This window comes from Anguilla rostrata, unplaced genomic scaffold, assembly GCF_018555375.3.
Source record: "Anguilla rostrata isolate EN2019 unplaced genomic scaffold, ASM1855537v3 scaf1008, whole genome shotgun sequence".
Taxonomy (NCBI): domain Eukaryota; kingdom Metazoa; phylum Chordata; class Actinopteri; order Anguilliformes; family Anguillidae; genus Anguilla; species Anguilla rostrata.
The window spans coordinates 1-64,829 of record NW_026986360.1 but is presented as its reverse complement, the minus strand read 5'-3'; the positions used below and the strand labels follow the sequence as shown (position 1 = coordinate 64,829).

General features: G+C 39.8%; 1 protein-coding gene and 2 long non-coding RNA genes across 11 annotated transcripts; 1 reads left to right on the top strand and 2 right to left on the bottom strand.

Annotated features, from left to right (window-relative positions):
* Positions 1 to 14,867: 14,867 nt before the first annotated feature.
* LOC135246994 (zinc-binding protein A33-like) lies at positions 14,868 to 56,288 on the top strand. 9 transcript variants are annotated; one of them, XM_064320274.1, is made up of 7 exons: positions 34,078 to 34,520; positions 35,313 to 35,408; positions 35,569 to 35,799; positions 36,570 to 36,592; positions 36,943 to 37,061; positions 37,643 to 38,236; positions 56,040 to 56,288. In XM_064320274.1, exons 1-6 carry the CDS (start codon positions 34,113 to 34,115, stop codon positions 38,197 to 38,199), a joined length of 1,434 nt encoding a protein of 477 aa, XP_064176344.1. In that variant the 5' UTR covers positions 34,078 to 34,112; the 3' UTR covers positions 38,200 to 38,236; positions 56,040 to 56,288. The 9 variants fall into 9 exon arrangements, with proteins under 9 accessions (XP_064176350.1, XP_064176351.1, XP_064176343.1 ...); XM_064320280.1 differs by lacking the exons at positions 34,078 to 34,520; positions 35,569 to 35,799; positions 36,570 to 36,592; ... (1 more) ...; positions 37,643 to 38,236; positions 56,040 to 56,288 and adding exons at positions 14,868 to 15,642; positions 49,986 to 50,216; positions 50,815 to 50,837; positions 50,924 to 51,042; positions 53,601 to 55,906; XM_064320281.1 differs by lacking the exons at positions 34,078 to 34,520; positions 35,313 to 35,408; positions 35,569 to 35,799; ... (2 more) ...; positions 37,643 to 38,236; positions 56,040 to 56,288 and adding exons at positions 14,876 to 15,642; positions 16,400 to 16,495; positions 16,645 to 16,875; ... (1 more) ...; positions 18,035 to 18,153; positions 20,795 to 22,397.
* Positions 28,363 to 31,120, bottom strand: LOC135246997 (uncharacterized). The gene is made up of 2 exons (XR_010328055.1): positions 29,920 to 31,120; positions 28,363 to 29,491 (listed from the first exon to the last, which is right to left on the bottom strand). It is a non-coding gene; the product is annotated as an uncharacterized LOC135246997 (long non-coding RNA).
* Positions 42,886 to 48,023, bottom strand: LOC135246996 (uncharacterized). The gene is made up of 3 exons (XR_010328054.1): positions 47,885 to 48,023; positions 44,305 to 47,683; positions 42,886 to 43,877 (listed from the first exon to the last, which is right to left on the bottom strand). It is a non-coding gene; the product is annotated as an uncharacterized LOC135246996 (long non-coding RNA).
* Positions 56,289 to 64,829: the final 8,541 nt, after the last annotated feature.

Below are 64,829 nucleotides of genomic sequence, written 5' to 3'. Positions count from 1 at the left end.
TCAATACTCTAACAAAAACTGCTGTTAAACTCTGCTACATATTTGGGGAGATAACTGAGCAACAACCAGAGAGTACATAAATCCCCAAGGAGTTTACTGCTGGTGGAGGCAAGAGCTACATATGCCTACAAGAAAATCTTGTTCCAATAAGTCAAATCTATTTTTTCAATGCTTTAACATTTCTTAAAGTCTGATATAAATTATACATATAATAACATAATCATAATAAAAAAGTGTGTGGTGCGGTGGTGCAGTGGGTAGCACTGTCACCTCACAGCAAAAAGGTTGTGGGTTTGAATCTTGGCTTGGGGCCTTTCTGTGGGGTGTTTGCATGTTCTCCCCGAGTCCACGTGGGTTTCATCCACAGAACCATGACAAACTGCCACAAGTCCAAAACAAACTGATGAAGTCATGCTCTAGATGTATTTGTTTTGCCTTGCATCTGAAAGCATGGCACGGACATCACATTCAAGAAGTATGTGCTCCACAGTCCTGTCATTGACCATTCTTACCAATGACGCTGAACACTAACTGCAGCTGACACTATTTTTGAAGTCACTGAGATCTCTTGTAGCCATAGTAGCAAAAATAATGGCCAGCTGGGCTTGCCCTGGATTTTTATAGACAACCGAGAGCATGCTGGGATGTAAGTCAGGAACCACACCTGTGTGGAAACACCTGCATTCAATATCCTTTGTATCCTTTATTTTTGCAGTTACTGAACATAACAGTGATTTCTACTTATTTTTTACAGGTCTCTTAAGGTGTACTGAATAATTTATTCATGCATACATCTACTGTGATGTTTCGGGACTGCAAAACATCAATGCAAGGTATGCAAATCTCATTTTGTCTTGTCTGTTTAAGTCACCTGAAACTTCAAAGTCTGAGTGACTCCTGCTTGTCATTACAGAGCCCAGTGCACACTGCAGGATCCAGAGCTGCTCTCAGGGGCACTGGTAGATGTGGCCAAACACCTGGGCAACCTGAAGTTCAGGGTCTGGGAGAAGATGCTGGGGATGGTTCAGTACAGTGAGTATCTGGGTCAGGTGGTGAAATTGTGTTTTTTGGAAAAAATTATTGAACACCTGAATCTGAAGAAACAAGCTGTATATTGAAATGGTGCTAAAGATTAACAGTAAAGAGTCACCCTGTCTCAGTTTCCTCCATTTTTAGGAAGATGCTATGGGCTGCACTACACTGCTCTCAATTTAATATCAGAACACGAGTAAACAGAATTAATATGACATATGCAACCTAATTCATAATATGGTTTATTAGTTGTGTGAATTGTGCACGTTTAATTTTGCTGATATGTGTTAATTTATTAAATTTCATAATGTAAATAGGTTTTTTTTTATTTGAAGCATAAATCAGTAAATTACAGTACATTAGAATCCATATCTATTATATACAATTTCCTGTGTATGTGACCTGATCTGAATAGAGCATTTTAATTTTAAGTATTGTTCTTATTGATATTTCAGCTCCTGTGGTGCTGGATCCCAATACCGTACATACCTACCTATCTCTCGCTCTCTGATCTGACCATTGTGAGAGAAACATGTACAGACCAGAAATATCCTGCCAACACAGAGAGGTTTAGCTACTGTACGAATGTGATTGGATCTGAAGGGTTTACCTCGGGGAAACACAGCTGGGAGGTGGAGGTTGGGAACAAGCGGGATATAGGAGTGGTGAAAGAGTCCATCAGTAGGAAGGGGGGTCTAACATACAGTCCAGAAAGTGGATTCTGGGCCACAATGCTGAGGAATGGTAATGATCACGGAGTGGCTGGAGTTACTGACCTCACACTGAAGAGGAAGCCCCAGAGCATCAGAGTGCAGCTGGACTATGACAGGGGTGAGGTGTCCTTCTTCGACTCCAGTGACACGTCACTCATTTACACTTTTACAGACACATTTACTGAGAGAGTGTTCCCATACTTCTCTCCCTGTTTGAAAAAAGATGAGAATGTTGGACCCCTGCAGATATGCCCAGTGAAAGTAGTTGTAACAATGACATCATCCCAGTGAAACTGAACAAATTATAGATGAGGTACTTTTAAGGAAATGTGGCTGTTTTTAATCTGCCTCAGCATGCCTGGGTGTTGACTTGAACTAGGGTAGACCTGCTGGACATGTGAAATGATCAAAGGAGGGTGGTTGATGGCTTTCAAAACCAAATAGGAGGCACGTGCACAGAGATAAAAATGACCATTTGGTTAATGCAATGGATGCATGAATGTTAATTTGGGATCAACCTACCGGAGATGTGGAAATACAAAGGGGGGTGTTTTAATAGCCTATCAGAAGGGAACAGACATGCATACAGAGGTAACAGTGACCATTTTGGTTACCTGGAACCTTGTTGGTACAGTTTCGTCTGCGAAAGGGGTATAAAGCTGGTACTTGAACAACAATGTATTATAACTGACCTGCTTTTACCCGGTTTCATGTTGTACTGGAGACTATATTTGCTTGTTAATATAAATACAAATTTTACCTTACAAAGGACCACAGTCTTTCATGCTGAAAGAGTACTATAGAGGAAATCAATTTAGTAATTATAATTAATTAATTGCCTTTTCATTATTAATTATTTTGTTGAGAGTTAATGAACTATACATGCACTTTTGATAATGAACATACATATACTATCTCTTTGGTTTTGTTTTTTGTTTTAATCAGATTTTTATTTCATTTGTTTATACATTACATTACATTACATTACATTCATTTGGCAGACGCTTTTATCCAAAGCGACGTACAAGAAGTGCATTTTCATGATCGTAGACAACTGCTGAACACGGGTTCAGTAAGGTACAATTACTTATTTTGTACAGCCATTTCTAGCTGAGAACAATGAACACTATCCTGGTCTAACATCTGCAGAGCCAAACTAGGCAGAAGATTAAGCTAGAGTATTAGGACAAATACAATTTACCAAGAAGTGCAGGGATGGGGCAACATGTAACAAGTGACAAGGAAAAAGGGTTTTTTTTTATTTTTATTTTATTTATTTTTTTTTTATATATATATACACAGCATGGTGGTGGTTATTCTAGGTATAGTCTGAAGAGATGAGTCTTCAGGCCACGGCGGAAGATGGATAGTGAGGGGGAGGTTCGGAGAGGGACGGGGAGTTCGTTCCACCACTGGGGAGCTAGGGTGGAGAAGCTCTGTGATCCCTTTGGGCGGGTGGGAGGGGTTACAAGACGCCCTGCTGCTGCAGAGCGGAGTGGTCGAGCAGGCACATAGAATTGAGTCATGTCCTGCAAGTAGATGGGGGCTGTCCTGTTGGCGGCAGTGTAGGCAAGGGTCAGGGCTTTGAATCGGATCCTGGCAGCGACCGGTAGCCAGTGAAGTGATCGCAGCAGAGGAGTGACGTGGGAGAATTTGGGGAGGTTGTAGATGAGCCGGGCAGCGGCATTCTGAATCATCTGTAGTGGCTGTATGGCACAAGCTGGCAGGTTTGCAAGGAGAGAGTTGCAGTAATCAAGGCGAGAGGTCACCGTAGCCTGGACGAGCAGCTGGGTGGAGTGCGTCGTCAGGTATGGTCGAATCCTCCTGATGTTGTATAGGAGGAATCTGCAGGACCTTGATGTTGCCTTGATGTGCTCCTTGAGGTCCAGTTGGTCATCCAGGACCACCCCCAAGCTCTTGGCAGAGTGAGAGGCAGTCACTGTGGTGCCATCAACCGTGATTGAGAGTTCACGAAGCAAGGAGGTCTTGTGCGGGAAGAAGAGCAGCTCAGTTTTGTTGAGGTTGAGCTTCAGATGGTGGCTGGCCATCCAGGTGGAGATGTCAGCCAGGCAGGAAGAGATCTTATCATTGACCAGTGTGGCCGAGGGGGGGAAAGAAAAGAAGAGTTGTGTGTCATCTGCATAACAGTGATAGGAAAAACCATGTGAATTAATGACTGAACCAAGAGATCTGGTGTATAAGGAGAACAGCAGAGGACCCAGTACAGATCCCTGCGGCACTCCCGTAACAAGTGGATGGGAAGCAGAGGCAGACCCCTTCCAGGTGACCTGGTAGGTCCTATCTGCAAGATAGGAAGCGAACCAAGACAGGGCAGTCCCGGCAATTCCCATCCCAGCCAAGGTGGAGAGGAGTATTTTATGGTTGACCGTGTCAAAAGCTGCAGACAGGTCAAGAAGGATCAGGACAGAGGAAAGGCGTGAGGCTCTTGCAGTGGCAAGTGCCTCCGTCACAGCTAGGAGTGCAGTCTCTGTTGAGTGCCCAGATCGGAAGCCAGACTGGTGAGGGTCTAGCAGGTTGTTCTGATGGAGAAAAGAGGTTAATTGTTTAAGAACTGCTCGTTCGAGGGTTTTGGACAGAAAGGGTAGAAGGGATACGGGTCGATAATTTGCTACATCGGAGGGGTCTAAGGTGGGTTTTTTGAGTAGTGGGGTAACACGAGCCGTCTTAAAAACAGAGGGAACATGACCAGAGGAGAGAGAGGAATTAACAATGGAAGACAGATAGGGAAGGAGCTCGCTGGAGATAGATTGGAGAACTTTAGATGGGATGGGGTCAAGTGGACAGGTGGTTGCGCGATGAGAGGTGATGAGTTGTAATACATCGGAGTCCTCCAGCATTTCAAAGGAGGTCAGTGTGGCTGTGGGGTTGTCCTGGGGGGTTGGGGGCTCACTGGATGGGTGAAGGAGTTCCGGATTGTAGCCACCTTTCCTTCAAAGGCGGCCAGAAAGTCATCTGCGGAGAGGGAAGAGGGAGGTGGGGGTGGAGGAGGAATGAGGAGGGAAGAGAAGGTGGAGAATAGTTTACGTGGATTAGAGACACATGCGCTGATCTTGGATTGGAAAAAGAGGCTTTTGCAGACGTGAGGGCAGATGTAAAAGTCGCCAGCAGGGTATGGTATGCAGTCAGGTCATCAGAGGATCGGGATTTTCTCCACTTTCTCTCTGCAGCCCGCAGTGATGTTCTGCTGGAGCGTAGTGACTCGGTCAGCCATGGGCAGGGGGGTGAGGAGCGTGCTGGTTTGGAGACAAGAGGACAAAGTGAGTCGAGGGACTGAGAGAGGCAGGAGTTGAGGGTGGAGGTGGCAAGGTCAACTGGCACGTTAGAGAAAGACGCAGGAGGGGGAAGTGTAGACAGAGCAGTGGAGACGAGGGAGGATTGTGACAGAGTAGGGAGATTTCTCCTGAAAGTTACTGTGGGTGAGCTATTGGATGAATTGAGGGGGAGTAAATAGGAGAGGGAGAAAGAAAGAAAGAAGTGGTCTGAGACATGGAGGGGAGTCACTGCAAGTTGGGGAATGGAGCAGCCTCTGGTGAATACAAGGTCTAGTTGGTTACCAGCCTTGTGTGTGGGGGGGGAGGAGGACAGGGATAGGGCGAAAGACTGGAGGAGTGAGGCAACCCTGGACAGTTGGGAGGTTTCTGGTGGGAGGTTGAAGTCTCCCAGTAGAATAGCAGGAGTGCCATCCTCGGGGAGAGAGCTCAGGAGAGTGTCCAGCTCGTCCAGAAATGAGCCGAGTGGACCTGGAGGGCGGTACAGAACAATAACGTGAAATGTAGAGGGATGAGTAACAGTAATCGCGTGAAATTCAAAGGAGGAGAAAGTAGGGTTAGGACTGGGGAGGACACAGAACTTCCAGGACAAGGAAATGAGTAGACCGGTACCCCCGCCTCGGCCAGAGGCCCTGGGGGTGTGCGAGAAGGAGTATCCCGCAGACAGTGCAGCTGGGGTGGCGGTGTTATCGGGAGTGATCCAGGTTTCCGTGAGAGCCAGGAAGTCAAGAGACTTCGTCTTGGCAAAGGCAGTAATGAAGTCAGCTTTCTGGACGGCTGACTGGCAGTTCCATAATCCACCTGTGACAGTGAATTCCTGAGGTGTGGATAAGGGTGGGTAGATCAAGTTGGTTAAATTACGCCTGCGGTGAACAGACCATTTGGGGCGAGGCAGCGCGCACAAGGGAATGGGGTTTAAAAACATGATAAACTGATGACGAGGCTGCCTATGGCAGCCTCTGCTGGAGCTATAAATACTGGGTGACAATTACGTGCTTGCATTAGCTTCATTAGGGCAGATAAGCACCAGGTGAAGCTCCTCGAAATTAGCTCAACAATACGGGGCAGTTAAACACCAATCCCCACACACAGTTTCACTAACGCCTTTAACTAACTAACAACAGCAAGTCAACTACAGATATTCTCAGCTAACGCCCAACTAAGCTTGCTGACTAGCAACAGTTGAGACAAGTTTTAAAAAAGATTAGGCTACCTAAATTACACACAACTATGTTCGCTAACTAGCAACAGCAGAAACAAATTAAGTTATGATACGCTTATCTGAATCGCGGGGACGGCAGAAGCGACGACACAATCAGATGCACACTGTTGAACCACAGATGAACCTCACTTAAATAGCACCAGGTGAGCTCCTCAATTATGCATCAACAATGGGGCTAGTGTTAATCACCAATCCCCACACACGAGTTTCACTACGCCTTTAACTAACTAACAACAGCAAGTCAACTACAGATATTCTCAGCTAACGCCCAACTAAGCTTGCTGACTAGCAACAGTTGAGACAAGTTTTAAAAAAGATTAGGCTACCTAAATTACACACAACTATGTTCGCTAACTAGCAACAGCAGAAACAAATTAAGTTATGATACGCTTATCTGAATCGCGGGGACGGCAGAAGCGACGACACAATCAGATGCACACTGTTGAACCACAGATGAACACCACTTAAATAGCACCAGGTGAAGCTCCTCGAAATTAGCTCAACAATACGGGGCAGTTAAACACCAATCCCCACACACAGTTTCACTAACGCCTTTAACTAACTAACAACAGCAAGTCAACTACAGATATTCTCAGCTAACGCCCAACTAAGCTTGCTGACTAGCAACAGTTGAGACAAGTTTTAAAAAAGATTAGGCTACCTAAATTACACACAACTATGTTCGCTAACTAGCAACAGCAGAAACAAATTAAGTTATGATACGCTTATCTGAATCGCGGGGGACGGCAGAAGCGACGACACAATCAGATGCACACATTAAACAGATGAGATCTTGTGGTCAAATCAAATGCTTTTATACCTGTTTGATGTCATTCCTTTCTATCTGGGGTTATAAGGCAGTGTACAAGCTTGAAATGTATGTGTGCTGTGAGCTGTTGTTAGTTTTATTGCATCAGTCTCCTGTGCTATTTTCAGATTTTATTTTGCAGATCCAGTGAAGAATTCACCCTGTCAGCTCCATGCTGTAGGATTTACATCTGATCCTCCAGTAGTAGGGCTGGCCCGTGGCATAAACGGTCTATGCGGTTGTTTAGGGCCACAACCGGGGGGGGGGGGGGGGGGGGGGGCAGTGCACAACATCCAATGTTTATCTAAGGTAAATAACGTCATTTTCGCAATTACGTTATTCATCCCCTATCGCGGAACTAGCGGTATAAATTTTTAACAGAATGGCAACCGAACATTTCATAACAATGTAATGTAAGAAGGATTTTACAAAGCAACCCCCACCCCCCCGGCTCAGACAGGTTTGCTTAGGGCCACCAAAATCCTAGGGCCGGTCCTGTTCAGTAGCTTGACCTGCTACCCAGCCATTGGTCTCAAACTCTTTTCTTTCCTTTTACTTGACAATTATTAGGATAATCAACAATAATTGGCATTGGCATGTAATCACAAAGCTGTCTCTGATAATAATAAAATAATAATTACCATAAAACTTTCCTTGTGAAATGCCATACATCGTCCAAATGGTATTACTTGGTACATATAATTAACTTGTTTCTCATCCATCATCAATACATCCTATATTCAGCGCAAACATATCATGCACCCCACCTAATTTGTATTACAACACTCAAACTACAAATCATACTGCACATGTAATCTATAATTCATATTTTCCACACATTTACACACATCTACTAATTTGTATACCCACACACACAAGCATAAACATACCGATACACACACACACACACACAGACCTGTGTGGCCACATACATTCACATACACAAGCTCTATATCTCCCACAGGAAGATGACGGTATCAGTTTGGAGGTTATTCCCTAAATTCTGGCACAAATTTTAATTATTTGCTTGATAGTTAGGGAATGCCAACTGAAATAGAGTGGCAGTAATGATCACTTTAAAGATTAAAATTACTGAAGGCCCAGTGCTACATCCAGTGGTGCACTACTGCACCCTGTAAATCCCTCCAGAGCAGTCAGCTCAGGCACATTGTCATCTCTGTGCACCCAACGCCTTTGCTGGAGTTCATCCTGTGAAAACGTTCACTCACACATTGATACTAAATGCTCTCTCAGGACGTACAGTGCAGTAGAGACAATGGAAACAGCAGATAACTGTACTTTTTTCTTACATTTGTGTGTGGAAACGGCCCAGAAATGTAATGAGGCACCTTCAGTGCAAACACCCCTTAACTGCATCTATTAAATCACAATAAATTGAGTGCTTTATGTAATTAAATTAATCGTGAGGAATCGCAAACAAATCAGCCATGTTACTAGAAAATTTGTGTCTGTCTGAATTATATGAATAATTATATGAATATTGCAATCACTGCTTTTTCTTACTGTGTGCAGGTTCGGTACTGATGGGCTTTGAGAGTTGTGCGTGGTGGGGAATCAGTTGGTCAGAACTTTTGAGACATATTCAGAAAGAAATGTGAACAACTTATCCATTTTTAGGGTGCACATACACATACACTGTAAAAAATATGTATAAATACAAGCAATATACCATAAAATTTCACATTACTTCACATGTAATTCACCTTTTTTTAAATTTCAGGGACCTGTGTGTTATTGGCAGTTATTTAATTTTTTTCCTGTTATTTTATGGTTAACACAATAATGAATACAAAACACTTAATTTGCTTTTTTTTAACTCAGTGTGATTTTGCACAATCGTTGTTCTTCTAAAGGAAATACATATGAAGGAAAATATATTAAAAAATGACCTGATATTTCTCCCAGTTTTCAGATTTTGTCCATTATTCTTCTGTTGTGGTTCACTAAAACATTAATCAAATTAATGTATTTTTACACATCAGTATTAAAAATAAAAAACAACCAAACATCATACTGAGTTTTTAGTTTTTCCAACAATGAAATGCAAGTTTTCTGAACTAATGATAGTTGCACAGCTTCATTTTGAAATTTAAAAATGTTAAACGTAAAACAAAAAAATATTACTGAAGTAAGTTTCCTTGAAATTTTGAGTATTCTGAACCTTTTTATAATGTGTTGACCATTAATCATATGAGGCCCTTCATCAAATATAATGGAGTGCAAAACCATGATGAGCGACATTGGAAATATGAGGCTTTAGAAGGTTGTTGATAAATAATCGATTGTCTTGAAACTAGTGTTCAATAGCGTTCATGGAGATGGGCTAATCTTCTGAATGAGCTAGAATATCTAATCGCAATGTGACTATTCTTTTGCAGTGTAAAGCTTGGTAAATGATTCCAATATCAACTTGGTTTTCCACACCACACTGTGAATAAGGAAAAAATAAAAAAACAAAATTTTTCCCATTAAATATTTTTCTGGATTCCACTTTTTTTTTTTTTTTTTTTTTACAAAACACTTTCTGAGTTATTGTAGATAATGGCAATAAATAATTACAGGTTTTTAGCAGATGCTTGTTTCCAGAGTGATTTACACAACTTCTTACACAGCATTTTCATTGCATCCATATATACAGCTGGATATATACTGAAGCAATGCAGGTTAAGTGCAGGTTAAGTAAAAAAACAGTATTTTACCACTAAATATTTTTCGGATTCTTTGCTCAAGGTTAAAACAGCAGTGCCCCATCTGGGAATCAAACCTGTGACCTTTCGATTACAAGCCCAACGCCTTACCCATTATACTACACTGCCATTTAATCATTATTTAACAGCCATCTAATGAAATATCATGATTTCATACTGTTTTTCCCCTTTATTGTCATTACTTTTTTTCCAGTGGCAAAATTTCTGCATGTCTTATTACCGTTTTATTATGGGATATTAAGCATGATCAGATACAGTTCACTAGCAAAGTGAAGTGTCTGCCTAATTCATTGTACTTGTGTAGACTCTGCAAAGTTTAGTAGGCCACTCTGCAAAATCTAACAACCATGCTGTCCTTATAGTGTGTACAATCCACCAGGACTAAAATAGCTGCATTCCAGTCTCTTCTGAAAGACACTGGACTTTTATCTATTTTAAGTCTGTCTATTAATATGCAGACGTTCCTTATTTTAATAAATTGTACATTAAAAAATGTTGCTTGGATGCACATCTACCATGACCCAAACCATAAAAAAAACTCAATTGTAGAATGTTGACATGTGTGTCAAGCCATAGAATAACACAAGGCCCTCTGATTTCAGTATCACCTACAACAGATACCCTTGCCAGGAGAGTGAGAAATTACCACTGCACTTTATCCAGCAGGTGGCGCCACTCTACCACTTTTGCACCATGAATTTCGCAGTCCAACCAGTTGTTGTTAATTTACTTGCTTAGTGCATCATTTATTCCAGTGACCATTAAAAAATTTGAAAAGCTTTCAACTTTTGATGGCTCTGCTTATTTTTTCCAAATAGTATTATTACAATTATTTCAGCCTGAATGTAAATACATTTTTAAAACATGATTTTCCTATTAAAGATAAGGCTACACGCATAAATAAGGTTTCTGTCATTGTATAGCCCATTTTATGAAAGTACTTGATCTTCATTTGGTTTATGGCTGCATGAGGAAGTTTTCCTCACTACAGAAAGTCATAACAGATATGTGGAGCCTGGGGTGTGTCGTCATCGAAATGATGACAAAGAAGGCATGGACAGACACATCCAACACTGATATTTTCCTTCTCAGGTGCATAAACACAAACAAATACATGCACACACGAGCACACACACAAACATGCACACAAGGGCTTGATGTGATGCTTCCTACCATCCGGACTGAACATCAACCATGCTACTGTCATGCCCTTTGGGGACACATAATGCACCTACATCCTTTTCCCATGCTTTTTTTTAGTATGAACTTTTATTCGTTTTCCTGGAGTAACCCTGCCAGAAAAAAAGTTGAACATGGCCCTTTTTTATATTTTTATAAAATTTGTATTGTTTGTAATAGAATTTGTACCACCAGGGTACAAAAAATGACGATTGTGATGAATGTTTTGTTTTAAATATGAAGTTATGAAATCATAAGTCATAATCAAAGTTAAATGTCACACATCTAGTACAGCAAAAGTAAACAATTATGACATGAGTTTTGTAGTAAAGGCGAGTGGTATGAACAGAAGAAATACAGTCACTCTGGACTGTAAAGGTATTAATTGATTTACTGATGAGGACACAGGTTGCTTCTCTGAAAACTAATTATTTAAAGTTTAAAATTCAATGAAGAGACTTTATTACAGAGGATCCATTGGGAATGGGTCATTTTTGACCCTGTGAACACAAAGTGCATGCATAATATGAAGACAACACGTGGGTTAATGAGTGATGTGCATGTCTAATTATGAATTAAAATGACATTACATTGTCATTATATTGTCATAATACAATTGCAGGTGAGTCAATTACTGGTGAGCTAATTCAACTAAACAATGGTGATTTGTACAATAAGTTATTTGCATCATTGGAGTGAGGTGTTGTTTCTGGACATCACTCATATGCACTGTACATTATATTCATTCAGCAGATGCTCTTATCTACAGTGACTTACAATGAAAGAGAACATAAGCACATCCATGTGAGTTATGTGACCTGGTGGACAATCCAGTTAACAGCCTAAAATGGAATTTAGCTGGAACCAGCTTCTTCTCCAGCTGGTTAACATCTGTAATTTGGTGATGGTCTGCTGCTTGTACAAAGCTGGCCTACCAGCTGGAGATAGCAGTCATTCTGGTAAGACTATCTCAACCATCTTGTTGTCATCTTGAGCATCTCTAAATCAGCTTCACTTTAGCTGGACCAGATTTAGACCAGCTGGAGGCTGGAACCAAGCTGGAATTTACACCAGGGTGAGCAACACTGCCGGAATGGCTAATAAAATTCCCAGGTCAGCCAGTGTAACCAAGCTCTAAATGTTAACTTAAGCCAGGCTTTGCTCTTTCCATAACTCTAATACAAAAAACAGTATTTTACCATTAAATATTTTTCTGGATTCTACTTTTCTTTTTTTCTTTTTTTAACAAAACACTTTCTGAGTTACTGTAGATAATGGCAATAAATAATTACAGGCTTTTAGCAGATACTCGTTTCCAGAGTGACTTACACAACTTTTTCATTGCATCCATGTATACAGCTGGATATATACTGAAGCAATGCAGGTTAAGTATCTTGCTCAAGGTTAGAACAGCAGTGCCCCATCTGGGAATCAAACCTGTGACCTTTCGATTACAAGCCCAGCTCCTTACCCATTATACTACACTTCCACAAAATCATTATTTAACAGCCATCTAATGAAATTTCAGGATTTCATACCGTTGTTTCCCCTTTATTATTATTACTTTTTTCCAGTGGCAAAATTTCTGCATGTCTTTACATGTACATAAATCTAATTAGAGCCCTAAATTATGACCTAATGACAGTCAGCTGGAAGAGAGCAGAATGGAGAAGAAAGATGACTGGTGCACACCTTTTAATGGGTTTCTATGTAAGCCTTCACTCCCCCAAATACATGGCCATAAAGTTGCAGCTGACCGCTGTGACTCACACAAATGTGTGGTCACATTTATGATATCAAAAATGTATTTTTCTGTTTAAGAGACAGTTTTTTGCCTTTAATGTCAGCCTATACTGCGTTGAATTCATGCTGTTAAAAAAATAGTTTATTCCAGCTTTCACCACTAGAGGGCAAGGAGGCATTTACTCCTTGTGAGACTGGTAGGCATGCTGGCCAGCTCTCGCCTTTTCAGGCCAGTAGAAGCGAGAGAGAAAAATGGCCTAGCTAGCATTTGTCCATCTCTTTGATTCCCTGCTCATTACAGTTAGTAAGTACACATATATGTGTTCAAGATAATAACAGTGTGATTTAAACTGTGTGATTTTCCAGTATTATGTTCTTTTTGAGTGTTGTAAAAGTAGATAAACGTTCCCCACTCGTGTGAAGGTGGCTATTTTACCTCCGGTCACAAACACATAGGCCTACAGGTTAATGGCAGCTAGCCGTTCAGTATCCAACATTGTACATTTTTTAATGGATCCCCTGTGATGTTATTTGCTTTCTGAGGCTCCTGTCATAACGTTAAGTATGTTTTTAAGTGAAGTTGACAACGTATTTTCCCAGTTTTAAGCTCATTAGCTTCATGTTCATATAATCTAACTAGCCTACTCCCCCCTTTCAAATGTCTTGAAACAAGCAAATTAAATGTTCCTGAATGAATGTGCTATATAAATAAGATTTGCCCGGGCATTTTTATTTAATCCAGGGGGACACTGCCGTGCAAAGGCAAAAGGCCGTAACTTCAATTTTGGTTGAAAATGAGTTATTGTCATTTTTGGAACATTAAAGATCTGCTTTATCGTGTGGACAAATATCTTGAGTCAATTTTGTTGTTTTTTGGAGAAAATAGTTGGGTTGTCTTTGCCGTAACTTCCAAAGCCCTAGAGAAGCCAAGGCAGAATCCCGTAAGATCAGTTACGATTCTTTGTCTTTGTTTCGCTGCACTCCGGAACGCTCAAATTGAGTTATGCCTTCACTTAAGGTACTCTGCCTTTGTTTTGCTGCGCATCAAAGTGAAGTTACTGTTTATCGCGCTGGAGTTACGGTGTTATGCCTATGTGTCATCGAAGCATTTCTGAGACACACACAGTAGCTTGAATGAAGTGTAAAGCAAATATAGTGTTGCAGTGGTTGCTTTTACTAACGTTGCATTTAGCTTTTAAGAATGGCCCATTGCTCTCGAGGGAAAATGTTGGTAGAGATGGCTTTGAAACACACCCACCAAAATCAAGGTATTGATAGTCTACTCGAATTACTTGTTAGCTAGCTAGCTACTTCACAAACAAAACCAAACTGCTCCCATATGCGATCAGAATGCAAAGAAAGCAAAACAATAACTAGATGGCTTGCCAGCTATAAGTAATCGTAAATCATACGCAATTAATTATTTTTTCGTGTCATGCAGGCTAGTCAGTGCCAGCCTGTGACAGCCCGACACTGACAGCCAGGGAAACAGCGCGAGTGGGTTAGGGCTCGCATAGACACACGACACACCTCCTAAATAGCCTAATCACACACACACGAGCTCAGGAGTAATAATTCACAATTAAATAGATAGCCTACCTTTTTTTGTAACTTGATAAAAATCCATTGCAAACAACGTCCTTTGAGAAGTTAAATCCACAACATGAGTTTTGAGCATTACTCGCTGGGGTATTTTTTACAGTCTCTGGGTTCAACACGTTAAATCCATAACATGAGTCATCGTTGAGTATCCTACTCTGGCATTCATCCAATTAAATCCAAAACACGAGTCTTGTATCCTTTACTATTCGTTGCGTTGCGTTAGTAAACATTGCACTCAATAAATTGACTGCAAAACGTTATCCTCCCACATGCAAAACTATTTTGTTTGATCAATGTCATCTGTGTCTACATTTGTCATGTCAGAAAAACAATGAATTTAATCTAAACCTAATTGTGCCATGATCACTAGATTTTTTGTTGATGTTATCATTATTATCATATACTGATTGTATATAGTGATCAGCAACCAAATGAGCAATCAAATGGAAGTTAATGCCTTTTGCCTCGGCATGACCCCTTATTATTTTGCAGAAAATGCAAAGGCAGAGTACATTAACTTCCAAACAAGGGTCAAAGGTCAAGTTTGAGTTCAAGATTTCTATGTAGATAAATAACTTCATTAAAAAAAACAAAGAATTGCCACATTTCCAATATTCTGCCCACAGTTCATTTGGCTGGACAACAAAACAACTTTAAAGTCATTTTTCTCAGTTCTACACTCTGGCGAGTTAAGGTCTTTTGCCTTTGTAGGGCAGCACTATTGGCTGCACCTTGTAAATACCTCCAGAGCAGTCAGTTCAGGCACATTATCATCTCTGTATTTGGGCAAGAAGACTGATGACAACAAGTCTGATCAGCCAGTTTGTTCCAATTTTGAACGATATGGGGTTTGTTCTGTCCAAAGTTCAGCAAAAGTGAAAGTGAACATGTCAGAGTGAGAAACGGAGTCTGTAAAATGGAGGCTAAAGCTTTGATTCCAGAGGACGAGCTCTGTTGCTCTGTATGTTGTGATATTTTTAAAGAGCCTGTTGTCCTGAAATGTTGCCACAGCTTCTGTGGAGTGTGTCTGAAGCAGTACTGGGAAGAGAAGAGCTCTCGAGAGTGTCCCATCTGCAGGAGAAAGGCCTCTATGGGGAAACCTCTTGTAAACCTGGCTTTAAGAAGCATTGTGGAGTCCTACTTAAAGCAGAAGACTGAGAGAGAAACTACAGACAGGAGTGATGCTCGCTGTAGTCTTCATGGGGAGAAATTTCTATTCTTCTGTGAACATGACAAAGAGCTTCTTTGTGTCGTCTGTCAGACTTCAAAAAAACACAGAAGCCACCCAGTCTGTCCAGTTGAAGAGGCCGTACTAGAACTGAAGGTATTCTATTTTGAATATAACATATTTCATGTTTTCAAGACAATCAATTATGAGTAAAATATCTCTGTGTAAAACATTCAGTTCTGACGGACGGCTGTGGTATGAGGTCTTGTAAATACAGTCAGTCTGGCCTCCACTTCCACTCGCAAAGGCAGCAACAGGAACAAACCTGCTGATCAGGCAAAAGCAGGAAGAGGCAGCACTGTATCTGAAAGTGTTTACAACCGTTAAAACATCATGTACATTAGACTTTCGGTGTAGGGCTTTATGAATAAAATGCAAGCATGGTTAATCTTGATTGACAGTTGTGCTTGGGGGCCTCATGCAGTCCCTTTGCTTAGGGAGAGAACTGAGCAACAAACAGGAAGTACAGAAATACACAATGGCTGGTGGAGACAAGAGCTATACATATGCACAAAAAATTATTGTACCAACAAGTAAAATCAATTTTATAAGTGCTTTAACATTTCTTACAGTCTACTATAAAATATAAAATTACAACCCAGCAAAAGTTATTTTTTAATCCTATATGCTGTACAATTTGACTGGTTTAATTTTTTTGAAAATGCATCACATAACATTTTATGCTGTGTTATAAGTATGTTTCACTAATCTTTCATTTGTAGCAGGGCTATTTTCCTGACTACTTTTCCAATGTTCTTAATAAGCTGTACTGACTTTCATTTTTATTGCAGCAGGGATATTACTGTGCCATTTGTGTCTTTCTGGAAGTGATAACTGATTAATTTAACTCCAGGAGGAACTGAACCCTGCACTTAATCTTATTAAAGAAAAACTGAAGAGGTTTACTGAGGTTGAACAAGAATGTAAGGAAACAGCAGAACATATCAGGGTAAGGAAAGCAATCAAGAATACTTAATAAAAGCATAGTTTTTGGTTTATGTTGTGTGTGACAGGCATAACAAACACACTGGCTGCCACACTTAAATAACAAAACATAGTTACACTATTCAAGTTTAAAATAGTGTGTTTGAATTGCAGAGTCAGGCCCAGCACACAGAGAGGCAGATGAAGGCAGAGTTTGAGAAGCTCCACCAGTTCCTGCGAGAGGAAGAGGAGGCCAGACTAGCTGTACTGAGGGAGGAAGAGAAGCAGAAGAATCAGATAATGAAGGAAAAGATAGAAAACATCACAGGACACATATCCACCCTTACAGACAAAATCACAGCTATAGAGAAGGCCATGGGCACTGAAGATACCTCCTTTTTACAGGTAAGAGCTGTATTTTCTGTAATTCAGTATGCTGGTTTGTGGTTTTCCACAATAGTTGGCCGTGTTCCCTTACTCTGCACCAATGCAGCAGTAGCCTACTGTGACAGTGTCAAACTCAGTGTGCAGGTGTTCATAGATATGCATCTGCTCATTTTAAAATGTCATCACATTTTTTAAAAATATTTTTGAATTTTGTGAAAAAATTGGTGTCACCAGAAAGTCAGTAGAAAACATCACCACTGCAGAGTAGGACATGTCCTGTATAATTTACAGAAGGCCTCATTTTCTCCACAAAGTTGTCTTTCACCATTGTGTCCTCTATAACAGCAGTGACACTGTACACTACATGCAGGCAACTGCTGCAAAGTTCAAGAGGGATGAAACTGGCTGTTCACTCTCTAGATTTGCAGTCAGTTGATTCGGAGTTGATGAGCAATCAAGCCACATGGTAGCAAAATGAATGGTCAACAAAACCTGCCCAGCATATTTATACACAACCGTGAGAATGCTGGGATGTTCATTGCTTAATTATCTCAGGAGTCACACCTGTGTGGAAGCTCCTGCTTTCAATATTCTTTGCATCCTTCATTTATTCAAGCGTTTCCTTTATCTTGACAGTTACCTGTACATTACAGTACCTTCATTCATATTTGCTTACTGTTAAAATTACATCACTTTTATTTGCTTGGCTCTTGTTTTTCACTTATTATAACATGTATCCCATAATGGTCTCTACTGAGTACATTTATACATGTATACATCTTATCACAATTGTGCTGTTATGTGTTTTTCAGAGCTACAAGAACATCAAGGAAAGGTATGTAGACTCTGACCTATTTTCAAGTGTCTGTTGAAGTCTCTTTAAACCCTAAATCTGGGGCGACATAGCTCAGGAGGTAAGAGCGGTTGTCTGGCAGTCGGAGGGTTGCCAGTTTGATCCCCCGCCCTGGGTGTGTCGACGTGTCACTGACCAAGACACCTAACCCCCAATTGCTCCTGAAGAGCTGATTGGTACCTTTCATGGCAGCCTTTCACTGTTGGCGTGTGAGTGAATAGGTGAATGAGAGGCATAAATTGTATAGCGCCTTGGATAAAAGCGCTATATAAATGCAGTCCATTTACCATTAAAATCTTGAGTGACTCCTGCTTGTCATTACAGAGCCCAGTGCACACTGCAGGATCCAGAGCTGCTCTCAGGGGCTCTGATAGATGTGGCCAAACACCTGGGCAACCTGAAGTTCAGAGCCTGGGAGAAGATGCTGGAGATGGTGCAGTACAGTGAGTATCTGGGGCAGCTGGTGAAATTATGTTTTTTGCATGTATTTAATGAACACACAGATCTGAAGAAACAAGCTGTATTCTGAAATGGTGCTAAAGATAAACAATACCGAGGTACCCAGTCTCAGTTCCCTCCAAGTTTAGTAAGGTCCTGTGGGGTGCATTGCTCTTCTCTCAATTTGAAATTAGAACCCAGGCAAACACAGAATTAGCATTATATATAAAACCTAATTAATAATATGTTTTTTTAGCTGTGTGAATTGAATTTTGAAATGTGTTAGTTGATTTATTCATTTTCATATTCATTTCATGTTTAAAGTATGAATCACTTTAACTACAGTATATATGAATCTGAATAAAAACATGTTTTCAATGTACAAAAATGCCAAGTTACTCACACATACACAGCACTGTAAGTCATTAAGACGTGCAAAATCTAGGCCTGCCATTAAAAGTAATGATATCAAAATTAGGCCAAGTTACAATAAACAATGTTTATATTTATCTTAGCTAAGACAAATTAAACATTTTTATGTGATACTTTAATGTGACACTTAAAAGTTTGAATGACCACATTCCCTTCAAATGGTAATATGAAATAACACAGGGCCAAGTTACTTAAATAATGTAGGTGGTCCTGTGGGTAGCACAGTCGCCTCACAACAGGAAGGTTCTGGGTTCAAATCTCTGCTTGGAGTTTGCATGTTCTTCGTCGCGTCCGTGTGGGTTTCCTCCCCTAGTCCAAACACATGCAGGTAGGCCGATTGGAGACCATAAATTTCCCATAAGTGTGAGTGAATGGTGTGTGTCCCCTGCGATAGATTGGTAGCCTGACCAGGGTGTATTCCTGCCTTTCAACCAATGCATGCTGGGACTGGCTCCAGCAACTCTCGCGACCCTGCTCAGGATAAGCAGGTGTAGATAATGGATGGATGGATAGGTAGCAGCATTGCTTTGGAATATAGCTTAATTTGTGTGAGCTAAAATGACCAATATTGTTTCATGTAACTTGGTGCAATTTTGATACCAATACTCCTAATGATAGGTATAGATTTGAATGATGACTTATAGACAGTGCTTTGTATGTGAGTACCTGGGCATTTTTTGTATGTTGAAAGTGTGTTTTTCTTCAGATATCATTTCTTTGTACTGTGTTTGTTATGAGTTAGTGATAATAGTAATTCATGTAAATGTTATTTTCATGTAATGTTGAGAGACATGCATACACATACACATGCATTTAAACACACATTATAGCTGACAGAAACGCATATCGATTCAATCATTTTCCCATTTAAAATGAATGACAAATAAATGAAAGTGTATTTCATATTTTTCAATGGAAGCGTTTGTAATGGGCTATTGTACATAACTTACAATTTTTTGTATGTCGGTAGAGGTAGCTAACTTGAAAATTTAAAAATGTGGCGTTGCAGTGTAGTCATGGTAGCCTAGTTAAAAAGTATTGAACAGTAGATATGGCAGAGCGATGTATTCGACATTGTCACTTTTTAAGAAAATAGATATACATGCCGTGAAGAAGTCATTATCCTGTGTCAGTTTCTATACGACCGGTAATATTACCTACCGGACCGCAATGCAACTCTGATAGGTAGCTAACATTAAACTCAGTCAAAATACCGAAGGCGGAAGGAACTGTGTAAAGCGTGGTTATATTTATTCTGTAGTTGTATAAATACAGAAATATAAATTACTTTCCCACAAAGATTATTGACATGCAAAAATATAGTTTCAGTGTTTTATTTTTAGTTTGAATGACAGGTTTTTATGAGTCCGAGGTGGGGTTTGAACGCAGCCTGTCGCTCATCCAAAAGTGTCATAGGTAGATGTGCTACCCGGGAAGCTACTAGTGAAGAATATATAGATAGATAGATAGATATACTTTATTGAACCCCGTGGGGTAATTTGTCCTCTGCATTTTGACCCATCCTAGTTACTTAGGAGCAATGGGCACCCACAGTGCAGCGTCCGGGGACCAACTCCAGTTCTGAGGCCAGTGCCTTGGTCAAGGGCAACTGCAGGAACGCACCTAACATGCATGTCTTTGAGCGTGGGAGGAAACCGGAGTACCCGGAGTAAACCCACACGAACACGGGGAGAGCATGCAAACTCCGCACAGAAAGGCCCCAAGCGGAGATTCGAACACATAACCTTCTTGCTGTGAGGCGACAGCGCTAACCACTGTGCCACCGTGTCCGCCTCTGTTGCTGTTTTAAATGAGTGCACTTCTATATATGTCCAATAGGGAGACATATATTCTTTTTGGGCCTGGAGTATTTGGGATGATGTAATCAGGCAGGAAAAAGAAGGAAAAAACGCAAAATCGCAAAAGTTTGGGTGTTAGAAGGTACAGAAATGAAAGTTTTTAAGGGCTGAGAGTTTGTGGTCATTGTGGTTATTTCTGTAGGGAGCCCTGCAAAGTGCCAAACTCTCAGTGCTGTATTTGTATGGGGCATGCTGCCCTACCAAGGTGTGACTTGGCAGGATGGCATACCCACCATCCAAATCCATAATTATTATTATTTGTATATTTCCTTTGTATGTGACCTAATCTAAATAGAGTATTTGAAATGTTTCTCTTTTCTCAGACTTTTAAATATCTTTTCTCTTGAAATTTCAGTTCCTGTGTTGCTGGACCCCAATACTGCATCCCCCTGGCTTTCTCTCTCTGATGATCTGACCACTGTGAGATTAGGTACACACCAGAAATATCCTGACAACCCAGAGAGGTTTAAACTCTATGTGAATGTGATGGGATCTGAGGGGTTTACCTCAGGGAAACACAGCTGGGAGGTGAAGGTTGGGAATAAATCTGAGTGGGATATAGGAGTGGTGAAAGAGTCCATCAGTAGGAAGGGAGAGATAACACTCAGCCCAGAGACAGGATTCTGGGTCTTAACGCTGAGGAATGGTGATAAGTACCTTGCAGCTGGAGCTGCTGACCTCACACTGAAGAGGAAGCCCCAGAGCATCAGAGTGCAGCTGGACTATGACAGGGGGGAGGTGTCCTTCTTCGACTCCAGTGACATGTCACTCATCTACACTTTTACAGACACATTTACTGAGAGAGTGTTCCCATACTTCTCTCCCTATGTGAACAATGACGGTAGGAACGAAGGACCTCTGCAAATATGCCCAGTTATAGTTTCCGTAACAGTGATGTCATCCCAGTGAGCATTTTCTTTTCTTTCGAACTAAGATGAGGTGTAGGAATTTTGGTTGTTTCTAATCAGCCTCAGCATGCCTGGTTATTGACTTGATCTGGGGCAGAATAGACATGTGAACTGATCAAAGGGGGCTGGTTGATGGCCTACCAGAACCAAATGGGAGGCACACGCACAGAGGCCTATCACATTTGGTCAATGTGATAGGCCTCAGTATGCATGGATGTTGATTTAGGATGGAGCTACCGGAAACATGGAAGTACAAAGGGGGGTGTTTTAATAGCCTGTCAGAAGAGAGCAGGCATGCACACAGAGGTAACAATAACCGTTTGGTTACCTTGTCGGTACATTTTGTTCTGGGAGAGGAGTATAAAGCTGGTGCTTGAACAGCACTCTGTTGTAATTGACCAGCCTTGCTTTGACCAGTATGTTTCCTGCAGTAACATTTTTGTTCTTAATATAAAATGTTATTGATCTAAACTTTGGAACTATACATTTTACTTTACAAAGGACCAAATTTCTTCACACAAATAGGGTACTATAGGGGAAATTCACTTAATAATTGTAATACTTTTTTCTTCATTATTATTTTATGAACTGAACATGCATTTGATTTAAGTACAGGCAAGCAGTATCTTTTTGGTTTTCCTTTGATCTGAATCATTAGACAAAACTTTATTTCATATGTTTATGCATAAAACAGATGCACTCTTGTGGTTAAATCAAAGGCATGATTGATGTCAATCAAATATCAGATTGATGTCATTCCTGTCTAGTTGGGTTTTTAAGGTTATGTACAAACTTGAAATGTGAGTATCATGAGCTCTTGTCAGTTCGATTCCATCAGTCTCCTGTGCTCTTTTCAGATTTTACTTTGCAATTCACCCTGTCAGCTCCATGCTGTAGGATTTACATCTGAGCCTTCAGTAGCCTCACCTGCAAACCTGCTGTTATTCTAAAACTCTGTTCATCCCTTTTCCTTGATTGATAATTATCACATGAGAATTATTACAATAATAAAGCATAATGAAATTATTGCCATTGGCAAGTAATCACAAAGCTTTCTCTGATTGTATCTCTCATAGCATCACTATGTGTCCCACTCAGGGAGTTTTTCTTTGCCACCTTCTCTCTAGGTTTGCCCTTGTGGGGGTTTAGGCCAGGGTTTACTGTGAAGTTTATTGTGACAAATGTGGATTTGATAGCATTTTCTTTCATCATATCGTGTTAGAGAATTTAAATCACAAAAAAGGATTCCAATGTGTAAAAACAACATAATTATTTTATGTTACTGTGTGGAGTTTGTATGTTCCCCCCTTGTCTGTGTGGGTTTCCGCCCACTGTCCAAAGTCATGCAGGTAGACCTATTTTGGAGACTCTAAATTTCCCATAGGTATGAGTGCATGAATGGTGTGTGTGAATGGTGTGTTTGCCCTGCGATAGATTGATAACCTGTCCAGGGTTTATTCCGGCCTCTCGTGCAATGCATGCTGGGATAGGCTCCAGAACCCCCCGTGACCCTTCCCAGGATAAGCGGGTATAGAAAATGGATGGATGTATACAACTGTTCAAAAGTTTGGAATCACAGAGAAATGTTTATGTTTTCATAACTTTTATAGAAGTGATATTATTCACCAAGGTAGCATTAAATTGGTCACAAAATACAGCCAAGAGATCGATAATATATATTTTAAAAATATTGTTTGAAAGAACAGTTTTTTAATTCAGTCTTTACAGATGATTGCAAATCCCCATTTTCAGCAGCCATTACTCCTAATATGGTATGAAAGAAAGTGCAGCTGAAAACAATTGTGCTGTTTAATTAAGCTAAAAAATATATTTCAGAATCAGAATCAGAATCAGGTTTTATTGCCAAGTAGGTTTACACATACGAGGAATTTGTTTTGATCTGGTGGTGCATAACAGTGAACATAAAATAAAATAAACGTAGTGCAATAACATAACATAAACATAACATAAACATAGTGCAAATGGTAAACCGTAAACAATAAACAATAGTGCAAGGGGACAACGTGTTTCTTTCAGTTACTACAGTATCTAGTACACTGGCATTTCTAAAGTTCAATTTTGGTTTAAAAAATGGCCAAAAAAAAAAACAACTTGTCAGTCAATTGTTGTTTTGAGACATGTAAGCTATTCCACTGAGATTGCCAAGAAACTGAAGATTTCATACAATAATGTGCACTACTGTCTTGAAAGAAGAGAGCAAACTGGATCTAAGCAGGACAGATAGAGGAGTGGAAGGTCCAGATGCACAACTGTGCAAGAGGACAAGTACATCCGAGTCTCTGAGAAATAGACGCCTCACAGGTCCTCAGCTGGTAGCTTCATTGAATAGTACTCGCCAAACATCTGCAACAGTGAAGAGATGACTCCAGGATGCCACCCAAAATACTCTTTTCCGATCATCTACCATCCAATCTTTGTGTTCTTTTGCTCATTTTAAGCTCTTCTTTTTGGGAAGTGTTTTTTTCTTTGAAACTGCATCCTGCAGTCATCTCTTCACTGCTACAGATGTTCTGGAAGATTATAAATTCTACCAAGCAATATAATACCACATCATTGCCTGTCCATGACAAGTCTGGCACTACTTTAGTATCTGGTAAAAAGAGATATGCTTCTAATGAGCACTTTGCAGCTGCCAGTCACCTCATTTATTATGTGTTCACAACTGACATGCTGGGGCCCTCTTCCTTTTGTGATCAGGACTCTTTTGTCTTTTACTCTGTCCGTTTGCAACTAAAGAGGTTGCAGATGCACTTCTAGTTATAAATCTTAGGTCCACCACTGGTGAGGACAACCTGTATCCTGTCTAGAACTTGCTGGCCCTCTTATTACGTCTGGCACTACCCCGAAAGTTTGGAAAATTGCTCTCGTGCTGCCCTTCCATGAAGTTGGGTAAAACATAATTATCAGCCAATTTTCAAATTGCCATGCCTGGCTAAAACTTTGGATTCTCTAATTAATGTGCAGTTCTATTCATTTCTTTGGAGCCACTCTTTACTTATCCTTTATCATTCAGAATTCAGGGTTAAGCATAGCACCATCACTGCCACATCATCAGTCTTAAATGAACTTGTGTCTGCTTAAGACTGGAAGCTTCATTGTGCTGCACTTTGTGTTGACCTTTCTATGGTCTTCGACCAGTTGACCATTCCATGTTATTACAAAGACTGCCACTTATTCAGTTAGACACTGCAGCACAATATTGTTTCCATAATTACCTCTTGGACAGATCTCAGTGTGTGAAAATAGGTACAGTACAGTTTTAATTATTTGGTAGTCTGGTGCTGTTCTCCATTTACATTAATGACATTGTTATTTTTAAATGACTGTAAATTCCTTTTTCATTCAGATGATACCTCTATTGCTTTTCCCACTTTATCCCCCTGACTGTTAAACATCTACAGCTTGCTTTTGTTGCTTTGCAACAGCACTCATAGATCTGAAACTTGTTTTAAATAGTGATAAAACTAAGTGCTGTTTATCAGATAAAAAAATAGATTATGACAATCTCCAGATATGTACCCTAGATGGTACTCCTATTGAAATAGTCCCTCATTATAAATACTTGGGCAATTGGATTAATGATAAATTCACATAACCATTGGAACTGTAATTATGCAATGGTCCAAAACCATAAAACATTTATTAAGCCAGTTCATTGTTGAATTAGGCATGAAGGGTGAAATACGGTACCTTGTGATTTCAGTGCCACCTACTGCAGCTACCCTTGCCCGTAGGAGAGTGCATGTCCATAATGACATCCAGTAGATGGCAACATTGTACCAATTTTGCACCATGAATTTGTCCCTCATTAGTGAGTTGTCTTCCATCTAAATGGTAAATCGATTTACCATCTATTTTGTTGTTGTTGCTTAGCATGTCATTCATTCCAGTGATCTTTAAAAAATAATTTTTAAGTTTTTAATTCATGATGTCTGTGCTTTTTTTCTTCAAATAGAATTATTACAATTATTTCAGGCTGAATTAATCACTCTAGGCTTGCTCTTGTGGGGGTTTCGGCCAGGATTTACTGTGAAGTGTATTGAGACAGATGTTTGCTAAATCCACTAAACAAATTTGATTTGAGGAGATTTCATGGCATTCACTTTCATCAAATCATGTTACACAATTTAAATTATGTAATATATATATATATATATATATATATATTTATATTTTTTTTTTTCATGTTTATAATATAGGGCTCTTATAGCAACATGCAGCCTAGCAAACAGTTGGGCTTCTTCTTCAGTTTGATGAAAACTTGAGCATGACTATTAAATTGCCTGATCTTTACAGATTCGATAAATGGATAATATTTCATGAACTTTTTTTGAACATTATTTTGTTCTTATTGTTTTGCCCTTTCTTTCATGCTTATGTGTTGAGAAGGCCCAGAAAGCAAATGAATCACCTTCGGTCCAAAAACCCCTTAACTGCATCTATTAAATTACAATAAATTGACAGCTCTTTCAAAATTAAATAAATCTTAAATCTTAATGAGGAGATAACAAATCAGCCGTGTTTCTATGACATTTGTTTCAGTTATATTATATGAATAAGTGTACTAATCACTGCTTTCACATACTTTGTGCAGGTGCTCTATTGGTGGGCTGGAGGATATGGGTTTCACAGGGGCCGTTTGTGAGCTCCGCTGGATATTCGCACAGCGGTTTCATAGACGCGGTGGGGAAGGTGGGTTTTCAAGGGGGCAGTGAAGCAGTTTGCGCTCTGAGACATATACTCATAGATATAGGCACATATTCTGGAAGAATATGAAAACATTATTTACATTTAGGGTGTGACATACACTGTAAAAAATACCATAAAACCTTTTTTGTGTGTCTACACGTAATTTTTCGGTTTCGATGGATTTAGTGACACCGGTGGTCACAACAGTTTGTTTTCATACTTCAAATTATAGAGTTAAATTATAAATGACGCTACACCTCCAAACAAAGTGGCATGGCTTGCTTGGGTGTGCAAGCCTGGAAACAGTGAGCAATGTCATCCAACACAGAAATATTGAGCAACATATCAAACCTAATTTTAAAGTGGCAACACGTGGTCACTTTATTTCATTTTTTGGCAAACTGTGAGAGACATCAACTGCGACAAATAAGGGAGCTATAGTAAGTATAAGTATGATGTATGTAGATACACTCACTTTCACATGTTTTTTATCCACAACTCCGTAAAAGCAAGAAAAGGAGGAGGTTACATTCGGTACTGATGTTAGGCTGTTAGAACTGTGCCTTCTGATTGTTGGGGGTATCCATTTTTTTGGTCACTTCAGTTGGTGGGTTATTATCTGATGATGGTGTTCTTTCCATTGATTTTTCAGCCATTTTGAATGTGTAGGCCTATGCAACCCCAGCCAGCTTTGTTTAAAAACTTTGCACTGCTGGTGCCTCTCTTTCTCAGTCTTCTCCTTTGAACAGATAGCATAGATCCTGGGGGAGGGTCCCCGATTTTAAGCACATGCACGTTCTGTGCATGCATCATCAAATCTGTATACGTAGCGAGAATTTTGCACCTGACACAACCAGTGGAAAACAGCATACAGAAGAGCAATTTACAAACGCAAACACACTGAATCGATATTGCTACAAAAATGCCACTTTGAGAAGGTATCAAATATATCATTTTTTTAAATATGAAAAAATGATGGACTGAAACTTCAAGGCTCATATAGTAAGTTCTCATAAGGATCTCATTATGTATTCCATAGTATATTTTAAATGATTTCCATTTAAATATTATATAAATATAATAGAACACAATAGAATATGCTTGTAATGCTATTTGACCCGTCGCTGTAGTTTGAAGAGGTGACTCACCGCATTAGCTGTGGAAACGCAAGCTAATGTAAGGTTCCAGGAGCAGTAACATTAGAGTAATGTAACATATAACATTATAGATTGAGCTTCAGAATAAATATTAGTGAACAGAAACAGAAATAAACTCTGGCGCTCAGGTGGTTCCTTCAAAACTGCCCACATCTACAATTGTCTTCTATTGTCTATTCACACACAACCACGCACGCACGCACACACACTACTATAGTAATGTAAATATAAATTAGGTCTACATACAAATGTATATTTACCAGAGGGACGTAAAGATCCACTGGATCTATCTGGATGTCTGTCTTTAAACTGTAAGAAACCCCTCACATACACCAAATGGCGCATGGAGGTCACCAGCCGTAAGAAACCAAAAATTGTCACATCAAAGTCACTACTGGAATGGGATTAATTTTATGTTATCTTGATTATCTGACTCACAGTGACAACACAGTGTTTTAACCTTTCCTCTGTGCTAGCAGTTATGCCCAGACGGTGGAGACTACTGCCCACCAGTAGAGTGGCCCCAGTTTCGTGCGTCTAACTTGGTAGACGTGAATAGTGTAGCCTGCATAAATACAATTGTGTATCCTGCTACAACACTAGTGTATAGGTGAGTGACTACGGGGTGCAGATATCCTGAGTCCCATGTGTATGTTAGGTGTGCAGTGTCAACGAGGAATGCCGGGTTAAAATGAATGCAGTTTATTGTTCAGTGTGTTCAGTAATAATGACAACATACAAAATGTGAGTGGTGAAATGGCTATACTCGTGATGCGTACGAGACTGAGCTGCCAAGTCTCCTGGAACCTGCACCTCTCTCCTTATATATATAGACGCAGACAAAATAGTACAACAATGAATCCCACACTGGGCTAACCTTTGCAGCCGAGACACCCAACTTGTTCCCCATGACATCGGCTTTACAACAACAGAAAACATGATTACACTGTATTATGAAGAACCTAACCTTAAGTTTTACATAATGCTGACCCAAAAGTCTCCTAGTCACTATTGCTAACTCCCTGTCAGCACAGTAAACAGTCTGTTTTCCTTTGGGGTCTGATAAGAGGCAGACTTCTGTGAACTTCCCGACGAAATCAACACGGTGTCCTAAAAATAATACAGTGGAAGAAAGTCACAGCCAGGCCTTGTTGTCTCTCCAACATTAATTTATTTAAAAACAAAACAATCCTCATAAGTGTGCTAAAACATTGCGTTAAACTACAACTGGTGAAAATGACAATGAAGCAATGCATTTACAGTAAACAAAACCTGGAGATAAATTAATAAACCTATTTAAAACAAAACCAAACAAAAACATACATGTGCGTCACCATGATTCTGTAATCAGAGGTACAGCTCTTTTTGTTTCAGGGTTACCTTACAGCGCATTTTTTTAACCATGCAGAGAAAAGGAAACATTGACACAGCAGTTAATTTTCTGAAGATTAAAATAATAGAATGTAATGTAACAACAACTGACTGCATGAATGAACACATCATTGTTTTCGGGGCGACTCGCGTTCACTGTGACCAGAGCTCTTTACATGACGAGAGACTGGATTGGTCACGTGCTGCCAGAGAATGCCATTTAGCACACACTAACCTTTCAGCTCAAAATTAGAATGACTTTTTCAACTTACTAACTACATCATACATTATTTGCCTACAGTTTAGAGTGTGTTCAGTGAGTGCATGTGCATGTGTGTGTGCTATTTAATTTGTGTGTGTGTGTGTGTGTGCATAATATGCCGAAAGCATGTGTATGCATGATGCGTTTGGAGTGTGTGCTATAAGAAAAGGACACAGTTCATTATTGCTTTGTCTTTTTAATTTTAAGTGCAAGAATAATTACATAAGGAAACAAGATGAGCACTGCAGTTGTTTTTTTTCGTGCCTGTTGACAAGAAAGGTCCCTTCAGCAAATACGCAGACGAGTGTATTTCTTTTCCAAAGTTTGTGTAATTGACCGCTCCCCCGTGCCTGATCAGCAATATCACACCCCTCTGCCGAGTGTTCAACTCACTCCATCAATCCAGCTCTCAGCCAGCCAGTATGGGCCTGACTTACTGAAACCTTCAGCAAGTGCAAAACATTTTAGCACTCGCAAAATGAATAACACAACCATTGATTGGCGCAAAACAAATGCCATGACCAATCACTGGTTGCGTTGTTGGTTTTGCTAAAGGTGTCAATAAATCAGGCCGTATGTCCGTGAGGGGAAATAAACCTGCCCTGTTCAAAGTTTCAAGGATGTGGTGAAGTTCTTCTGCGGAGCTGGATTTGTTAGTTTGGTTTTCGGCCGGCTCGGCGAGCTTCTCAGGGACCGTTCGTCTGCGCTGCCGGATGTTCGTAAAAGCGGCTTCAGAGACGCGGCGGCAGAAGCCCGTTTCTGACTCGGTGGCTCAAGCGCAAAGAGAGCGCGTCTCTTTCATCGTTCAGCAGGAACGGCTTTAGTGCTCTGCTGCTAGCTATGCTCACGCACATTTTTTTAAAATTAAATGCACGGGAGTTCCTCTGCCCTCTTCTTCCTGGAACTGGTGTGGTTAGTTTAACCCTGATAATGTCCCAAACCCGAGTTTAATAGATTCAGTGGCATTCGGTACTGCAGTGAACTGGACAGCAAAAACAACGGCTGTTTGTGGAGGACTAGAAACCGCAACTGGTCATCTATCTAGTCTCTACCTAGCATCCATCCAGTCTACACCCAGGATCCACACAACAGTTCCATACGTTAACAGCAGACTATGCTAGAACTCAAGAGGACGCGCACGCTCATCATTTTGCTGAGATAAGATGGATTAGTTCGCAGAAATGATTTGCGTGATGGATATAGGTTGCATAGCATCAGTACCTTGAGTACCATTCATCAAAACAAAACCAACCCTTCCCTTAGACAACAATGCGAGTATGGGATAACACATTGCTACGGTAAGCTCATGCTCTCCAGGCATACCAATTATCAGAAGCCCTCCCACACAGACCAATGTTACTCCTAGTTTCAATCTGTAATTTCCAGTTGTGTCCCCCGACCTTGTGCGGTCACCTGAACCCCTAGCAAGAACAACTGCAGTTGAAGCTTTTGCTCTCCTCAAACGCACAAGCCAGAGATTTTGCCACACACTACAGGTGTACTCCATGCACTACCTCCAACTAGAGGATTAGCGTGGCTCTCACTGGTGACAACAGGTAGCATTTGGGCACTTGGTGCAGTGGAACTCAGGCCCACTTCAATGACAGAGTAAGTCCTTTGTAAATGCGGGATATTGTCAACGAAGGACATCAGTACTGAAAACACTTTTTGAATATTTAATGGATTTCACAGTACTAAACATAAATGCAGGCATATGTCATAGGACAAACCTCACTCAATCACAATTTTTTTTTCCTGCAGGATCTTATGGGCATTGTATTCCTACAGTTTATTGTGTTTAAAAAAAAAAAATCAAACAGTAAACCAACCAAAATCACAGCCTTCCTACTGAAGCAAGCTGGGAAACAGGGGGAAAAAAAACTATTTTCACATCTCTTTTTGCAGCTGAGAGTCAACATGCGGTTAAACATATTATGTGTAATAATGTTCAATATTATCATTATGCATAACAATTATCGTTATTGAAACTGCAAGTTTCCATGTTGCCTCAAACCTTTACTGACATAATTTAGTGAAATAGATGTAAAAATGGTCCCAAGCATTATGGAGACGACTGTATATACTGTAGTCATACAAACATATAATATTAAATATTTTACATTATATTGCAAAGACTACTCAAACTGATTGTCACCAAAACTAAAGTAGGGGGGTGAAAACTCATCTTCGTTTAAAATGGTAACACACGCACAGTTAAGTGCACATACCTACATGCAACACCCCGCTATGCAGGCCTGCACGCATTATCATGCACTCACTCACTTTTCTCCATCTAGGGCATAAGGATAGTGACTCACTGGGCAATTTTGCAGGAGTCCATTAAACTACTGAGCCAGAGCCTTGAACATGACATACAGGGTTTAACAGTGAAGCAGCCAGCTGAACCTAATCAGTACCCAATGGTACATACACAGTGCATAACTCAAACTAGAAATACTGCCATGCGGTTGTATGCCTCCGCCAACCAGTAGCCAGTTTGGATGTCAAATGTCATCACTTCATCATTTTATCCTATTTGACATTTGTGTGAAACTTTGTCATAATTAGTATATGAACTCTTGAGTTATAGCCAGAAACGTGATTTGTGAGGTCACAGTGACCTTGACCTTTGTCCTTTGACCACCAAAATCTAATCAGTTCGTCCTTGAATCCAAGTGGACGTTTACAATCTACACATAAGTTGTGCTACATTTGAAGAAATTCCCTCAAGGCGTTCCTGAGATATGGCGTTCACGAGAGAATGGGATGGACGTGAGTTCACAGTGACCTTGACCTTTGACCACCAAAATCTAATCAGTTCATCCTTGAGTCCAAGTGGACGTTTACAATCTACACATAAAACCCCAACCATTTTTCAAACTATTTTTGAGGAGGGGCTTTTTTTCTGAACACTGTGAATTATTATGTGCCAGTCTTGCCTGGTTCAACCCTCAGGGGGAGAGATGACCTCACACCCAATTTAGTGGGGCATTTATGAGTTCCTTTTGGCTTCCTCCTGCATCCTTGTGTGGTCAGGAACTATAACACTCAAAGAGGTTTGGGTGAAGCCTATAAGAGCCAGCAAAAAAACTAAATGATGCTGGTGTTTCATATCCTTGTCACTTTTAGAGCTCAGGGCAGGGGCATAACTGTGCCTCCAGAGGGTAATGTGCTTGTGTGACATGTAAGCACTACACTCAAGAACAAAAATGCATATAAATGCAGGTAATTTTGTCCTCTCGTACAGCAGCAGCCATTTCCTATTTGTGTTTGCAATGAAATGAACACTGTTGAGAACAGAAATGTTTTTTTCACCAATTCAACAACTACCTAATTTCAAATGCACAACTTTCAATGTGGAATTAGGCTCCATCATACAGTAGCACTGAGACAGCCCTTATTAGGATTCTTAGTGAAATTCATAAAAACACATATTTAGGAAATATTGCCATATTTGAACATATGGATCCGAGTGCTGCATTTGAAACTACTGATTACACAACATCATTAGACAGACTATTGGATTGGCAGATTATTGGTAATTTTGTCTCTGAAAGAGCCAGACTGTCATGTGTCATATTCAGTGCAAACTGAAGTAAGATGCTTTGAGTTATTGTGTATGGATTTAGGACCCTCACCTCAGGAATAAAAAAGGAGGCAAAAATTAAAATACACCTTGATTCCCTGTCTCTGAAGACCAGGATGGGAAATTTGGTGTTATTATATATTATAATCTCACCTTTAACACCCACAGCAATAGCATTACAATTTCAGTTTTTATCATCTCAAAAAATATAATGAGAAATAAGAGACTTCTTGTCCAAATCTGACTTTGAAAAGCTGATATCATCCCTTTATTGCAACTAGGCTAGACTACTGCAATGGTTACTACAGCTGATCCAGAATGCTGCTGCCAGAGTACGACTAAGAGAGCAGAACACATTACACCAGTCCTTAGATCACTGCATTGGCTTACAGAATAGATTTTAAAATCCTTCTGCTTGTCTATAAAGAAAAAATGACTTAGCACAGTACATCACTGACTGCATTTTGGGTATGACCCATTCAGGCCGTTCAGTACATCTGGGAAGGGTCTGACAATTGTTCCCAAGGTGAAACAAAAACTGGCAAAGATGCTTTGAGTTATTATGTATGGATTTAGGACCCTCACTGCAGGAATAAACTTCTGGATGACCTGAGACATACCCTAACGCTCACCTATTTTTAAAAGCAGGCTCAGGACAGTCCATGACATGGCACTAATTTATTTGAATTTATTATCTATTGATTTTTATTATGTTGTTTTAAAATCACCTGTATTTATTTTTTGATCATTACTACAAATGTCTTTTAAAGTTTAAAGTCTATGTAAGCCGGCTGACAGGTGTGGATCCAAGTGCAGAAAAAAAACTAGCAGGATGCAGATGAAGCTTAAATCCAATTCAGGGGTATTTATTGTATCACAGCAGAAGGCAGGCAGTTACAGAGAGATCTCTGGCTTACTCAAAACAAAGAAAACTGACAGGCAGAAGTTTAGCTACGACACGTAGCAGCTCAGAATAATACAGACTAGGCAGACTAACAACTAAGCACTGACTGAATGGGGGAAACAGACCTAAATACAAATAGGGGGTGACTGATTGCAGACAGCCAGTGACACACAGAGGTATAGGGCTACACATGAGGGAAACAATCAAACAATCAACTAACCAATCATTGCATTAATTTAGCAATTATACCCCTGGGTAGAACACCAGAGGGAGAGACACTAGGGAGGAGAGAGGGAGACAGGGTTAGTAGAAGAGCTGGGCGTCACAGCCTTGACAGTTTATCTAATTTCATTTAGTCTTATTTCTATGTCACCTTTTCTTTTCCTCTATATGCTTTTGTGGGGAATTAGTTGTTTATTTGTCCTGTAAGGACTTTCTTAGAGGGCAGCAGTTTATTCTTTCTTTTAATGTTTTTTTTTTTGTTTTTTGTGAAGCACATAGAATTTTTCTTTTGCATGAAATGTGTTATATTAACAAAATTAGCCTTTACCAGTGGTACACTACTGCACCACGTAATGCCTCCAGAGCAGTTCAGGTGCATTATCATCTCTGAATGTAAGAGAGGACAAACACTGTCAAGGATTTCCTACTGACTGACAACAGCAACAAGCCTGTTCAGCCAGTTTGTTCCTGTTTTGAATGCCATGTCAACAATGTCTGTTTGTTCAGAAAAACCGAAAGCAAAAATTTCAGAGTGAGGGACTATGTCTGTCAAATGGCAGCTAAACCTTTGATTCCTGAGGACGATCTCAGTTGCTCTGTATGTTGTGATATTTTTAAAGAGCCTGTTCTCCTGAAATGCAGCCACAGCTTCTGTAAAATATGTCTGCAGCAGTGCTGGGAAAAGAAGAGCTCTCGAGAGTGTCCCATCTGCAGGAGAAATGCATCTAGGGAGGATCCTCCTGTAAACCTGGCTTTAAAAAACATTGTGGAGTCCTACTTAATGCAGAAGTCTATAAGGGAAGCTGCAGGCAAGAGTGATGATCACTGCAGTCTTCATGGGGAGAAACGTTTATTCTTCTGCGAACATGACCAAGAGCCTCTCTGTGTCGTCTGTCAGACTTCAAAAAAACACAGAAACCACCCGGTCTGTCCAGTGGAAGAGGCTGCGCTGGATCTGAAGGTAATTTATTTTAAATTAAATCTATTTCATATTCTCAAGACACAATCCAATATGAGTAAAATGTCTCTGTGTAAAACATTCAGATCTGACGGCAGCTGTGGCATGAGGTCTTGTAAATACAGTCAGTCTGGCCTCCACTTCCACTCGCAAAGGCAGCAACAGGAACAAACCTGCTGATCAGGCAAAAGCAGGAAGAGGCAGCACTGTATCTGAAAGTGTGTTTACAACCATTAAGACATCATGTATATTAGACTTTCAGTGTATGGCTTTATGAATAAAATGCAAGCATGGTTAATCTTGACTGACAGTTGTGCTTGGGGGCCTTTTACAGAGAATATGGCTCCAAACATGAACACTGAATTAAGCAGAGCCATTTTAGAAATATGTAGCAATGATATGTCAAATTAGAAGTACTAACAGGACAAATGGAGATATCACACGTGACCTTTAATATAATAAAGGTCAGAACCTAATAAAACTGCTGTGAAATACTCCGTTATTTGCTTGGGGAGAGAACTGAGCAACAACCAGGAAGTAAAGAAATCCACAATGACTGGTGGAGACAAGAGCTATACATATGCACAAAAAATAATTGTACCAATAAGTCAAATCAATTTTATATGTACTTTAACTTTTCTTACAGTCTACTATAAAATATATGAAATTTCAACTATTTGACTATTTCTCCCATGTTCTTAATAAGCTGTATTGACTTTCACTTGTATTGCAGCAGGGCTATTACTGTGCCATTTGTGTCTTTCTGTAAGTGATAACTGATTCATTTAACTTCAGGAGGAACTCAAGCCTGCACTTAATCATATTAAAGAAAAACTGAAGAGGATTACTGAGGTTGAACAAGAATGTAAGAAAACAGCTGAACACATCAAGGTAAGGAAAGCAATTACGAATACTGTTTAGATACACAAAAATACAAAATAATTATTTTTGGTTTATGTTCTTTTTGACAGACATAACAAACACACTGGCTGCCACACTTAAATAACGAAACATAGTTACACAGGTCTGAAATAGTGTGTTTGAATTGCAGAGTCAGGCTCAGCACACAGAGAGGCAGATAAAGGCAGAGTTTGAGAAGCTCCACCAGTTCCTGCAAGAGGAAGAGGAGGCCAGACTAGCTGCTCTGAGGGAGGAAGAGGAGCAGAAGAGTCAGATCATGAAGGAGAAGATAGAAAACATCACAGGGCACATCTCCACTCTTACAGACAAAATCACAGCTATAGAGAAGGCCATGGACACTGAAGACACCTCCTTTTTACAGGTAGGATCTTGATTTACTGTAATTCAGTATGCTGGTTTTTTGGTATTTTCACAATATTTGGCCATGTTCCCTTACTCTGCACCAATGTAGCAGTAGCCTACTATGACAGTGTCAAACTCAGGGTGCAGGTGTTCATTTAAAAATGCCATCACATATTTTTTTTTATATTTTTGAATTTTGTGAAAAATTTATGTCATCAGAAAGTCAATAGAAAACATCACCACGGCAGAGTAGGACATGTCCTGTAGAAGGCCTCATTTTCCCCACATAATTGTCTTTCACCATTGTGTCCTCTGTAATAGCAATGACACTGTACACTACATGCAGGTAACTGCTGCAAAGTTCAAGATGGATGAAACTGCCTGTTCACTCTCTAGATTTGCAGTGAGTTGATTCGGAGTTGATGAGAAATCTTCCAGCCACATGGTAGCCAAATGAATGGTCAACAAAACCTGCCCAGCATTTTTATACACAACAGTGAGAATGCTGGGATGTTCATTGCTTAATTATCTCAGGAGTCACACCTGTGTGGAAGCTCCTGCTTTCAATATTCTTTGCATCCTTCATTTATTCAAGCGTTTCCTTTATTTTGACAGTTACCTGTGCATTACAGTACCTCCATTCATATGTGCTTACTGTTAAAATTACATCACTTTTATTTGCCTGGCTCTTGTTTTTCACTTATTATACCATGTCTCCCATAATGGTCTCTACTGAGTACGTTAATACATGTATTCATCTTATTACAATTGTGCTGTTGTGTTTTTCAGAGCTACAAGAACATCAAGGAAAGGTATGTAGACTCTGACCTATTTTCTATTGTCTGTTTAAGTCTCTTCAAACCCTAAATCTCGGGCCACATAGCTCAGAAGGTAAGAGCGTTTGTCTGGCAGTCGGAGAGTTGCCAGTTTGATCCCCCGCCCTGGGTGCGTCGACGTGTCCCTGACCAAGACACCTAACCCCTAATTGCTCCCAATGAGCTGATTGGTACCTTTCATGGCATCCTTTCACCGTTGGCGTGTGAGTGTGTGTGTGAATGGATGAATGAGAGGCATCAATTGTAAAGCGCCTTGGATAAAAGCGCTATATAAATGCAGTCCATTTACCATTTAAATCTTGAGTGACTCCTGCTTGTCATTACAGAGCCCAGTGCACACTGCAGGATCCAGAGCTGCTCTCAGGGGCACTGATAGATGTGGCCAAACACCTGGGCAACCTGAAGTTCAGAGTCTGGGAGAAGATGCTGGAGATGGTGCAGTACAGTGAGTATCTGGGGCAAAAGTTTAAATCACATTATTTGTGAACATTTAATGAAAAAAACAAACTCAATAACCAAGCTGTATGGTGTGAAAGATAAACAGTACAGAATCATCCAGTCTCAGTTCCGTTCAAGTTTAGGAAGATCCTGGGGCTGCATTGTACTGCTCTCAATTTAATATCAGAAAACAAGCAAGCATTAGTTAAAATTAGTGAATTAGTGCACTGTTTAAAACCTAATTAAAACTGTTGTTTGTAAGTTTGGAGAAAAAATTTAAAAATATTTAAAAAACATTCCACCCCCTCCCACCCCTCCCCTCCCCTTTGTTCTCACTTCAAGCCCCTCTCTATAAGGCCTAATTCATATTAGGAACTATCAGCTGTGTGAATTATGTGCATTGAATTTGCTATGATATGTGTTCATTTATTCATTTTCATGATGCAAACAGAATCGCTATGACTACCGTTTATTCAAATCCATAACAATGATATACACTGTCTCATGTATGTGGCCTAATCTGAATAGAGTGTTTGAAATGTGCCTCTTCTCACAGCCTTTTAAATATCTTTCTGCTTGATATTTCAGCTCCTGTGGTGCTGGACCCCAATACTGTACATACCTGTGTCTCTCTCTCTGATGATCTGACCACTGTGAGTGACACAGATACAGACCAGAAATATCCTGACAACCCAGAGAGGTTTAAACCCTGTGGGTGTGTGCTGGGATCTGAGGGGTTTACCTCAGGGAAACACAGCTGGGATGTGAAGGTTGGGAATAAACCTAAGTGGGATATAGGAGTGGTGAAAGAGTCCATCTGTAGGAAGGGACGTCTAACAGCCAGCCCAGAGAGAGGATTCTGGGTCTTAATGCTGAGGAATGGTGATAAGTACAGTGCATCTGGAGCTCCTGGCCTCACACTGAAGAGGAAGCCCCAGAGCATCAGAGTGCAGCTGGACTATGACAGGGGGGAGGTGTCCTTCTTCGACTCCAGTGACATGTCACTCATCTACACTTTTACAGACACATTTACTGAGAGAGTGTTCGCATTCTTCTCTCCCTGTTTGAACAATGATGGTAGGAACGAAGGACCTCTGCAAATATGCCCAGTTAAAGTTTCCGTAACAGTGATGTCATCCCAGTGAGCATTTTCTTTTCTTTTCTTTTTTGAACAAAGAACAGGTGTAGGAATTTTGGTTGTTTCTAATCTGCCTCAGCATGCCTGGTTATTGACTTGATCTGGGGCAGAATAGACATGTGAACTGATCAAAGGGGGCTGGTCGATGGCCTACCAGAACCAAATGGGAGGCACACGCACAGAGGCCTATCACATTTGGTCAGTGTGATAGGCCTCAGTATGCATGAATTAAGGATGGAGCTACCGGAGACATGGAAGTATAAAGGGGGGTGTTTTTTAATAGCCTGTCAGAAGAGAGCAGGCATGCATACAGAGGTAACAATAACCGTTTGGTTACCTTGTCGGTACATTTTGTTCTGGTAGAGGGGTATAAAGCTGGTGCTTGAACAGCACTCTGTTGTAATTGACCCGCCTTGCTTTGACCAGTATGTTTCCTGCAGTAACAGAGACTATTTTTGTTCTTAATATAAAATGTTATTGATCTAAACTTTGGAACTATAACTGTAACTTTACAAAGAACCACATTTCTTCACACAGATAGGGTACTATAGGGGAAATTCACTTAATTGTAATAATTTTTTCTTCATTATTATTTTATGAACTGAACATGCATTTGTTTTAAGTACAGGCAAGCAGTATCTTTTTGGTTTTCCTTTGATCTGAATCATTAGACAAAACTTTATTTCATATGTTTATGCATAAAACAGATGCACTCTTGTGGTTAAATCAAAGGCATGATTGATGTCAATCAAATATCGGATTGATGTCATTCCTGTCTAGTTAGGTTTTTAAGGTTATGTACAAACTTGAAATGTGAGTATAATGAGCTCTTGTCAGTTCGATTCCATCAGTCTCCTGTGCTCTTTTCATATTTTACTTTGCAATTCACCCTGTCAGCTCCATGCTGCAGGATTTACATCTGAGCCTCCAGTAGCCTAACCTGCACACCTGCTGTTGTTCTAAAACTCTTTTCATCCCTTTTCCTTGATTGATAATTATCACATGAGAATTATTACAATAATAAAGCATAATGAAATTATTGGCATTAGCAAGTAATCACAAAGCTTTCTCTGATTGTATCTCTCATAGCATCACTATGTGTCCCACTCAGGGAGTTTTTCTTTGCCACCTTCTCTCTAGGTTTGCTCTTGTGGGGGTTTAGGCCAGGGTTTACTGTGGAGTTCATTGTGACAAATGTGGATTCGATAGCATTCTCTTTCATCATATCATGTTAAATGACAAAAAAGGATTCCAATGTGTAAAAACAACATAATTATTTTAAAGAATAAAGTATTTTCAAATAAACTTTTCAAAATAAAAATATGAATATTTTTCTTTAAAATAATATTTCAATATTTTCTCAATTCTGGCATGAATTCAAACTGTTGGCACATTATCATCTCTGTGCACCCAGTGCCTTTGCTGGAGTTCATCCTGTGAGACCATTCACTTACACATGGACACTAAACGCTCTCTCAGGACATACAGTACAGTTGAGACAATGGAGACAGCAGATAACTTAACATAACATGTTTTCTTTCATGCTTATGTGTTGAGAAGGCCCAGAAAGCAAATGAATCACCTTCGGTCCAAAAACCCCTTAACTGCATCTATTAAATTACAATAAATTGACAGCTCTTTCAAAATTAAATAAATCTTAAATCTTAATGAGGAGATAACAAATCAGCCGTGTTTCTATGACATTTGTTTCAGTTATATTATATGAATAAGTGTACTAATCACTGCTTTCACATACTTTGTGCAGGTGCTCTATTGGTGGGCTGGAGGATATGGGTTTCACAGGGGCCGTTTGTGAGCTCCGCTGGATATTCGCACAGCGGTTTCATAGACGCGGTGGGGAAGGTGGGTTTTCAAGGGGGCAGTGAAGCAGTTTGCGCTCTGCGACATATACTCATAGATATAGGCACATATTCTGGAAGAATATGAAAACATTATTTATATTTAGGGTGTGACATACACTGTAAAAAATACCATAAAACCTTTTTTGTGTGTCTACCCGTAATTTTTCGGTTTCGATGGATTTAGTGACATCTGTGGTCACCGGTGGTCACAACAGTTTGTTTTCATACTTCAAATTATAGAGTTAAATTATAAATGATGCTACACCTCCAAACAAAGTGGCATGGCTTGCTTGGGTGTGTAAGCCTGGGAACAGTGAGCAATGTCATCCAACACAGAAATATTGAGCAACATATCAAACCTAATTTTAAAGTGTCAACACGTGGTCACATTTGATCATTTCTTGGCAAACTGTGAGAGACATCAACTGCGACAAATAAGGGAGCTATAGTAAGTATAAGTATGATGTATGTAGATACACTTACTTTCACATTTTTTTATCCACAACTCCGTAAAAGCAAGAAAAGCAGGAGGTTACATTCGGTACTGATGTTAGGCTGTTAGAACTGTGCCTTCTGATTGTTGGGGGTATCCATTTTTTTGGCCACTTCAGCTGGTGGGTGTGGTGTGGGGATGGCTGGTTTAAGCAGCCACACCTGCCTGGGTCAAGCTAATTAGACCTGGCCAATTGGATAATTGGTTAATAATTAGATAATTGGCCAGGCTAATTGGACCCAGGAACAGGAGTGGCTGCACCTGTGCGTAGTGAGGTAATCACTGCGCACAGGTTAAATCTGCCATCCCCACCCACACAGGGGAGCCTCTCTGTCATGACAGTGTGTTAACATCTGCTCCTCGGCTATAACATCTTGCCGACCCTTGCAAATAAACGTGGACTGTTTTAACATCTTCTCCCTGTGTTTCTGTGCTGGAGGGCCCCAAAGAAAGCCACTTCGGTGGCCTGTGGCAGGCGTGTTTGCCACAGTGGGTTATTATCTGAAGATGGTGTTCTTTCCATTGATTTTTCAGCCATTTTGAATGTGTAGGCCTATGCAACCCCAGCCAGCTTTGTTTAAAAACTTTGCACTGCCGGTGCTTCTCTTTCTCAGTCTTCTCCTTTGAACAGATAGCATAGATCCTGGGGGAGGGTCCCTGATTTTAAGCACATGCACGTTCTGTGCATGCATCATCAAATCTGTATACGTAGCGAGAATTTTGCACCTGACACAACCAGTGGAAAACAGCATACAGAAGAGCAATTTACAAACGCAAACACACTGAATCGATATTGCTACAAAAATGCCACTTTGAGAAGGTATCAAATATATCATTTTTTTAAATATGAAAAAATGATGGACTGAAACTTCAAGGCTCATATAGTAAGTTCTCATGAGGATCTCATTATGTATTCCATAGTATATTTTAAATTATTTCCATTTAAATATTATTATAATATAAATATAATAGAACACAATAGTTTATGTTGTAATGTTATTTGACCCATCGCTGTAGTTTAACACATTTGAAGAGGCGACTCACCGCATTAGCTGTGGAAACGCAAGCTAATGTTAGGTGCCAGGAGCAGTAACATTAGAGTAATGTAACATATAACATTATAGATTGAGCTTCAGAATAAATATTAGTGAACAGAAACAGAAATAAACTCTGGTGGTTCCTTCAAAACTGCCCACATCTACAATTGTCTTCTATTGTCTATTCACACACAACCACGCACGCACGCACACACACTACTATAGTAATGTAAATATAAATTAGGTCTACATACAAATATATATTTACCAGAGGGACGTAAAGATCCACTGGATCTATCTGGATGTCTGTCTTTAAACTGCAAGAAACCCCTCACATACACCAAACAGTGCATGGAGGTCACCAGCTGTAAGAAACCAAAAATTGTCACATCAAAGTCAATACTGGAATGGGATTAATTTTATGTTATCTTGATTATCTGACTCATAGTGACAACAAAGTGTTTTAACCTGTCCTCTGTGCTAACAATTATGCCCAGACGGTGGAGACTACTGACCACCAGTAGAGTGGCCCCAGTTCCATGCGTCTAACTTGGTAGATATGAATAGTGTAGCCTGCATAAATACAATTGTGTATCCTGCTACAACACTAGTGTATAGGTGAGTGACTACGGGGTGCAGATATCCTGAGTCCCATGTGTATATTAGGTGTGCAGTGTCAACGAGGAATGCCAGGTTAAAATGAATGCAGTTTATTGTTCAGTAATAATGACAATATATAATGGTGCGAAATGTGAGTGGTGAAATGGCTATACTCGTGATGCGTACGAGACTGAGCTGCCAAGTCTCTTGGAACCTGCACCTCTCTCCTTATATATATAGACACAGACAAAATAGTACAACAATGAATCCCACACTGGCATAACCTTTGCAGCCGAGACACCCAACTTGTTCCCCATGACATTGGCTTCACAACAACAGAAAACATGATTACACTGTATTATGAAGAACCTAAGTTTTACATAATTCTGACCCACTTGGATGTTTGGCAACTGACAAAAATCTCCTAGTCACAATTGCTGACTCCCTGTCAGCACAGTAAACAGTCTGTTTTCCTTTAGGGTCTGATAGCAGACTTCCATGAACTTCATGACGAAATCAACACGGTGTCCTAAAAATAATACAGTGGAAGAAAGTCACAGCCAGGCCTTGTTGTCTCTCCAACATGAATTTATTTAAAAACAAAACAATCCTCATAAGTGTGCTAAAACATTGCGTTAAACTACAACTGGTGAAAATGACAATGAAGCAATGCATTTACAGTAAACAAAACCTGCAGATAAATGAATAAACCCATTTAAAACAAAACCAAACAAAAACATACATGTGCGTCACCATGATTCTGTAATCAGAGGTACAGCTCTTTTTGTTTCAGGGTTACCTTACAGCGCTTTTTTTTAACCATGCAGAGAAAAGGTAACATTGACACAGCAGTTCATTTTCTGAAGATTAAAATAATAGAATGTAATGTAACAACAATTGACTGCATGAATGAACACATCATTGTTTTCAGGGCGACTCGCGTTCACTGTGACCAGAGCTCTTTACATGACGAGAGACTGGATTGGTCACATGTGCTGCCAGAGAATGCCATTTAGCACACACTAACCTTTCAGCTCAAAATTAAAATGACTTTTTCAACTTACTAACTACATCATACATTATTTGCCTACAGTTTAGAGTGTGTTCAGTGAGTGCATGTGCATGTGTGTGTGCTATTTAATTTGTGTGTGTGTGTGCATAATAGGCCGAAAGCATGTGTATGCATGATGCGTTTGGAGTCTGTGCTATAAGAAAAGGACACAGTTCATTATTGCTTTGTCTTTTTAATTTTAAGTGCAAGAATAATTACATAAGGAAACAAGATGAGCACTGCAGTTGTTTTTTTTTTCGTGCCTGTTGACAAGAAAGGTCCCTTCAGCAAATACGCAGACGAGTGTATTTTTTTCCAAAGTTTGTTTAATTGACCGCTCCCCCGTGCTTGATCAGTAATATCACACCCCTCTGCCGAGTGTTCAACTCACTCCATCAATCCAGCTCTCAGCCAGCCAGTATGGGCCTGACTTACTGAAACCTTCAGCAAGTGCAAAACATTTTAGCACTCGCAAAATGAATAACACAACCATTGATTGGCGCAAAACAAATGCCATGACCAATCACTGGTTGCGTTGTTGGTTTTGCTAAAGGTGTCAATAAATCAGGCCGTATGTCCGTGAGGGGAAATAAACCTGCCCTGTTCAAAGTTTCAAGGATGTGGTGAAGTTCTTCTGCGGAGCTGGATTTGTTAGTTTGGTTTTCGGCCGGATCGGCGAGCTTCACAGGGACCGTTCGTCTGCGCTGCCGGATGTTCGTAAAAGCGGCTTCAGAGACGCGGCGGCAGAAGCCCGTTTCTGACTCGGTGGCTCAAGCGCAAAGAGAGCGCGTCTCTTTCATCGTTCAGCAGGAACGGCTTTAGTGCTCTGCTGCTAGCTATGCTCACGCACATTTTTTAAAATTAAATGCACGGGAGTTCCTCTGCCCTCTTCTTCCTGGGACTGGTGTGGTTAGTTTAACCCTGATAATGCCCCAAACCTGAGTTTAATAGATTCAGTGGCATTCGGTACTGCAGTGAACTGGACAGTAAAAACAACGGCTGTTTGTGGAGGACTAGAAACCGCAACTGGTCATCTATCTAGTCTCTACCTAGCATCCATCCAGTCTACACCCAGGATCCACACAACAGTTCCATACGTTAACAGCAGACTATGCTAGAAGTCAAGAGGACGCGCACGCTCATCATTTTGCTGAGATAAGATGGATTAGTTCGCAGAAATGATTTGCATGATGGATATAGGTTGCATAGCATCAGTAACTTGAGTACCATTCATCAAACCAAAACCAACCCTTCCCTTAGACAACAATGCGAGTATGGGATAACACATTGCTATGGTAAGCTCATGCTCTCCAGGCATACCAATTATCAGAAACCCTCCCACACAGACCAATGTTACTCCCAGTTTCAATCTGTAATCAATTTCCAGTTGTGACCCCCAACCATGTGCGGTCACCTGTACCCCTAGCAAGAACAACTGCAGTTGAAGCTTTTGCACAAGCCAGAGATTTTGCCACACACTACAGGTGTACTCCATGCACTACCTGCAACTAGAGGATTAGCATGGCTCTCACTGGTGACAACAGGTAGCATTTGGGCACTTGGTGCAGTGGAACTAAATTGGTAGCCTTTGGAAACCTAATGGACTTACTCTCACAACATTTTCAGGGACAAGACCAAGTGGCGAAAGCTAACGAGTTTATAGTTTTTGTTGCACTATGGCTTGGTGTAAATTCTAAGGTGTGAGATCAAAAACATTCTATAGCTGATGTAACAACTGTTAGTGGTTATTGAAAGCAATGGAGTTCTAGAACACTGTTTTATAATTCTGCAGAAAGCATTCCAAAAACCTACTCTTCTATCTAAGGGTAAAATATGGAAGAATGGGTTCCTGTTTTACAAACACAAACATGTTTGTAACCCAGGTGGGGGCTTATTGGGTATTGTGCTCAAGGAATCACTATTGTGAGGTCCAGATTTTAGTGACTTCCAATCAGGCCCACTTCAATGACAAAGTAAAGTCCTTTGTAAATGCGGGCTATTGTCAACGAAGGACATCAGTACTGAAAACTCTTTTTGAATATTTAATGGATTTCACAGTACTAAACATAAATGCAGGCATATGTCATAGGACAAACCTCGCTCAATCACAATTTTTTTTTTCCTGCAGGATCCTATGGGCATTGTATTCCTACAGTTTATTGTGTTTAAAAAAAAAAAAAAATCAAACATTAAACCAACCAAAAGCCTATCACAGCCTTCCTACTGAAGCAAGCTGGGAAACAGGGGGGGAAAAAAAATCTATTTTCACATCTCTTTTTGCAACCGAGAGTCAACATGTGGTTAAACATATTATGTGTAATAATTTTCATTATTATCATTATGCATAACAATTATCGTTATTGAAACTGCAAGTTTCCATGTTGCCTCAAACCTTTACTGACATAATTTAGTGAAATAGATGTAAGGGGAAAAAAATAGTATTTTCACAGATCACTAATGACTACACAGGCACATCTACGACATTCAAATGTACACTTCATCCAATCCAATTATTCTAATGATTTACTACCTATTTTCAAGTTAGGGTTAGCTGAGGGTAACCTAGGTTTACCATAGCTTACACGGTTGTGGTGATAACTGAAACGAAATTGCAACAGCAATGTTACAAAATATAACACATAACTTTTTTCTTTTGGACACAAAAAGGGGGCTACGTTTTAAAATTTTGACCATCTGGCTCCTCACTGTGTGGCGCTGATGCCCTCCTACAAGTTGTACTTATGTGGACAATGTGCATCTTCAAACTTCACATTCATGGGAGTTTTAGCCCGCCTTAAGCAACACGAGGCTATGCCAAGTTTATCAAATGACTTGCTTCAGTCCGCCTTATGTCCGCCTGTAGTCTTCCCTTTCACACTTTGACCAATCAAAGAGTACTACACTTAACTCGTAGTATACAGTGCAAAATGAAAAGACAGAAAGCTGTGGGTTAAGTTTAGACTTTTCTCAGCGATTCCATCCATCTTCAGGAGCTACAGAATGTTTAATGCAACAGTGAAGCGCAGTAAGGCTACTCTGACACATTTAAAACTGGAAAAGAAATCCCAACGCTGCTAACACGCTCTTCTCAAACATACAAAGGAACCACAACATTGACTGTTCAATGGAAACCTACACATTTTGCACTTGCTGAGAAATGCTAACAGGTCACACCCAACGGCATTGTACAACTGTTTGGGTGGTTACACAGCATTGTAGCAAAGCTGACAGAATATAAATCTGATCTGCACACTTACATCGTTTAGGTAACATTGTAGCAACATTGACAGAATGCACCACCATATAACAAACTCACATTGTTTTTGTACTGCTGTACCACTGATAGAAAGTACACCCAAACAACACACATTGTTTATGTAACACTGTGGCAAGGTTGACTGAATGTAATGCATTATTTGGGTGTTAACTATAATGACATCACTCGACAGACGGGTAGAAATAATGGGATAGCGCAGTCAAACTTGAATGTTTTCTTCAATGGACAATTCTACAGATCACTGAGAATACCATATTTGCTCTGCAGCTGATGTCACCACATTAATATCCCAGCCACAAACTGAATCTAATACCACGTGGGCAAGTACAATATCTAGAACTCTTTGTCTAATTCTCAGAAAGCAAAGCTAGTCTCTCACAAGACACAATGTAGCGTCTCAGAGAGTGAGATGACCTCAAATTTAGCGTCTGCCTTACAGTTCCTGGAGTTTCCACGATACTGGAAATCCTTAAGCCTTAAGCACTTTGTTTTACTCCCCTAGACACATGCTTCAAAAGCAAACAGAATAAAATGCCCTTGATAATCGCCGTTCATTATCACCATTCGTAACCGTCACGATCATCTCCCGACGGTGGTGTATCTGCGGTCTCACCTCACTTTTTTGACACAGCGAAGGAAACCTGCTGGGTGCAAAGCATGACATCCGTGCCCTATTGAGCGAGGACAAACAGCAGAGATGAATAAAACCCCATTCTCATGGCTAAAACAAAAAAAGTGATTAAAAGCTAGGGCTTTCACTGGCGAAAACGCTCAAATGTACATTCAGGTATTACGGGTGGTGCACAAGCACTGCTCTGAGCGATTAGCTGCACGTCACGTGTTAAATGTCTAATCCGGAGGAAGACTGAAGAGAAGCCTATTATCCCGTAAGTTCATTTTATGAAGGCACTTCCTGGTAAAGCTTTGCCATAGAATAGCACCTTTTTTTAACTAGCCAGCAAAAGCCCTTTTTGCAGAGTATTTGTGTGTTTGTGTACTTGCATGTGCGCATATTTGCGTGTGTGTGCGCGTGCGTGTGTGTGTGTGTCACGCTTTACAAGAGGCTGAAACCCAGGATGTACTGAAGGAGCTTTGTTCTGTTTGCTTGAGGTAGGAAGGTGCTGCTGACCTCCAGCAGCGTGACTTTCTTCTCGCGGCTCTCTTTCAGGACCTGCAGGACAGGGGGTGGGGTTACGCTAGTCTCCTCCTCCTTCACAGGGCTCAACAACCACATAAGGAATGGTTAACTCCCATCTGCTTAGCTCAGCTGAGGGGGGTAAACTTGTTTGACAAGTTTCATAAAAACGGGGCCAGTAGAAGAATAGACTGGCTGAAAAGTTCAGCGAAGGCTTGGCAGACACATTTATCTTACCCCCAGTTCCTTGAAGGTTCTTATTGTGTTCTTCACGAGGTAGTGTGTCGCACTTTCCCCTGTGAGAGGGAGACAGCGAGAGAGAATTATCAATATCACTATTATACCTGCTAATCAAATGTCCTTTTTGAACACATAAGTGATTACCAATTTGCAGGCTTATGGTAGTTCTTATACAGAGCAGCCGGTCATAGAAAGATGGAAGGACACAAACATAACACAGAAGCAAGCACAAAGCTGACAGATGTACAGAAATGAAAAATAATCACTACAATATGTAAATACAGTCAGCTCCATTATGTTTCTTAATCTGGCTCTGTACTCCACCAGAATTCTATGTTTGAAATCAAATTTCCATGTGATTAAAGTGTACATTCTCCGCATCAATTTAACAGTATTTTTATACACTTGTTTCACCATATCCAGTTTTGAACGACATGCGGTGTGTTCTGTCCAAAGTTCAGCGAAAGTGAAAATATCAGACTGACAGACGGAGTCTGTAAAATGGAGGCTAAAGCTTTGGTTCTTGAGGACGAGCTCTGTTGTTCTGTATGTTGTGATATTTTTAAAGAGCCTGTTGTCCTGAAATGCAGCCACAGCTTCTGTGGAGTGTGTCTGAAGCAGTACTGGAAAGAGAAGCGCTCTCGGGAGTGTCCCATCTGCAGGAGAAAGGCCTCTATGGATGATCCTCTGCCAAACCTGGCCTTAAGAAGCATTGTGGAGTCCTACTTAAAGCAGAAGACTGAGAGAAAAACTACCGACAATAGTGATGTTCGCTGCAGTCTTCATGGGGAGAAACTTCTATTATTCTGCAAACATGACAAAGAGCCTGTCTGTCTCGTCTGTCAGACTTCAAAAAATCACAAAAATCACCCAGTCTGTCCAGTGGAAGAGGCTGTACTAGAACTGAAGGTATTCTATTTTGAATATAACGTATTTCATGTTTTCAAGACAATCAATTATGAGTAAAATATCTCTGTGTAAAACATTCAGTTCTGACGGACGGCTGTGGTATGAGGTCTTGTAAATACAGTCAGTCTGGCCTCCACTTCCACTCGCAAAGGCAGCAACAGGAACAAACCTGCTGATCAGTCAAAAGCAGGAAGAGGCAGCACTGTATCTGAAAGTGTATTTACAAGCATTAAAACAGCATGTATATTAGACTTTCAGTGTAGGGCTTTATGAATAAAACGCAAGCATGGTTACTCTTGATTGACAGTTGTGCTTGGGGGCCTTTTACAGAGAATATGGCTCCAAACATCAATACTGAAATACACAGAGTGATCGTAGAATTATGTTGCAAGAATGTGTCAAATTATATGTACTGACAGGACAAATAGAGATATCACACATGACCTTTAACATAATAATGGTCAAGACCTAATAAAACTACTGTTATTTGTAAACTGTTATATGGTTGGGAGAGAATGGAGCAACAACCAGGATGTACAGAAATCCTCAATGACTGGTGGAGACAAGCTATACATATGCACAAGAAAATCTTGTAACAATAAGTTAAAAAAATGTATAAATGCAATGTATTTATTTATTACAGTCTGCGATACATTTTACGAAGTACAACCCATTGAAAGTTATTTTGTAATCATCCTGTATATGCTGTAAAATTTGACTGGTTTACTGAAAACACATAACAACATGGAACGTTATGATGTGCTATAAGTATATTTCACTGACTTTTACTTGAGTTGTAGCAGGGCTATTTTCCTTACTACATTTCTCATGTACTAAATAAGTTATGCTGATCATTGCTTATATACCAGCAGAGGTATTACTGTGCAATTTGTGTCTTTCTGTAAGTGATAATTGGTTCCATTCACTCCAGGAGGAACTCAAGCCTGCACTTAATCTTATTAAAGAAAAACTGAAGAGGTTTACTGAGGTTGAACAAGAATGTAAAACAACATCAACGCACATCAGGGTGAGTAAAGTAATTAGTAATACTTTTCTGCAACACAAAAATACAAAAACATTATCTGTGGCTATTGTGTGTGACGGGCATAACAAACACACTGGCTTCCATATATAAATAACAAAACATAGTTACACTATTCAAGTTTAAAATAGTGTGTTTGAATTGCAGAGTCAGGTCCAGCACACAGAGAGGCAGATAAAGGCAGAGTTTGAGAAGCTCCACCAGTTCCTGCGAGAGGAAGAGGAGGCCAGACTAGCTGCTCTGATGGAGGAAGAGAAGCAGAAGAGTCAGATAATGAAGGAGAAGATAGAAAACATCACAGGGCACATATCCACTCTTACAGACAAAATCACAGCTATAGAGAAGGCCATGGACACTGAAGATATCTCCTTTTTAAAGGTAGGGGCATGATTCACTGTCATTAAAACTCAACAAACATTTATTTTAATGTGCTGGTTTGTGGTTTTTGACAGTATTTGGCAGCATTCCAAAGTTACCTTGTTCTTCATTAATGTCACAGTAGCCTAATATGACAGTGTTAGACTCAGAGTGCAAGAGTTCATTGAGATGCATCTGCTCATATTAAAATGTCATGTATTTTTGTGTGTGACAAAATCAGACTTGGTGTGAAATAGGCCTTTTATACACAATTGTGAGCATGCTGGGATGTTCATTGTTTTTGTCAGGAACCACACCTTTGTGGAAGCTCCACTTTCAACATGCTGTATATGTCCCTCATTTACTCAAGTTCAATTCAATTCAATTTTATTTGTATAGTTCTTTTTACAGAGAACTGTCACAAAAACGCTTTAAAAAGTCAAGAGACAGTGTTCCCTTTATTTTGGCAGTTACCTGAACGGTACAGTACCTTCATTCATATGTGCTTACTGTTATAATCTACATCACTTTCATTAGCATGGCTCTTGTTTTTCACTTGTTGTTACCTGTCATGGATACATCTTTATCACGATTATGCTGTTATTATGTGTTTTTTCAGAGCTACAAGAACATCAAGGAAAGGTATGTGGACTCTCACCTAATTTCATCTTGTCTGTTTAAGTTACTTCAAACCCTGAAGCCTGAGTGACTCCTGCTTGTCATTACAGAGCCCAGTGCACACTGCAGGATCCAGAGCTGCTCTCAGGGGCACTGGTAGATGTGGCCAAACACCTGGGCAACCTGAAGTTCAGAGTCTGGGAGAAAATTCTGGAGATGGTGCAGTACAGTGAGTATCTGGGGCAGCCGGTGAAATTATGTTTTTTGCATGTATTTAATGAACAGAGGAATCTGAAGAAACAAGCTGTATTCTGAAATGGTGCTAAAGATAAACAATACAGAGTCACCCAGTCTCAGTTCCCTCCAAGTTTAGGAAGGTCTCATGGGGTGCATTGCTCTTCTCTCAATTTGAAATTAGAACCCAGGCAAACACAGAATTAGCATTATATATAAAACCTAATTAATAATGTTTTTTTAGCTGTGTGAATTGAATTTTGAAATGTGTTAGTTGATTTATTCATTTTCATATTCATTTCATGTTTAAAGTATGAATCACTTTAACTACAGTATATATAATGTACAATGTACAAAAATGGCAAGTTACTCACACATACAAAGCACTATAAGTCATTAAGACTTGCAAAATCTAGGCCTGCCATTAGAAGTAATGATATCAAAATTAGACCAAGTTACAATAAACAAGATTGGCTATCTTAGCTAAGACAAATTAAACATTTTTTATGTGATACTTTGATGTGACACTTAAAAGTTTGAATGACCACATTCCCTTCAAATGGTAATATGAAATGACACAGGGCCAAGTTACTTAAATAATTTAGGTGGTCCTGTGGGTAGAACTGTCGCCTCACAACAGGAAGGTTGGGTTTGAATCTCTGCTTGGAGTTTGCATGTTCTTCGTCGCGTCCGTGTGGGTTTCCTCCCCTAGTCCAAACACATGCAGGTAGGCCGATTGGAGACCATAAATTTCCCATAAGTGTGAGTGAATGGTGTGTGTCCCCTGCGATAGATTGGTAGCCTGACCAGGGTGTATTCCTGCCTCTCAACCAATGCATGCTGGGACTGGCTCCAGCAACTCTCGCGACCCTGCTCAGGATAAGCAGGTGTAGATAATGGATGGATGGATAGGTAGCAGCATTGCTTTGGAATACAGCTTAATTTGTGTGAGCTAAAATGACCAATATTGTTTCATGTAACTTGGTGCAATTTTGATACCAATACTCCTAATGATAGGTATAGATTTGAATGATGATTTATAGACAGTGCTTTGTATGTGAGTACCTGGGCATTTTTTGTATGTTGAAAGTGTGTTTTTCTTCAGATATCATTTCTTTGTACTGTGTTTGTTACCAGTTAGTGATAATAGTAATTAATGTAAATGTTGGTTGAGAGACATGCATACACATACACATGCATTTAAACACACATTCTAGCTGACAGAAACGCATATGGATTCAATCATTTTCCCTTTAAAATGAATGACAAATAAATGAAAGTGTATTTCATATTTTTCAATGGAAGCGTTTGTAATGGGCTATTGTACATAACTTAAAATTTTTTGTATGTCAGTAGAGGATATATAGAGCTAGCTAACTTGAAAATTAAAAAAGTGGTGTTGCAGTGTAGTCATGGTAGCCTAGTTAAAAAGTATTGAACAGTAGATATGGCAGAGCGATGTATTTGACATTGTCACTTTTTAAGAAAATAGATATACATGCCGTGAAGAAGTCATTATCCTGTGTCAGTTTCTATATGACCGATAATATTACCTACCGGACCGCAATGCAACGCTGATAGGTAGCTAACATTAAACTCAGTCAAAATACCAGCAGGCGGAACTGTGTAAAGCGTGGGTATATTTATTCTGTAGTCGTATACATAATAATATAAATTACTTTCCCACAAAGATTATTGAGATGCAAAAATATAGTTTCAGTGTTTTATTTTTAGTTTGAGTGAGAGGTTTTTATGAGTCCGAGGTGGGGTTTGAACGCAGCCTGTCGCTCATCCAAAAGTGTCATAGGTAGATGTGCTCCCCGGGAAGCTACTAGTGAAGAATATATATATAGATAGATAGATAGATATACTTTATTGAACCCCGTGGGGTAATTTGTCCTCTGCATTTTGACCCATCCTAGTTACTTAGGAGCAGTGGGCACCCACAGTGCAGCGTCCAGGGACCAACTCCAGTTCTGAGGCCAGTGCCTTGGTCAAGGGCAACTGCAGGAGTAAACCCACGCGAACACGGGGAGAACATGCGAACTCCGCACAGAAAGGCCCCAAGCGGAGATTCGGACACATAACCTTGCTGTGAGGCGACAGCGCTAACCACTGTGCCACCGTGTCCGCCTCTGTTGCTGTTTCAAATGAGTGCACTTCTATATATGTCCAATAGGGAGACATATATTCTATTTCGGCCTGGAGTATTTGGGATAATGTAATCAGGCAGGAAAAAGAAGGAAAAAACGCAAAATCCTCTAGGTTTGGGTGTTAGAAGGTACAGAAATGAAAGTTTTTAAGGGCTGAGAGTTTGTGGTCATTGTGGTTATTTCTTTAGGGAGCCCTCAAAGTGCCAAACTCTCAGTGCTGTATTTGTATGGGGCACGCTGCCCTGCCAAGGTGTGACTTAGCAGGATGGCATACCTGCCATCCAAATCCATATTTCTTATTATTTGTATATTTCCTTTGTATGTGACCTAATCTAAAAAGAGTATTTGAAATGTTTCTCTTTTCTCCGACTTTTGAATATCTTTCCTCTTGAAATTTCAGCTCCTGTGGTGCTGGACCCCAACACTGCAGCCCCCTGGCTCTCTCTCTCTGATGATCTGACCACTGTGAGAGACACAGGTACAGCGCAGAAATGTCCTGACAACCCAGAGAGGTTTAAACCCTGTGTGTTTGTGCTGGGATCTGAGGGGTTTACCTCAGGGACACACAGCTGGGAGGTGAAGGTTGGGAATAAATCTGCCTGGATTATAGGAGTGGTGAAAGAGTCCATCAGTAGGAAGGGAGGTATAACATGCAGCCCAGAGACAGGATTCTGGCTCTTAGCGCTGAGGAATGGTGATAAGTACAGAGCAGCTGGAGCTGCTGACCTCACACTGAGGAGGAAACCCCAGAGCATCAGAGTGCAGCTGGACTATGACAGGGGGGAGGTGTCCTTCTTCGACTCCAGTGACATGTCACTCATCTACACTTTTATAGACACCTTTACTGAGAGAGTGTTCCCATACTTCTCTCCCTGTGTGAACAATGATGGTAGGAACGAAGGACCTCTGCAAATATGCCCAGTTAAAGTTTCCGTGACAGTGATGTCATCCCAGTGAGCATTTTCTTTTCTATTCTTTTTTGAACAAAGAACAGGTGTAGGAATTTTGGTTGTTTCTAATCAGCCTCAGCATGCCTGGTTATTGACTTGATCTGGGGCAGACTAGACATGTGAACTGATCAAAGGGGGCTGGTTGATGGCCTACCAGAACCAAATGGGAGGCACACGCACAGAGGCCTGTCACATTTGGTCAGTGTGATAGGCCTCAGTATGCATGAATGTTGATTTAGGATGGAGCTACCGGAGACATGGAAGTATAAAGGGGGGTGTTTTAATAGCCTATTAGAAAAGAGCAGGCATGCATACAGAGGTAACAATAACCGTTTGGTTACCTTGTCGGTACATTTTGCTCTGGTAGAGGGGTATAAAACTGGTGCTTGAACAGCACTCTGTTGTAATTGACCCGCCTTGCTTTGACCAGTATGTTTCCTGCAGTAACAGAGCCTATTTTTTTTCTTAATATAAAATGTTATTGATCTAAACTTTGGAACTATAAATGTAACTTTACAAAGAACCACATTTCTTCACACAGATAGGGTACTATAATTTTTTCTTCATTATTATTTTATGAACTGAACATGCATTTGTACAAGTACAGGCAAGCAGTATCTTTTTGGTTTTCCTTTGATCTGAATCATTAGACAAAACTTTATTTCATATGTTTATGCATAAAACAGATGCACTCTTGTGGTTAAATCAAAGGCATGATTGATGTCAATCAAATACCGGATTGATGTCATTCCTGTCTAGTTGGGTTTTTAAGGTTATGTACAAACTTGAAATGTGAGTATCATGAGCTCTTGTTAGTTCAATTCCATCAGTCTCCTGTGCTCTTTTCAGATTTTACTTTGCAATTCACCCTGTCTGCTCCATGCTGCAGGATTTACATCTGAGCCGTCAGTAGCCTCACCTGCAAACCTGCTGTTATTCTAAAACTCTTTTCATCCCTTTTCCTTGATTGATAATTATCACATGAGAATTATTCCAATAATAAAGCATAATGAAATTATTGCCATTGGCAAGTAATCACAAAGCTTTCTTTGATTTTATCTCTCATAGCATCACTATGTGTCCCACCCAGGGAGTTTTTCTTTGCCACCTTCTCTCTAGGTTTGCCCTTGTGGGGGTTTAGGCCAGGGTTTACTGTGAAGTTTATTGTGACAAATGTGGATTTGATAGCATTTTCTTTCATCATATCGTGTTAGAGAATTTAAATCACAAAAAAGGATTCCAATGTGTAAAAACAACATAATTATTTTAAAGAATATTAAGTAATTTTAGTATACTTATTTTAATTTTAAAATACTTATTTAGTAATAAGTATTTTCAAATGAAATTTTCAAAATAAAAATATGAATATTTTTCTTTAAAATAATATTTCAATATTTTCTAAATTCTGGCATGAATTCAAATTGTTGGCACATTATCATCTCTGTGCACCCAGCGCCTTTTCTGGAGTTCATCCTGTGAGAACGTTCACTCACACATGGACACTAAACGCTCTCTCAGAACATACAGTACAGTGGAGACAATGGAGACAGCAGATAACTGCACTTTTTCTTCCTGTGTGAGAAGGCCCAGAAAGCTAATGTGATACCTTTAGTAAATGGACAAATGCCTCTTAGCTGCATATATTACCTTTATTTTTTGTTAATTAAATGAATCTTGGGAAGTAGAAAACAATTAAACATGTTGCTATTTGTGTTAGTCTGTATTATTTGAATAAATATATAAATCACTGCTTTTACATACTGTGTCTAGGTTCTGTATTGGTGTGCTGGGGGATACTTGGGGAAGGTGGGGAGTCAAGTGGGCAGTGTGGTAGTTTGCCCTGGGTGACATATATTCATAGAAGACTTTTCAGCAACATATTCTGAAAGAAATATGAAATTTATGATATATGATATTTAGGGTGACAAACACTGTAACAAAAACATTTATGTACAAGCAACATACCTTAAATTTCACATCTACCAGGTGGCAAGGTGGTACAGTGGGTAGCACTGTCGCCTCACAGCAAGAAGGTCCTGAGTTCAAAGCCTTAACCTTTCTGTGTGGAGTTTGCATGTTCTCCCCTTCTCTGTGTAGCTTTCCACCCACTGTCCAAAGACATGCAGGTAGACCTATTTTGGAGACTAAATTGCCCATAGGTATGAGTGCGTGAATGGTGTGTGTGAATGGTGTGTTTGCCCTGCGATAGATTGATAACCTGTCCAGGGTTTATTCCGGCCTCTCGCGCAATGCATGCTGGGATAGGCTCCAGAACCCCCCGTGACCCTTCCCAGGATAAGCGGGTATAGAAAATGGATGGATGCGTATTACTGTTCAAAAGTTTGGAATCACAGAGAAATGTTTATGTTTTCATAACTTTTATAGAAGTGATATTATTCACCAAGGTAGCATTAAATTGGTCACAAAATACAGCCAAGAGATTGATAATATATATTTTAAAAATATTGTTTGAAAGAACAGTTTTTTAATTCAGTCTTTACAAATGATTGCAAATCCCCATTTTCAGCAGCCATTACTCCAGTGTATTGACAGCACACTGTGTTGCCTCATCCTTAATTATGTATGCTCATGTGCTAATATGGTATGAGAGAAAGTGCAGCTGAAAACAATTGTGCTGTTTAATTAAGCTAAAAAATATATTTCAGAATCAGAATCAGAATCAGGTTTTATTGCCAAGTAGGTTTACACATACGAGGAATTTGTTTTGATCTGGTGGTGCATAACAGTGAACATAAAATAAAATAAATAAAATGAAATAAAATAAAATAAACGTAGTGCAATAACATAACATAAACATAGTGCAAATGGTAAACAGTAAACAATAAACAATAGTGCAAGGGGACAACGTGTTTCTTTCAGTTACTACAGTATCTAGTACACTGGCATTTCTAAAGTTCAATTTTGGTTTAAAAAATGGCCAAAAAAGAAACAACTTGTCAGTCAATTGTTGTTTTGAGACATGTAAGCTATTCCACTGAGATTGCCAAGAAACTGAAGATTTCATACAATAATGTGCACTACTGTCTTGAAAGAAGAGAGCAAACTGGATCTAAGCAGGACAGATAGAGGAGTGGAAGGTCCAGATGCACAACTGTGCAAGAGGACAAGTACATCAGAGTCTCTAGTCTGAGAAATAGACACCTCACAGGTCCTCAGCTGGTAGCTTCATTGAATAGTACTCGCCAAACATCTGCAACAGTGAAGAGACGACTCCAGGATGCCACCCAAAATACTCTTTTCCGATCATCTACCATCCAATCTTTGTGTTCTTTTGCTCATTTTAAGCTCTTCTTGTTGGGAAGTTTCAGAAGTGTTTTTTTCTTTGAAACTGCATCCTGTAGTCATCTCTTCACTGCTACAGATGTTCTGGAAGATTATAAATTCTACCAAGCAATATAATACCACATCATTGCCTGTCCATGACAAGTCTGGCACTACTTTAGTATCTGGTAAAAAGAGATATGCACAGCTTCTAATAAGCACTTTGCAGCTGCCAGTCACCTCATTTATAATGTGTTCACAACTGACATGCTGGGGCCCTCTTCCTTTTGTGATCAGGACTCTTTTGTCTTTTACTCTCTGTCCGTTTACAACTGAAGAGGTTGCAGATGCACTTCTAGTTATAAATCTTAGGTCCACCACTGGTGAGGACAACCTGTATCCTGTCTAGAACTTGCTGGCCCTCTTATTATGTCTGGCACTACCCCGAAAGTCTGGAAAATTGCTCACGTGCTGCCCTTCCATGAAGTTGGGTAAAACGTAATGTAAATAATTATCAGCCAATTTTCAAATTGCCATGCCTGACTAAAATTTTGGATTCTCTAATTAATGTGCAGTTCTAATCATTTCTTTGGAGCCACTCTTTACTTATCCTTTATCATTCAGAATTCAGGGTTAAGCATAGCACCATCACTGCCACATCCTCAGTCTTAAATGAACTTGTGTCTGCTTAAGACTGGAAGCTTCATTGTGCTGCACTTTGTATTGACCTTTCTATGGCCTTCGACCAGTTGACCATTCCATGTTATTACACAGACTGCCACTTATTCTGCCTGCCTGCTCCCTGTCGCTGTCCAGCTCTGTGCCTGCTCCCTGTCGCTATCCAGCCCTGTGCCTACTCCCTGTCACTGTCCAGCCCTGTGCCTGCTCCCTGCCGCTATCCAGCCCTGTGCCAGCTTCCGTTCATCACTCAACCCACACCGGCCTTGTCCCTCTGGTTCTCAGCCTGGTTTTCTGTACCTGGAAAAATAAATCACGTCTGGTTTCTCCCTGCATTATCTGTGTCTGCGTCTTGCGTTTGGGTCCACCTGTACTGCTTCCCGTAACGCCTTCATTATTATTACTTTTTTCAAGTGGCAAAATTGCTGCATGTCTTTTCACAGTTTTATTATGGGATATTAAACATGATCAGATACAGTTCACAAGCAAAGTGAAGTGCCTAATTTGTTGTACTTGGGTAAACTCTGCAAAGTTTAATAGCCACTCTGCAAAATCTAACAGCCATGCTGTCCTTATAGTGTGTACAATCCACCAGCACTAAAATAGTTGCATCCCAGTCTCTTCTGAAGGAAATTGGATTTTAAGTCTGTCTATTAATATGCAGACGTTCCTTATTTTAATAAATTGTACATTAACAATGTTGCTTGGATGCACATCTACCATGTCCCAACCATAAAAAATAACTCAAGCCAGTTGTAGAATGTTGACCTGCTAATTATTAATATTATTTCCATTCTTTTTATTTATTTGCATTGTATTTGTGTACAGCACTTTGGTTAACGCCAGTTGTTTTAAATGAGCTTTATAAATAAAATTTACTTACTTACTTACAGTGTGTCAAGCCACTGTAGAATAACACAAGACCCTTTGATTTCAGTATCACCTACAACAGATACCCTTGCCAGGAGGAGAGTGAGAAATGACCACTGCACTTTATCCAGCAGGTGGCACCACTCTACCACTTTTGAACCACAAATTTTCCTTCATATGTGCACTGCAGTCCAGCCAGTGGTTGTTAACTTACTTGCTTAGTGCATCATTTATTCCAGCGCCCATTAAAAAATAAATAAATAAATAGAAAAGCTTTCAACTTTTGATGGTTATGCTTGTTTTTTCCAAACAGTATTAGTACAATTATTTCAGCCTGAATTTAAATACATTTTTAAAACATGATTTTCCTATTAAAGATAAGGCTACACGCATAAATAAGGTTTCTGTCACTGTATAACCCATTTTATGAAAGTACTTGATAATATAACTTCATTTGGTTAATGACTGCATGAGGAAGTTTTCCTCACTACAGAAAGACATAGCTGATATGTGGAGCCTGGGGTGTGTCGTCATCAAAATGCTGACAAAGAAGGCATGGACAGACACATCCAACACTGATATTTTCCTTCTCAGGTGCATAAACATGAACAAATACATGCACACACACGCACACACACACAAACACGCACACAAGGGCTTGATGTGATGCTTCCTATCATCTGGACGGAACCCCAACCATGCTACTGTTGGGGACACATAATTCACCTACATCCTTTTTCCATGCTTTTTACTCACAAAACAATGATAATAAAGCACCGCCATTCAAGAAATGATGTGTAACTACCAGCCGGTTCAATAACATGTTTTTATTTATTTATTTATCTTTTTGACTTCATATAAAATATTTAACCCTCATTTTGCCTTCAGGGTCATAAATGCTCTATCCTCAACTTAATGGCAGTTAAAACCCCAGAAAATTTTTTTTTTTTGTATGAACTTTTATTAGTTTTCCTGGAGTAACCCTGCCAGAAAAAACAGTTGAACACGACCCTTTTTTATATTTTTATAAAAATTTGTATTTTTTATAATAGAATTTGTACCATCAGGGTACAAAAAATGACGATTGTGATGAATGATTGTTTTAAATATGAAGTTATGAAATCATAAGTCATAATCAAAGTTAAATGTCACACATCTATTACAGCAAAAGTAAACAATTATGACATGAGTTTTGTAGTAAAGGCGAGTGGTATGAACAGAAGAAATACAGTCTCTCTGGACTGTAAAGGTATTAATTGATTTACTGATGAGGGCACAGGTTGCTTCTCTGAAAACTAATTATTTAAAGTTTAAAATTCAATGAAGAGACTTTATTACAGAGGATCCATCGGGAATGGGTCATTTTTGACCCTGTGAACACAAAGTGCATGCATAATATGAAGACAACACGTGGGTTAATGAGTGATGTGCATGTCTAATTATGAATGACATTGTCATTATATTGTCATTATATTGTCATAATACAATTGCAGGTGAGTCAATTATTGGTGAGCTAATTCAACTAAACAATGGTGATTTGTACAATAAGTTAATTGCATCATTGGAGTGAGGTGTTGTTTCTGGACATCACTCATATGCACTGTACATTATATTCATTCAGCAGATGCTCTTATCTACAGTGACTTACAATGAAAGAGAACATAAGCACATCCATTAGAGTTATGTGAGTTATGTGACCTGGTGGACAATCCAGTTAACAGCCTAAAATGGAATTTAGCTGGAACCAGCTTCTTCTCCAGCTGGTTAACATCTGTAATTTGGTGATGGTCTGCTGCTTGTACAAAGCTGGCCTACCAGCTGGATATGGTCTTACCAGAATGACTGCTATCTCATGACAGCCACCATGCTATGTTCCTGCTGTCACTTCACTTTCTAGTTGGTTATCTGTTTCTCTCCTGTGCAATCTTTGCTTCGGTTTGTAGTGTGGGCGTGGTTTCCTCTAACTATCTCTCCCCTCAGCTGATCACTCTTACCTGTTCTGGTCGCATTCTCACACACTGGTTAATCACTCGCATTTCATTCACCTGTTCCCTGTTTGCATTCTCACGCTCTGTTCTATTATCTCTCATTTCACTCACCTGGTTCTTGTAGTATTTATTCTCTGTTCCCCCCTACTGTTCAGTGACAGATTGTGCCTCCTGTTTACAGTGCCTTTCCAGCGTTTACGCCTGTCAGTTTGTCTCGTGCTCGATCTTGCCTGTTTTCCGACCACCGTTTTCTGCCTGCCGTCTTTGCTTTGTTGATTTCCTGTTTTGACCTTCGCCTGTTTTTCGACTTTGATTTTTGTCTACTGTTTTGTACTTTTGCCCCGGTGGATTTTTCTGGTTTTGATCTTTTGCACGAACTGACTATGAGACTGCCTGCTGTATTGTATGCCGTTGCATTAAACATCTCCTACGGGAGTTTCGCCACACTGTGAGTCTGCATTTGGGTTCACCAAATTTTGACATCTGTGACACACCAAAAAACATGTGCACTGGCAGCAGGTGAGTTGGCATACCAGGCTGTGGCGTACTACTCTAGCTCCTGGGGATTTGCAGTCCAGAAGGCGGTGCATGTCTCCTTTTCATCATAATGACTAAAATCACCCATTCATGAAACAGAAATTATTAAAATCTCACTGTCAAAAATCTTGGAGAATAAACGCGTATACAAATATTGTTGTTCAGTCTAGGTTTAGGTGTCTAGCCATAGGGCCTCTTTTTATAGGGCCTCTTTCCTGACATAACCTGAACACCTGGAATTGAACAATCAGAATGATGTCAAGACAGGGATTGGCTGTAATTTGAATAAAATTTTACCAAGACAAAATCACTGGGGTTATTTTGAATAAGATGGAGTGCGCCTTTTTCGGTCTCATTTTGCTTCTGAAATGGCTGTGGAATTCTAAAGCGTGATTTATACTTCGTCGCATGACCCCTGCGGTCGTGCGACAAAAATGAAAGTGTCACACAACGTTTTGCATTTAGACTTTGGCAAAGGGCTGTGGAGAGGGTACTGTTGTCTATGGTAACAAGACACCAAACTGCTGATGTTTACATCTGTGAAAACATTGCGACGCCTATTTAAATTACAGAGAAATAGGGGAGGAATGAATTTCATATCTACTTTTGTTTAAAAAATTATGCTAACAGAAAAAGGCGGTCTGTCACTCAAACTGAAAATAATGACGTTTCCATGACAATGAATTTCGGTGTTTCATATAGCTGTTTAACTATAATTACTGCAAACATATTTTGAAAATGTAGAATTATCTAATTTCATTCCTTTTCATTTTAATGTCTCCTTAGCCTCTACATGCTTTTATTGGGAATGTGCTGTCTGTTTGTCCAGTAAGGGCTCTTAGAGGAGTGCAGATTATGCATTATTGTTTCAGTGTCTTGAAACAAGCTAAATAAATGTTCCTGAATGAATATTCTGTATAAATAAAATTTGCCTGGGCATTTTTATTTAATCCAGGGGGCACTACTGGCTGCACCTTGTAAATCCCCCAGAGCAGCCGGTTCAGGCATATTATCATTAGAGCCCGACCGATGCCAGATTTTTGGGTCCGATGCCGATCCCTATTTTGGAGAGTCCTAGCCTACCGATTACCGATTTTTTGACCGATATTTTGTCAAAAAGTGCAACATTTTCAAATCAATTTGAAAAACTTATTTTATTAAAGTTTCTATATTTAAGAACATTTAACTTATAAGCAAACAAATAAAAATAAAAATAAACACACAAAGAACTTTTTAGATAAAAAAGTAAAAGATGATATTAAATTAAATATATATATTAACACCATCTTTAAGTGTGTGAAATCAAAATAACTCCACACCTTGCTTTTACTCCTTTCTTTTCCAGCCATCTATAAAAAATTAATTTAAAAAAATCAGTTTTCCAGTTTCAAACATTTTTATGAATATTATTATTGTTGTTGTTATTATTATTAATTTGTTGTTATTATTTCTTAGTATCTATTCTCAGTACATTAATTATATTTTCTTATTTTATTCCTACATAATCTCAAAGAGTAAGACTATCTAGCGAGCTTCCCTGTCCATACGAATTAGGCGGTGAAAATAACTACAATGCGCTCTGGCGCGTGACTAGATTACACACTCGCTCGCAATACCGCATTAGCTTTAATGCGTTAGTTTAAATGCATAAGCATTTTATACACAGCCTCATTATTTCTTATTATATATTCTCAGTAAGTGAAATTAATTATATTTTCTTACTTTATTTCTACTACATGATCTCAAAGAGTAAGACATTATCTAGCGGAGCTAAAGAGTGAATCAAGTGTAACGTTAGATGAAATTAAATTGACTGGATGAAATACGTGAAAGAAAATTACAATGCGCTTTCGTGCAGGTTACCGGCGCTAACTGTTGGTTGATTCACTTCTCCAACAGCAATCCTTCTCTCATGTTATCACGACAAAGCTAGATAACATGGTTTAAAATGATCCATGTTAGAAGTGTTTTATCTGCGTTTTTACTGTCTGGTTAGCTTGCTACGATGACGCGTGACTAGATGACATACTCGCTTGCAATCACGCGTTGGCTATTTACACAGCATCACATAGTAGCTGATATCATTATCTCAGATAAAAAAACAAATGTGTGATACATTCAATCTCCATTGTATTTTGGCTGGTTATTTATTTAGGAATACATCGATGTCCTCTGGAAATGTAGATCCTACGCTGCTTATGTGGTCACTGCCACTTCATAAAGGCTTGCTAGCCAGCTAGCTTGCTAAAGTGAACCAAATATGTTAGCTAGCTCGCTCGCTTGATAATGAGGATTGATAAACATAGTGGTCGTATAAACGCATTTAATCAAAAACGTTCACTAAATATACATACCTTTATTGCGGAAATCGAATCTGTGCAGACAAGTCTTGCAGTGGAGAATATTGGATGAGGCACGAGTGACAAACGTCTTATTAGAGAAGTAGCGCGTCAGCTGCTGCAGTTCACACTTGTATTAGAGCTCTCTCTACTGGACAATTCTAGCAAATAGCAATTACAACAGACAAGTACAGATAAATAATCATTGTTTTTTTGTTTATTATACTTATTAAAAAATCGGGGAACATCGGCGGCATAACTGCCAATCCCAATGTCGTCAAAAAAGTCAAATAATGGCCGATATATCGGCCAAACCGATATATCGGTCGGGCTCTAATTATCATCTCTGTATTCAAGAGAGTTCAAGAAGACTGAAGACAACAATCTTGATCAGCCAGTTTGTCCAAGTTTTGAATGACATGGGGTGTGTTCTGTTGTAGTTTCAGCGAAAGTGAAAATATCAGACTGAGAGACTGAGTTTGTAAAATGGAAGCTATAAACCTGGCTTTAAGAAACATTGCGGGGACCTACTTAAAGCAGAAGACTACAGACTGCAGTCTTCATGGGGAGAAACTTCTATTCTTCTGTGAACATGACAAAGAGCTTCTTTGTGTTGTCTGTCAGACTTCAAAAAATCACAAAAATCACCCGGTCTGTCCAGTGGAAGAGGCTGTACTGGCGCTGAAGGTATTCCATTTTGAATATAATGTATTTTATATTTTCAAGACACAATCAAATATGTGTAAAATATCTTTGTGTAAAACATTTGGTTCTGACGGACGGCTGTGGTATGAGGTCTTGTAAATACAGTCAGTCTGGTCTCCACTCGCAACGGCCGCAACAGGAACAAACCTGCTGATCAAGCAAAAGCAGGAAGAGGCAGCATTGTATCTGAAAGTGTTTACAACCATTAAAACATCACATATTTTAGACTTTCAGTGTAGGGCTTTATGAATAAAACGCAAGCATGGTTAATCTTGATTGA

Excerpts from the sequence above, each read along its gene's own strand:
- LOC135246994 (XM_064320274.1), top strand. The coding sequence starts at position 34,113 with ATGGCAGCTAAACCTTTGATTCCTGAGGACGATCTCAGTTGCTCTGTA. Across the intron at positions 34,521-35,312 it reads AGGCTGCGCTGGATCTGAAG|GAGGAACTCAAGCCTGCACT; the intron begins GTAATTTATTTT and ends ATTTAACTTCAG. Across the intron at positions 35,800-36,569 it reads AAGACACCTCCTTTTTACAG|AGCTACAAGAACATCAAGGA; the intron begins GTAGGATCTTGA and ends TGTGTTTTTCAG.